Genomic DNA, 72,089 nt, shown 5'->3' with positions numbered 1-72,089 from the left:
AATGGACAGAGACAGAGTCCTTAAAAGGGAGGAGAAGGAGGAGAGCAGAAATTATAAGAGAGGAGAAATGATGGCAGAAGCACAGTTAGGAGAGATACTTGTGGTGGCTTTGAAGATGAAGAGGTACCACCATACATAGGATGCAGATGAGTTTCCAAAGGTGGAAAAGACAAGGAAGTGAGTTCTCTGAGCACTTCCACAAGGAACACAGTCCTGCAGGTAACTTCACTTTAGAGCAGTAAAGTCCTTGTTAGTTCTCTGACTTCCAGAACTGTACAATAATAATTCGATGTTGTTTGAAGCTGCCCCATTTTCAGGACATCCTGATCATTTTAAATGTGGCAGACAGAAGCTAGCTGCAGCTTATTAATCCTTCTGCTCACTCAGACCATCCACAATGCTACCAGGCAGTGACTAGCCTTACCCAATGTCATAGAGGAGGAAATTGAACTTTAAGAAAGGAACTCAAGGTCTGGGAATATGGCCTAGTGGTAAAGTACTTGCCTTGTATACATGAAGCCCTGGGTTCGAGTCCTCAGCACCACATATAAAGAAAAAGCCAGAAGTGGCGCTGTGGCTCAAGTGGTAGAGTGCTACCCTTGAGCAAAAAGAAGCCATGGACAGTGCTCAGGCCCTGAGTTCAAGCCCCAGGTCTGGCCAAAAAAAAAAAAAAAGGCAGCAGCGAAGAAAAAAAAAACTCTTAAAAAAATTTAAAAAAGAAAGGGACTCAAGGTAGCATTCATACGTACACAGATATACACACACACACACACAACACAACACACCACTGAGTAGTGCAACCAAATAGCAAGCTCAACACTCTTCAATGCCAAATCCTATGTAAGTTACCATTTCAAACCTGACTCAAGTATGAATGAAAGCAAAACTCAGAAGAGAATTGTGAAAGAGGGTAAGAGGAGAAAGGAAAGGAGGAGATAGAAGGAGAGAGAAAAGAAGAGGTAGAGGAAGGAGAGTGGAAAAGGAAAGAGAAAGGGAAGAGAAGAAAATAGAAGGGGGAGAGATACAGAGCAAGAAAAACATAATTGTTATCTCTTGGCTAGGGGACTCATGGGAACAAAAGGAGTTGCTTCTTCTTTGAGCAGAATTTGTGAAGTACAAAAAGTACTGCCTGCTCTCCACCTCCTCAATCTGGAACAGAGCGAAAACCAGTTTCTGGGAACATTCCCACAGTTCTCTCTTTGATGTTTGCATATTGTTTTTATTTCTCAGTAGGCCATAGGAGTAAGAAAGAAGGGTATGAGACGTGAGATTTCTTTGGGCATAAGTTGACTTTTTGTTCTTTGCTAAACAGACTCCTGGGGCTTGAACTCCAGGCCTGAGCACTGTCCTTTAGCTCTTTTGCTCAAGGCTGGCACTCTACCAAATGAGCCACACTTCCACTTCTGGCTTGCTGCTGATTAATGGGAGACAAGAGTCTCATGAACTGACTGTTTCTAATAGCAACCAGTGTCATGGTTTTTAAGGTGTGGTGTCAGTATACTCTATCCTTTGAGTGATTGTTATGGCTCTTGGGACTTGGTTACTGACATCTTCAGCCCTTAGATCTCAGTAGCTCTCTGGGCTCTTTCAGTAGCTAAAGCCCACAGTAGATCACCTTTGCTTTCTCTATACTACCTTTCACACCATAAAGTTTATCTCTACTGCCTCTACTTCCTATCTTCTCTGCAGTTGCTGCCATCTCCTCTTTGAGCTACTAGGTCAGCTCACCCTGCATTAAAATCATTAAGTAGGAGAAGTTAGGAGAAGACTTTCAGGGCATCTCCTGTCTGACTTGGAAAATATATGGAATATCTTTACTAGATAACCAGGAGGGGGCATGGTATTACTGTGGTATGCAAATGTGGGATTGTAATCTACACCAATCACAGCACAGCATCCAACTCCACTAATCACCACTTTGCATAAGGACTCATGGCTTGCTTCACAATGCACATACCACAGCCTTTTTGCTGAATCCTGGGGTGCTCCCCTCCTGCTGCAGGGTAATCAGGGCCACCTAAAACCTTATGGCAACTGAAGGCCCAGTGCAAGTTGTTTGCAGCAGCAGTGACTACAGCAAGGTCTTGTGGAGCAGGAGTCATGGTTTGAGCTGCTTGCTCCTTAACAGCTAGAGCGTAGCTCCCTCAAAGTGTCAGTGGGATGCTCAAAGCAGAAGGCTGGTCCGATAGTGATCCAATGGGACACCAAAAGAGAGGCTATTGGTTCACAGCTCGCCACAGGAGGCACAAGAGAATGGTCCAACAAGTGTCAATCAAAGGATCAAGTCAGTCCAGCCCCCAACGGATTAATTGATGGAAAAATATACATTAAAAGGTGCTTACAGTAAAGACCTGTCTTTCATAGGGGGCTAGAGCCATGGCTCAAGTAGTAGAGTGCCTCCCCAGCAAGTAAAAGGCCTTGAGTTTAATCTCCTAATCCTGAAGAATGAAAGATAAAAAAGACCTGTCATTATCATTAGACTTGTACGTGGTCTAACAGTGTTCAACTCCTAACAAAATGCCCCTAGGGAGGGTCAGGTCCCTCACTAACCTGTTCCACTAACCAAAGCCACTCTGTGGAAGGCCACTCTTGGTGATGCAGCATCCACTACTTACACATTAATGCTACATTATTCATGTCACATTAATTAGTGACCACAAGGCTCATTTCCCATAACTGCTCAAATCATTGGCACCAATCTGCCAAATCTTTCCTTGTAGCTTCACTAATCCTCCAGATATTTGACAGAAACTGTGATTTCCACTTTGGGTTTGTTTATTTATTGAAAACTACTCTCAAGTCCCAGGGTAGATTAAAGGTATGTGTTCCAAATCACAATGCTCTCCCTTACAGCCCATTATTCTTGAACCAAGCTTATTTACTTTGGTTTTCTCTTTTCTTATAACAAGTCATACCTTAGGGTGTTAGGTGGCCAAAGTAAATCAATATACCATTAGACAGTCCCTACTAGTTCTCAGAACATTAAAAAAAAAGTTTTAAACATTTTTGAATGCCTAAAATCACTTGACATGAGACCCCAGTCATTTATAAACATGTATTTTATTTGCTTCTCACAACAAGCATATAGAGAAAGTAAGCTGGAAACTTCACAGTTGCTGTAGAGAAGAAAGACTGAAAGAGTTATCAGAGACAAGACAACTGAGTAACTGTTAAAGACAGATTTCCACTGAGACCTTTAGGCAGCAACTCTAGGGCCCTTTCAAATACGCCAAGGCCCTAGGACCATTCCCCAAGTCTCTACCTCATTCCTAACTCCTCTGCAGTCCCAATCATACCTAGAGCATCGTTACTCTCTTCCAATTCTATTAATTTGCAAGGGAATTTTTTTTTTAAGTTTGCATGCTTTCTTTTAACGGTATCTGTTATTTAACTCCTCAACTCTGTCCCTCAAAATGTTTGTTGATGCTGTAAGGCAAATTCTTTGTGCTTCTAAAATGAAATCCACCAGCCCACATCCCATAATACCCAGCAAAGTAGCTAATAAGCCGATATGCATATTGGGAAGAGAGGCACAGAGCCAAGCAAATTGAGTCCCTTTGTCCTTAATGATTAACTAAATAATTTTCCTGAAAATAACTCACCTTCCTTTGATGGATATACAGATTGCTGCCACACTATCCATTTTTATTTTGCATGAATGGTAGCCATCTCTGAAATTCAGTTTCCTCCGAAGTCAGAGTATCTAGGGTTTTTGAAAGCATCAAGTAGAAACCAGCAAATCACTGGCACGGTGGGGGCTAGGCACAGTAGTTCATGCCTGTAGTCCTTCTACCGAAGAGGCTGAGGCAGGATGGTCACTTTGCCAATACTTTTAAGATTAGTTCAGCCTAAACAGAAAGACCCACTCCTTCCCACCTGCCAAAAAATTGTGATATTGACAAAACTCTAGGTAAATACTTCCTGATCTATAGCAAATCTCAAAACTAAATTTTCTCCGGTCTCTTCAAACATTCCTGATACGTTGTAAAAAAAAAAATTTTTTTTTAAACATGAAGGAGCTAGGATTATGAATCAGAGGTGGATTATGTGCTTAGCAAGCTTGTGGACCTGAGTTCAATCCCCAGGGCTATCAAAAGAGAAAATAAAAAAAACACAATTATATGCAAATTCCTCCTAAATTATTTTTTAATCCTTTGCTTTCTTAGAAAACTATTTTTGCATTACATAAATTGATTTTAGCCAAACTGTATGTGTTCTCTCTGGCTTCTGTCACTGCCTTCTGCTTATGATTCCTATTAAAAATTCAAACTAAAGCTGGAAGAGCAAGCACTGGCTGTAGCCCTGTAGCCACACAATCCTCCCTCACAAGAATTAAAGCTCTATTCACTCAGCTAAAGAAGAGGCAGACAATGTCTGGATGGCTTTGCCTCCCCAAATGCAAAAGCTAAATCTGTGTATTGTTTTTACTTGCAGGAAATAATCAGAATAGTTATCATCTCTTCGGCAGCCAGTGAATCAATAAATAGGTATACATTGTTCCTAGGAAGTTTGCATTTTGGGATTGGGGGCGGGGGAGGAGTTAGAGGTGATGACTTTGTTTGTGTTCTTGAAGAACAGTTAATATATCATCACATTCTCCAAACTGTGATTTTTAAAACATTTCTCATGGAAGAAATAAATAAACCTAATAATGCCACTATAAATATGCCCCATTTATGACAATAGGACAATCATTTATGGATCCTTTCATTTTTTTAGGGGATGAAGCTTCCAGTCCTGGGGCTTGAACTCAAGACTTTGTTGAAGGCTAGCACTCTACCACTTGAGCCACAGCTCCACTTCTGACTTGTCTGGGTGACTCATTGAAGGTAAGAGTCTCAAAGACTTTCCCACCTGGGCTGGCTTTGAACCACAATCCTCAGAACTCAGCCTCCTGAGTAGTTAGAATTACAGGCAGGAGCCACCAGCAACTGACTAGATCTTATATTTTTTTTAATGTAGTTGAAAATAGAAGTAACTTTGGAACTAAAAGTGAACTACAACCCTCAGTAAGTGAACTAACAGGCATTTTTATTTCATTTTAGTCTTTCGTGGTAGAGATTACTGCACACAAACAATGGACCAACTTGATCTCAGAGGTGAGCATAGGAAAGAAGATCCAGTCAGAGAGACGAAAGGACTCGTGAAGAGCTCTTACAGTATGGAGCTTCTGATTGGATCAAGGACTGACAGTGCCAGCAGGCTGTCTAGTGATCTTGAGAATCATGTAGCTCTCTCCTAGAGTCACCTGATGAACCTCTCCCTCACACACACAGTACACCCCAGGCGGTGCCCTCTTGTAAGACCCTTGCTGTGTAGTGGGAGCTCTGCTTATCTTTCTCTTCAATCAATCTTTGCCATTTTACTTCTCTCTCTCGGTCCATGGACTCATGTGTCAAGACCATAGAGACAGCAAAAGACCCAATCCCGGTGTTGCAGTTTTTTAGCTTGGGACCATCTGAAAGACTGAGCTTAATAAGGAGTTGCAGGTGTTTCTGGGAGGAAGGTGCTTTCATTTCTTGGAAAGCTGCACTCAGGAACACTCTCCATTTCTTTATCATCTGCTGGCACTTCTAGAAATATATTCCATTACTGGCCACTTGGCCTGCCCTTTGAAAGAATCAAAAGAAGGAGACAAAATGTCCCTTCAATGGTAAGAGGCAAAGACAACCAAATCTTCCAATAACTACTGGTTAAGCACTCGTAGTCAAAAACATCTGAAACCTGAAGTCATCCAAAGTCTAAAATGATTTTGGCATGGACCATGGCATGCTAAATTGTAGATTTTTGTATAAAGGATGATCCAATAAAAAAAATTCCAATATTCCAAAACCTGAAATTTTCTGATCCCAAGCAATTCAGGTAAGTGATACTCTTATATATGTCTTGAATATAAACTGTATTGTTATCTATCTTTTGTAACCCTCCATCATACCTAGCTTCATAGGTTTTCAGCATATACTTACTGGTGGAATTATCTGGTAAAGGACTCTGTTATATTTTCTAAATACTCTACATGTAATTCTAGCAAGGCCAGCCACCTCCCAAAGGAAAGTGATCCTGACAATAAACTAGGGAAATGTTGAGCTTCATCAAAGTATCACCCAGTGTTCTTTTTGTTCTCAGATGTTTTTTTTTCCCCCTCTGATCAATGCTTTATTTGGAAGAGAGAAAACATGTTCTGCCTTTTGATTCTCATTCTGAATCTTTGTTTCCTACAGGGCAGTTAATTTCCTGAGCGGACGCACTCTGTCCAGCCCTTTCCTTACGTGTAAAACCCTCAGCATCCTGGGGACTGAGTGAGATGAGAACACGCCTTGGGCAAATATCCTTCTAGTACATTCCCTGAAAAAGAGCCATACCTGCATTGAAAATCCTTTTGGATTCTTTTCCGATGGGATCTGTCTTAGGTTTGTTTGTAATTTGTAAAGAATTACAGAACTTTCAAATTAGAAAAAAAAAAAAAAAACACCATTGAAGTCATCTAGTTTGTCCCTTTTCAAATTGATGGTAAGTCCTTTCCAGCTCATTGGGTACATTCAACAAAGCAGATGCCGATTTGGGTGAGAATTATTCATTGAATGTCTAGAAACTCATTACTTCTTTCTTGAAATTTTTGCATAATCATCCCACGTGTGCACCATAACAATATAGGACAAGATTCACTGCCTTGAATGTTTGTTCTTATTACGACAGAGTTGTTCTGCAGGGGTCTCTTCAACCATGCCTTCCTACACTGTTTTCCCCATGTATCTATCTTTCCTTTCTCTATGTATAGGTTTTGCTGTTGCTGTTGCTGTTGCTGCTGCTGCTGCTGCTATTGTTTGTTCACTGTTTGGTTTTGATTTGGGTTTTGGAATTCTAATGGTACTGGGGTTGGGCAAAGTACTTCAGACTTGCTAGGCAAGTTCTCTACCATTGGAACCATACCCACTCCTTCTTTCAGTGTTTTTCAGTTAGGATACTTGCCACTCTTAGAACGTGGCAGGAAAAAAAAAAGGATACCTCTACCATCATCTCCTGCATCATCTTCACCACTCAACAGCCTGGAGACTAGAAGAGATGACCCTGGATAAACCAAACACCCAGAGAACTAACTGGATACCCATAGCTGCAGGAGGCTAGGCCTCTTGATGAAGGGTCTACATGTCAACTTGGTAGTAAAGCCACTAAAGATAATCTCACCTACACACAAATATAGCCATTCACAAAAATCTCACATGTACACTTTCCAATCAACTTCCCGTAAACAGCGTCACTTAGGGACAACAACTCAGAATTATAAGAGTATGAAAATAAAGCTGTCAACACAAATAGAACTTTGAAACCAATAGCCCCACCCTTGAAAGAATATGTTAAAGAAATGTAGACAATTAAATGACATTCAAGGCAAAAAAAAAACCCTGAATATCATCAGAGCTTAGATCATGCATCTGTAAAAAGGAACAAGATGATAATTCCTTTAATCAAACAACAAACAGGAACTCTTTACAAATGAAATATATACCTGGGATGAAACACTTAATAAAAGGAATAGAAAACGAGGTCAAAGAAATCTCTCCGAAACTAAATAGTTAGGAAACCAAGAGAAAATAGAAAATTAGAGAAATCACAGAACAGGCTTTGGAGAACCCATAGAGCAAGTTCACTACCTGAGAACTGGAGTTCTAAAAAGGAACAAAGAACTAAATATGTGAATATGATATTAGAAATAATATTAAAAGAAGGTTTGAACTGAGTGCCAGTGGCTCACACTTATAATCCTAGCTACTCAGGAGGCTGAGTATCTCGGTTCAACAGTCTGAACAGGAAACTCAAGGAGAGCCTTACCTCTTATTAACCAGCAAAACAAGACAGGAGTGGAGCTATGGCTCTAACGGTAGAGCGCTAGCCTTGAGCACAAAAGCTCAGGGACAGTATTCAAGCCCCAGTATGAGAAAAAAAAATGCAAAATTAAGAGCATGAGTCTCAAGATTCAAAGGCCCAGCATATACCCATTAAAATAAATTTTCTTTAAAGCTTCTAATCATATAATCATGGAGTTCGGACAGTTGGTATAAAGAGGACATAAGTACATTCAGCAGAAGAGCATGTGACTTTGCTCCAAGAAAACATTATAACTTGGAGAGAGGGAGGGAAGAGATGATACTGTCCAAACTGAAATGTATTCATTATCTGACTTATGTAACTGTAACCCCTCTGTACATCACCATTAGAATAACAATAAAAAGCTCAAAAAAGAAAGAAAAACAAAAGGTAAACACGAAGTCATCATTCCTATGTCTCCTGTGTAAACACTGTGTGTTTCTATGCAGGTTAGCAATCAAAAGAAATCTCTGGAAAACAGCTTCAATCTCAAAGTAAGAGATCAGGTGGTCCAGCTTGTAGCAGTCAAACAGTGACTGTGAGAAAGGAAGGGTGAGAGACGACAGAAAGCAAAGCAAGATGGGTTGAATGTTAGAAACATCCTTTGGTGGATGGTTGACAGAAATGAAACACTTAGAAAAACAACATAGCAATTAACATGGAGTTAAGTAGAAATACAAGAGTGGTACAGTTATGATGAGAGAAATAAAAATATACTTGAAAAAATATATAATCCTAGAGTCGCATTTGGTTCAACTATAAACAAGGAGGAAATGCTCATCATAAGGTAAGTTCTAGCAACAGATTTAACCAAGCTTTGTAATAGAATTTTAAGGAGTAGTTGTGGGAAATGGAGTAGGAAGAAGTCCTCCATCATCATAAGAGGACATCGGCGACTACTAACTAAATTCAATCACAAAATAGCAGGGAATGCATAGTGTTTAGATATGTGGAGAAAAATATATCAAGGAACACCTAAAATTGCTAGAAATAGCTGTCTATAGGGACCACCTGCAATATTACCCCATACATTATATAGTACTCTGATTTATTTTCATGGCAACTTTTAGAAACTCAAACTAGCTTTAGCAGAAAGAGGAATCCATTCATTGATAGAGCTTTAAAAAAAAAATAGGTCAAGAGATCTGCATCCAGATTTTTCGATAATATTCATACAATGTCTACAAGAAATGTGTTTTCTTCCCTCTGGATTGGCTTAATTTTCAAGCAAGCTTGCCCGTGAAGAAGAAATGGGAGCTCTCTGTAGCTCCAGGTATAGACCCTGAATACACAGACTGAAGAATAAGACGAACTTTTGATCCTGGTAGTTCCAGCAAAAATCCCAGCACAATCTCTCACTTATCTGGGATTAGTCATGTTTCTATCCTAAAGGCAATCTTTTTGATGGGACGATTGGTCAGGCTTGCGTCATATTCTAATCCCTGGAGCCAGAAAGGCAGGAAGTACTAGCTCCATCTGGATAATGTAAACTCAGTAGCTGAGTTCAACTTACTCCAAAAGGAAGTTAAGGGTATGTGATAGTTTATTTTCTGTGTCAACTTGGACAGGCTACAGTACCCAGAAACCAGATAATTTATTCAAATGTTATTCTAACTATTTCAGTAAAGGCACTTTTAAACATAAGATGAACATTCAACTGAGCAAATTTTGAACAAAGCAGGTTATTCTCTATAATATGAGCTTCATCAAATCAGTTGAAGGCATACTGTACTTATTTTGCATTTGTCAACCTTCATAATCACATGAGCCAAATTCTTGTCTCTGTCTCTCTGTCTCAATCTGTGAATCTCTCTGTCTCTCTCTTTGTCTTTGTCTCTATCTCTGACTCAATCTTAGGAAAAAGCCTTCCCATTGCTAGGTTCTTTGTTATAGTAGGTAAATAAGGCTAACAGCACTGCCTTCAATGGACATAGAAGCCCGCAAATTCTTAACTGCAAATGTACAAGCAAGGGTAAAAAAAAGCATGATTCATCCGAAGTAATTAAGTATTTAGATTCGAAATGCCTGTTTTCTGTTTTATTTCAAACACATAAGATAAAGTCAATTGAGGGACTTTCACCAGACCAGGAAATAGACAAACTAAAAAAAAAAAAAAAAAAAAAATGACTCATGGATGACCAGAAGCCTATAAATAGCAAATAACAGCAGCTTAGCACAGCAAAGGCTGACATCACGGTGGTTCCCCTCTGACTTCTCAGTCAGTGAGTAAGGCTCATGCAAAGTCTTCAGAGAACTTGCAACTACCGTGCTTTCCTTACTCTCTAAAACCTACTTACTGCTGGGAATTCTTTGGCTTGAAAACAGGATCCTTTTAATCACAGCCTACATCCTTGCAAATAAGAGAACCGGAAGCAGATTTCCCCCTATCTTTGGGCAGTGCCCATTCCAATCAAAGTCCACAGCCTGAAAACTCAACCCCTTCTCTAACACAAGGGGAGCACAATGAACTTCTCTTAGGAAGACCATCAAATTCCAACTCACCATAATCACACCAAGAACCTTTTGATATTTATCTTTAAGTAACCGTACAAAAGAGTTGCCATTTCACAAAGCAGTTTATGAACACAATACATCCTGATTGATGTCACCCCTTTCAACATTCTCACCCATCCCTCCCAACTCGTCCCTTCTCACTTTTCTTAAATTTGGAAGATATACATTGGAATTTTTTTTTACTGCATTTTTCCCCTCTTCTCCTCTTCATTCATCTACTGTCTATTCCCCTTGACCTCACCCATTTCAAGTATACCTGTTTCCTGGTGTCTGTTTTGCTGAACTTTGACTTTGCCTTTCTAAGGAATTCTGTTTGAGTTCCCCCTTGAATTTGCTATATTTCATGTAATACGTGCGTATACACTTGCATACCACCTACTGTATTTGCTTAAAAGTTTATAAGCGAATTCTAGCTTCCACATATGAGGGAAACGGTGCATCCTTTGTCTCTCTGGACCTGATTTACTTCACTGAACATAATTTTTTTCTAGGACCTTCCATTTTCTTTACAAATGATACAATAATCTTAATACTATATTCAAGCTATATTTTGCCAAGGCACATAATTTGTGGACAATTTCAGAAATTTTAATCTACTAGATTTCTGGTCACATCACCTTGCATTCCAATCCATATTTTTTTTAAATGTTGACAAGCTGGTGACATGCCAGACACACCCTCAACAGAGCTAGTTCCTCTTAAAACTGTCCTCAAGAAAGAAGAGCATAAGCACTGGGGATTTCAAACAGTGCTTGAGTGAAACATGCTTCTTATAAATAAAGCACAAACAAGGAGCTGAGAGAATGACAAGGCAGGTCATAAACCCTGGTACAACACACCTATCTAACTGGAAAGTAATTTCCCTATGCTGAACAAAAATGCAAAGGACTCACTCAAAATGCGGTTGTACTGTCTACAAAATCACTACTCACTCTAGTGATCAACTGGTCAAAATAAATAGATCACATTATAAATTAAAATGTGAACAAGAAAGATGTAAAATGAAGTATGACTAAATAGGTAGAATATTAGACAAAATATAATAAAATGGTGAGCCAAGAGTTCTGAAAACAAGCAGTGTTAGACAAAAGAACACTCTCCAAAAATTAAGCAGCATAAGAACATGCATCTACATAGGACAATAAAGCAAAGCATAATAAAAGGAGATATGCTTGTAGTTAAAAAGAAGCAGCAGGTATCAATGGCTCACACCTGTAATCCTAGTTTCTCTGAGGGCTGAGATCTGAGGATCATGGTTCAAAGCCAGCCTGGATAGGAAAGTTCCTTAGACTCTTCCAATTTACCAGCAAAAAGGCAGAAGTAGAGGTGTTATTCAAGTGGTAGAGTGCCAGCCTTGAGTGAAAAAGCTCAGGGACAGCACCCAAGCCCTGAGTTCAAGCCCCAGTACAACACAAAGAAAGCAAGCAGGGGGGGGGGGCGGAGAGGAGTGGCGAGGAGGGAAGAAGGAAGAAAGGAAGGAAGGAAGGAATTACATCAGCAAGGAAGCAAAATTACAAACTATCTTGAAAATTCAGAAGTCCTATGAATAAGACCTCATTGCGATATAAGTAGGATCTCTAAAGGTGTGTGCCGTAGTTTCACAGGATTTGCTATCCCTATATGGGTACAATAGACTCCTTACTTATTTTCTATGATTCCAGTTACCTGCAGTCAGCTACGGTCTATTAAATGGAAAATTCCAGAAACAAGCATTTCCAGTTGGGTTCGTAGCATGCTGAAACTTGTGTTGTCCCACCCCATCCCTGCTAGGATGTCAATCATCCCTTTGCCCCATGTGTACATGCTACAGGCCCTCTGCACATTGGTCCATCAGACCTGTATGTACCATGGGGCTGTGTACAGGATCCTATTTTACTTAATAATGTCCCCACAACCCAAGAGGAGTGAGGCTGGCAATTTGGATATCACTTTTAAATGCAATGATGAAAGTTACCTATGCAATAAGGAAATTGAAGAAAACAAAAACTTATACGCTGAGGTTGCTAGGATCTATGGGAGAAAACAAAACATGAAAGCATAGAATACAGAGTGTTAAGTACTATCAACAATCTCAAGCATCTGCTAGGGAACTTGGAACATAATCCCCAGTGGATAAAGGACTGCATTTCTACACAGATGTGGGTGGTCCACAGGGCATCTAAAAGTAGCCTGTAGGCCACATCCCCTGTTCATAGTCAGAACCAAAAACAGCACCACATGAACAGCACATTCCACCAGATCCAACCAACTTACAAGTAGACTGCTTACAGGAGAAAAATGAAGACTAGGAGTGGCTTGGCTCAAGCTCTAAGGCCCTTGAAGGCCAGTTTCCCAGCATGAAACAGTCTGAGAACAACAGGCTGTTGATCTGGGCAGAAAGGAATCTCCAGCCCTGTGGAAAGTACGTGCTAATCGTGTCATCAGAATGCCTTTCCTCTCAAAATGCCTTGCTAATTTGGGTCTCTTTCTCAATATACATTCTAGAATATGTCATATCTCCAGCTATACAATCTAAGCCTCTCCATACCTAACTATGGTAGCCCAAGGTCGTCCATCACACACTGCAGTGACATAAGCAGGACCCGACAGCAGTAGGGTGTTTAACAATGTTTTATAAACTAAAGTCTGTGGACCGCTTTCTTCAGAATCTAGGAATGCAAGCAAGGTCACCATCCAATTCCTGGACCATATCACAGACCTAACAAGTCAGCATCTCTGAGATTTGGCCTACGATGTTGGTTGCGGGGCTTGAACTCAGGGCCTGAAGGCTGTCCCTGAGCCTCTTTGTGCTCAAGGCTAGCACTCCACCCCTTGACCCACAAGTGCCACTTTTGATTTTTGAGTAGTTAATTGGAGATAAGAGTCTCATGAAAACTTTTTTCCCTGGGCTGGCTTCAAACAGCAATCTTCAGATGTCAGCTTCCTGAGTAGCTAGGGCTACAGGTGTGAGCCATTTGCTGTTTTGAACAAGCAATCCATCCCTCATCTCAAGTGACCGGTCTGATAGCTAACGCAAGAGATTTACTGACTTCCAAAGAAAATAGAGTCAGGGCACACTGAGGTCAAACAGCTCAGAATGCCTACTCTAGGCAGGAATTGGCCGTGATCGAAAACAAAGATAAAGCAATAGCAGGGCCACAAGGAAGAAAACAAACACAGAACCACAAGGGCAATGACTGAGATCTCTGTATTTGCTGGACTCAGACAGATCCTCCTCATTCCTACAGGCGTGACTCTACAGCTATTAGAAGTATGGTATTGTGACAGGTTTCCATCCTTGCTCATTGAATTGTAAATCTTGTTTCAACTGTTTAAAAAAAAAGTGCCAGGGCACTAAAATGCAGGCGTCTCTAAGGTAGAGCAGAGCAGCTGACTTGATCTTGAAAGAACACAGCACCCCACCAGAGTCCACACAGAGGGAAAGCAAACTGTCTCCTGGAAGTGAAAAAGGGAGTCATTAGCCTGACAGGGTGCAGTTACCTGCACCCAGCCTTCAAGCTCCATCAGCCATCAGAGGTAAGGACTACACAGAAGGCCATGCTGCCACAATGTTCATTCAATCCTGTGCTCACTTTGACATTTCTCCCGAAGACCTGAGAGTCTTCCAAACCTTTTGAATCATCACATTTGCATTTTTTATCCCTTTGATTGTCTTATTTCAAAAGAGTACAATGTTCTAGGGTCACATCTCTAGAATGGCAACCTATTTATGCCTGTTCTTTAAGGAAGATCGTAGTTACCAGGGTTATGTTAACAAAAACATTTCTTTGCTGCACATTCAAGGGATTCAAATTAAAAAAAGTCACAAGGCTGAAAAATAATAGTCACATGCTAGAGTTAGTGAGGGGAACCATCTGTAATCTCACTTCAAGTTTCCATGGGACCTCTTCAATGTAACACTCATGACACCTCCCCATACACTCTCCCTGCAGGCAAAGAACTCGGAACAGATCCTGCATCTTATCAGCGCTGCAGAAAGGAGGACTATGATTTTGTATTCCTGCCTGAAATAGGCAGGAAAATCTCCATAATTCTGCGGAAAGAAGCCAGAAATAATAATACAATAATAATGTAAGGCATTTGGAATTTTATCTGCCATATTGTTTATCTCTGCCTTTTTAATGAAGTGCGTTAATAACACAAAAGGTTTCGCCATAGTATTTCACACTTAGTATGTCACACATTGTACCTTGATCAGATCAAACCCCTCTGTGTTCTCCCTCTTCTCCATGTGTCCTCCCCATATTTTCAACAGCTCTCAATGGGTGTCATGCCATCTTTACACACAGACACAATATATTTCTATATTACTCACCCTCCATCATTCTCTTTTTCTGTATCTCTCAGATAGATGATAGATAGATAGATAGATAGATAGATGGATGATGTTTGACCTTCTAAATTGTTTTTTGGTTTTTTTTTTTTTTGGCCAGTCCTGGGCCTTGGACTCAGGGCCTGAGCACTGTCCCTGGCTTCTTTTTGCTCAAGGCTAGCACTTTGCCACTTGAGCCACAGCGCCCCTTCTGGCCATTTTCTGTATATGTGGTGCTGGGGAATCGAACCCAGAGCCTCATGTATACGAGGCAAGCTCTCTCACCACTAGGCCATATCCCCAGCCCATGACCTTCTAAACCTGGTTTATTTCATTTTAACACGATGATCTCCACTTCCATCCATTTTCTCACAAACACCATAATTTCATTTTTGTGGCAGTATAGATATATATATGTATATGTGTGTATATATGACATTTTCCCTTTCTTTGTCTTAATTGGTTTTGAACTCTATAGAAAGGAAAATGAGGGGGGAATGAGGGAGGAGGTAACAAACAGTACATGAAATGTATCCAATGCCTAACGTATGAAACTGTAACCTCTCTGTATATCACTTTGACAATAAATAAGAAAAAACATAAAATAACAACCAACCAGGAAAAAAATAAATAAATCTCTCAGCTAGAAAAAAAAGAAAGGAAAATGAATGCATTAGCTTCCCTTAAATCTCCAACATTGGATTTGTGTTTAATTTAAGAAAGAGAAGGCATAAGTTCTGGTTAGAGAAATAGAAGGTTGCTCTTAGTCCCCACTGATTAAGATGAAGGGGAAGAATAGCTTTCCCACATGGCTACCTCACACCATTTCAGAGCAGTTGTTTGTAGAAAATGAAAAACAAAAATGCATACCATTATTTTTGTGTGTGTGTAGCTATGTGGGTCAGGATTCTTATTGGATGTAGGCAGCACTGCTCTATAATTCATCCCTCCATTTTGGTTTGGAATGACTGAAGGATGGATGTACCCTGTCTATCCTTTCTGCAATGTTTGACATCTTCTCACCTAATACACCTCTCCCACCTCCCTTGGTACTATTAATTCAATCATTACTTTTTCCCATGTCGTTTTTTTTTCTTCATGAACTCTACTCCCTTGGACTAAGAATCCTGGAAATCCTAGCTCCATTCTTTATCATCTTTGTAATACCTTGAAACTCAAGATTGAGAATAAGAAATTGGTAACAGAAAGAGAGACCAATGAGAAGAGTCAGTTAGAGGGACACTTAGATACTTAATGTCAGATAGAAGAAAGAAAGAGAGACTAGAAAAGAGAACAGAAGGGCAGAGAAAAAGAAAGGAAGAAAGAAGTGGCAGAGGTGTTAATATGTTAATGAACACTAAAGATGACTATAAATGGGAGGATCCACTGTGCTGCTTCTAGAAGCACAACCTGGGACAATGGAAAATGACACTGACTAAGAAGCAAAGTGCTTGTTTTGGACAGTTATCTAGCATCTAAGCCAAATGGCATTCTTACTGCTAGTCAGGGTAAGGGGAGAGAGAGAGTCCACATGCTGCAAGTGTTCATGAACGTTCTCCTGCTCAGAAGCTTTCTATCCCAACCATGCTTTGAATAAATGACTTACATGCTTTCTAATAGCATTTCTCAATCCTTCTAAAATGGTCTTATATTTTAAAGGAAGAAGAAAAGAGTTTAAACAGATACATTTTTAATGTGACCTCTAAACCACATTGCTTGCCTGCCTGAACGTGGGCCTTTAAGGAGGTAATTTAAACGTAGACGTGTGCATCATAAAGCACTTTTTCTGTAGGCATGCCATAAATCTGTAAGATGAACTGTGATTCATCGCTGGAGGTGTTAGTATGTGATTATGTAAGCATTGCCAATAATGAAAAAAATTACTAGAAATGTGGCAAAGAATAAATAAAAGCAGATCCCATAGAAGTGTTCTATCTCTGTATTATAATAAAAAATGGGTTCTGTATACAGAAGCAATTTATAACATTAACTTATTGCATCTTTCAGAGGACCATCATGTGGCAAAACTCAGAAAAAGATCAAACAAAACACAGTCCTATAAATGGCAATAGCTCATTAGACATTCTCCTCTTTACACTGTTTCCTCCCAATGAATTCTATTTCTTCTCTACACTGACATAGAACCACAGGCATGGACTGCCAAATTCATGGGTAGAAAATAAAAGAAGTCCCCAGCATCTCTATGAAAGACTTGCAGTGAGATTGCACTGCAAACTTGAAGTGCAAGCTTGAGCTACAGGGAGTTCCTCACCAGCTTGACCATAATTCTTACATTAGGAGTCATGGATAGGCATTGCCAAGTCCATTAACATGCAGCACATGCATGAAAAGCGTGTGTTCATAACATGTAAAGGCATTTCCCGTGTAATAATTATGCAGCTTGTATTAGATACTCAAAGGAATCTGTGACCCAAAATGAAATTAGAAACCCCTGCTGTTTCCCTAAATATCATTAGAGAAAATTTTGTTTCACAAATTGAAGCATCCAGGGAGAGCTTGGCAGCTTGGGTGAATATTATACTTCATAAAACCAAAGTATGAATGATTTTAAATTAATTAAAAACAGAGAGAATGGAGCAAAAAAAAAGAAAGAAATACCTTATACACACAGGAATAAAATTGCAACATGGCCTAGGAAACAAAAGAAGTTCTAATGATTAAAACTCAACATACATAGGTTTGCTCCAACAACATCAAGCTTGAAATCCATTATAAATAAATGTCACAGCAATGAATAACCTTCTCTCTCCTGCCCATATTTTTGGGGAACAAAATAAACAAAACTTTAGCATTAAAAAAAAAACCTACGAAGTAAAGTTTTGTTAGTTCTACAATAAATTCCAGGAAGACATATTTCTCTTTTAATGAAGCATGCTGTCAGCAGCCAAAAGACAATATAAGGACAATTTTGCAGTAATTCTGGAATATTATTGCATAACATTACTTCCACCAGTTTGATTTTAGCCATCTCAGGTTTCAGAGACTCCTACAAAAGCACGATTATTAGTTGGGTGCTGATAGAACTGGAGACTGGTTAGAGGTCAGGAAAGAAGGACCAGATCATAAGCCCCTGCCTCAACAGATAAATCTGGGCATGGTGGAAGCATAAAAGAAGAAATGAGTAATGAAGAAGCCAAAATACGTATTAATTGACAGTTTATGTTATCATAAGGAGCTGATCAACCATAGCAACTTAATGGTTAGTATTTAAGTTACACATAACTGGGAGCTGGTGGCTCACACTTGTAATTCTAGGTACTCAGGAGGCTGAGGATTGCAATTCGAAGTCAACCTGTGCAGGAAAATCCATGAGACTTCTATCTCTAATTAACCACCAGATGGAAGTAGAGCTGTGACTCAGTGGTTAAGCACTAGCCTTGAGCAAAAAAGTTTCATGGACGAACAGCTGCTAGATCCTGAGTCCAAGCCCCAGGACCTGCACACAAACAAACAAAGTCACACACGGTTTTGTTTTTTTATTGTGTTGTAGTGAGGCTTCCCAAAACTACCCCTGTGTTGTCTCATGATCCAATTTTATACTTTAAGAACATACAGAAGTTTGCGTTTCTTCATACTCCTTATCTAGCACTTTCTTCTCTATATCAACTTAGCCATCAAATGTTAATTCTAATCTTTTATAAAGTATGAAGACAATTCTGGCTGCAGATGTCACTTGGTGGTAGAAAAACCTACTTAGTACAAAGGCATTGGATTTGATTCCCAGTATCATGGGGTGGGGGAGAATTCTATGTTACTTTTGGATCATTGAGATATTGATTTTTATTACATACAGCTATTATCTTACAGAAATAACTATTTTTGCACAAGTAATAAAAAATTTTAAGTATATTAAAGAATCTGGAATTGGGGGCTCTGTTTCTTCTTTGTTTATACTTACAGGGTTTTATAAGTAAATTATCACTGAAATTGAGACTGCTTCTTTTAAAAGTCAGCTAGAAGCTTTTATCTGACGTTCCGCAGATGAGTGATAGACCATCACCAAATTGGTTGTACTCTCCTCTTTCCACTCAGCTTTGAAGATTCTCTGATGTGCTCTCAAAAACCTGGCATTTTCTGATGTCTTTAATTGCTTGTCCTGGCAAAGTTCTTGGTATATACATTCTTTTTTTTTGCCACACTGCTACACTGTAGTGTACATGAATACAAATACTTTTGTTGCTGTTAAACAATTGCAATAAATTTAAGTAAATGGTATGAGTAGACTATACTTAATATTCTGTGCCTGACCAAGTTGCCATTCACCTGGATGCACGAATAGCAACTTGCCAAGTTCCCTGGCTGCAACCCTGCAGAAACATTTGAATTATCTTAGACATTCCTCATCTTAGAAATGCCAGTATTGCCACTATTGCAACCACACCCAGTATGCAGTTTTTCTTTAATAAGATATAGCATAATAAGCTAACTTTAATAGGTGTTGCATAATAAATTAACTTAAAGTGGTTTCATTTATTTAGTCCTAATTCCAACAGAAACTATAACTCTTGTGTCTATTTTTCAAGTGAGGAAACTGAGGTGGTAAATTCGGGTTTGCTTGGGTTTTTTTCCCCACCTAGCTAATAAGCAACAGAACCAGAATTTGGACCCAGCCTGACACCAAATTGTATCTGTTTAATCGGTACATTCACATGCTTCTCTATTAATTAGGCCATATGCATCAAGAGTTGAGATGGGATTCATTAATAGGATTAATTTATATAATAGTATCATTTTTGCTGTTTAAGTGAGCTATCACTGTTTTTCCAACAAATGTGTGCCGGGCTATTAATATACAATATGTATATATTGCACATGTCAAGATGATTTGGGGCACCAAATTGGACAATGAAGAGTTCTGTGGTCTTGGTTTTCTCACAGTTAGGAAATGACCTCAAACAATGTGAGAGAAAAGAGTGAGCGGCTAGGGCTTTATGAAGAGCTCAGCCCATTCCCTCTGGCCAACAGGAAGCTAGCTTCCCTAACCCAGACCGTGATGTGTATTCTTCCTTGCAGGCAGGATGTGGTAAGCAAGACCTCATTGTAGTCATGCAGATATGCTGCTCTAGTATGGTGGTCATTTTCATAGTTAAAGAAGTACCAACTTGCCACTTGGTCCATGTTTCTGAAAACCAGGCAATTCAGTTCCATGTGAAAGAAGCCAAAAGGATGTTCTTACCATCAAGAACAGGACATTGGGGCCAAGGAAAACTGGCACACATAAAGCTATTCTTTATTATTGTGCTAAAACTGGTACAAATAAGACCTACTCTTGTCTTAATGATTTCTCTACTCTATTCACTGCCCTAGGCCACACCCCACTTCCTTTCCATGATTCACTTCTTTGTCCAAATTGGCAATGAGTCATTGACTCTGAATTCTTGGGTCTTCATTTCTTTCTTAAGGAAAATGCCATATAGAATTTGTGTTAAGGTAATCTCTCTTACATTCATTTAAAACTTAGCCACAGGGCAGCCCCTAAGAGGAGGAAGGTAGACTTTTCTCCCCTACCAGCCATCACCAGGGTCTAAACTCAAACATCATTCCTCCACTACTTCCCATTGTCGCCCACAGTTACCTTTTGTGTGCAAAGAGCCAACTTTTTTCCTATTGAGTAACAGTAAATAAATCAAGCTCACAAATAATGTCCTAATCACAGCATGAGGCTCAGAGTATTTAGTTCCCTGATCCTGAGGAACCCACCCAGAGGGCCTCATTAATTTTCCAAAGACTGTGGTTGTGTTTATTTAATGAATTGACAAGAAACCCGTTTATTGTTGTTCAGAGAACTAAATAGAAGACATGACAACTTCTAAGTGTGCATTTTAACTGTGCCTGCCTTGTTTCTCATTCCTTCCATTATTTTCAGGCCCTGGTGTTTATCATGTGGCTTCTATATTAAAATTAGCCACTCTAGTTGATTTACCCTTTTCTTTCTCTCATTTATATTTTTGGTTCCTCTGTACTATAAACATTCATTGAGTTCCAACTACAAACTAGATCCTGCTAAGAATTTATATGTTATTAATTCACTTTAAGCACTGAAATCATTTCAGAGAGACACTAGTTTTATTGAAGGACAACCAAGAAATTCAATTCTGCTCATCCCCAGAATTCTAGTTGGCATCTAAATTCCCTTTGGGATATCTTGAGCCTGCAGTCTAGATCTGACTCTCCTTAATTCTTCATCCCTGCTGTTCCCCGGCTGCAGCGTTGGAGGATGATGGGTATGGGCATTGGTCAAATCTGGTCCAAATTCTCTAAGAAAGAAACAAGTCGTATATGTTCTCCTATTCTCCATGTGTTCGCTGACTAAATGGCACAACCACATCAACTTCACAAGGTGCTTGGAAGAAGCAAAGCATTATGATAGTACCAGCACACAAACAGGCAGTGATAAATAGTAGGTAAATACTATTTTTCCCCTTCTTAGTGACAGGGTTCCCTGTTGCCTGCCCATCCACTGCATATTTACGGGTACCCGAGGCATGCTGGGCCTTGTACGACACTGAGGACATGAAAGAAAAAAAAACCACTGAGGATGTGAAAAATTGAAATCACCGAGAACATCCCACCTACATCTTCTAGTGTCGCTACAAATAAATATATGGACGTGAGGTATCCTTTTCCTCTTTTCAAGCTGAAGAGAAAAGGTAGTTCCAAAATATCTCAATTAAGAAAGGCTTAATGGCAGTGAGAAAGGAATGGAAACTTGCATCCAGCCTACATTTGCAAAGCTGTTTACGGAGGATGCGCGTAGGTGGAGGGAGAACTTGGGGGAACTGTGACGCAAAGCAACGTCCCACGTGCACACCGGCCACGTCTTCTGCAGAGAACACCTCCTTCTGCCTGCAACACCCCCATTGCCTATCTCAATTGGATAAGGCCACTGCAATCCCTCTTCTCCCTAGCACCATCTTCTTCCAGATTGCTTCCCAGAAGGCATCTAATACCCCGAGGATGAAGCTTCTTATCTCTGGAGGACAGAACTCCTAAATCTGGCTTTCTTCAGCTAACCTTGCACAAGACTCTTTTCCTCCCACCTACATTTCCACGGCTGCCCTGGCCCCCTATCTTCATTTTGGGTCAGTGGTAAAACATCCTTTGAGTATTCTCTTTCTTCAAATTTTCCAGTGTGGAAGGGAATTCGTCTAATGGATATAAAGTTATCTATTTACTTGGGTTTAGGTCCTCACATACTTTTCACACATATTGTTTCATTAAGCCCTTGCTAACAGCCTGAAGATGAAGGTATTATTACTGCTACTATATGAAAAAGTTGAAAGAAACTAATCTTAAAAATATCAATGTGTCAGAAGGGTCTTTAACTGAAAATGCATTTCTTATTAACATGGGATTTTAGAATGATCACATCTATTCCACAGATGAATGCATAAATTTAATAAGACATCAAAACAAATGATGCATCTAGGTGCTGATGGCTCACACCTATAATCCTAGCTGTTCAGGAGGCTGCAGATTTGAAACATATTCTGCAAGAATTAAGTACTATAAGAATATAGATCTGGGGCTGGGAATATGGCCTAGTGGCAAGAGTGCTTGCCTTGTATACATGAAGCCCTAGGTTCAATTCCCCAGCACCACATGTATAGAAAATGGCCAGAAGTGGCGCTGTGGTTCAAGTGGCAGAGTGCTAGCCTTGAGCAAAAAGAAGCCAGGGACAGTGCTCAGGCCCTGAGTTCAAGGCGCAGGACTGGCAAAAAATATATATATATAAATTTAAAAAAAAGAATATGGAACTGTGAAGGACGATAAAGCATAGTAAAATGAGGTGTACCTAAGGTTTAAACTACATAGAAATTAAATTGAAAGAATATCAGAGTCAGATGTCAATGGCTCATCCCTACAATCCCAGCTACTCCGAAGGCTGAGATGTGAGGATTGTGGTTTGAAGCCCATCTGGACAGAAAAGTCCATGAGACTCTTACTCCAATTAACCAGCCAAAAGCTATAAGTAGAGTGATAGTTCAAGTGGTTGAGTGCTAGAATTTAACAAAACAAAAGCTAAGGAAGAACATCTAGGCCCTGAGTTCAAGTCCGAGAATTGGCACAAAAAATAAAATAAAACATGCAACCTGGTGCCCATGACTCACACCTATAATCTTAGCTACATAAGAGGCTGAGATCTGAGGATCACGGTTTGAAGCCAGCCCTGGAAAGAAGAGCATTCTTTTTTTTTTTTTTTTTGCCAGTCCTGGGCCTTGAACTCAGGGCCTGAGCACTGTCCCTGGCTCCCTTTTGCTCAAGGCTAGCACTCTGCCACTTGAGCCACAGCGCCACTTCTGGCCATTTTCTATATATGTGGTGCTGGAGAATCGAACCCAGGGCTTCATGTATACGAGGCAAGCTCTCTTGCCACTAGGCCATATTCCCAGCCCAGAAGAGCATTCTTATCTCCAATGAACCACCAGAAAACCAGAAGTGGCACTGTAGCTCAAAGTGGTAGAGCACTAGCCTTGAACAAAAAAATACAGGGACAACACTCAGGCTGAGTGAAGCCCCACAACCAAAAAGTAAAAAACATGGAATTGCCTGACCATCACATGCACTGGAATTGCCTTTCTTTTATTTGATGCTAGGTTTTAAATACTATCTATCTTCTAGTCTACAGCAAGCAGTGGGATCTTGGTTTTGAAAAGCAACAACTCAACTAATGTAATCTTTTCAGGGGGCTAGCTGTTTAGTCTTGCATTTTCCTCTTCCCTTCTACCCTCAAGGTACTGAGGAGTGTACCCAGAGCCTCTCTCTTGCCAGGAAAGCCATTCTGTCACTCAAGCCACTCCTCCAGCCCTTAGTCATATATTTTCTTAAGCATGGGTAGGTCAGAGGACATTTCAAAAGTAATAGAGTTCAATTATTACTGTATACATCAAACTCTTTGTGTCTGCACTGTATTTTTTACTGACAAAGCCTTTTTTCCCTGGTGTCAGCATCCTATATGTAATATAGCTTCAGAAGAGAATTGTGTTCTCCTCTGACTCATACATCACTAACAAAATTACTAGCAAAGATCCAATTCTCAATTACAAGCACAAAAATAGCCCCACATTTTAGCATATAGAGAGCCCATCCATTTCCAACAACTATTCTCCAACACTGATGTGTTTCATCAAAGCAAAGCGTCATTAAAAAACATTGCCAAGTTCCCCCCAACCTCATACTATTCGGAGTTATTTTTCTTTTAGATCTTCAATTTATGCCTCCTACCATAAAATCAATAGTTACCAGTTTTAAAGCAGTTTTTTAAACTTTTATTTGCACTTATTTGATGCCAAATTTAGTCGTGTGCCCTAAGTTATTGTTTCTTTCTTTCCTTCTGGGAGACCACGTCCTTCTGTGCAGCTTCTTCTGATGGTTTTTGAACCGTGTGTGCCTTTTCTGTGAAGGTAAACTCAATGTGGCAGGGGGAACTCACACGCTTGTTCATCTGACCACAAGCGGGGTAAGCGGTTGGCACAGTTTGGGTGCCTGAATGTACTGTTCACCTGAATGTATTCAAGGACTAGGGCAACTACATCTAAACTCATAAGTTCAGTATTATTCTGTATTTAAAAACATGTGCTAAAAAGAAATAAAAACACCATTCCTTTGGGGCCAGCAATCTTGAGTCCAAGTCCCACTGTCTGATCTAGGCACAACTGCCACCTTCACCATTGTAATCTTTTATTACTATTATTATTATTACACATTCGTTGTACAAGCAGGGCGTTTAACTGTGCTATTTCTAGACATGTATCCAATGTTCCCCACTAGCCTCACTCCATCACTCTCTTTTCTTCATCTCCCCTTCTAAAACAATTTCCACATATGTTTGTTGTCTTCATATATGCAAACAGACTATTTCAACCATCTTCATCTCTATTCATTCTCTCTGTTTTCCTTCCCCTTTTCCTACTGGTACTCACCCACCCCCAACAAAACCTGTTTCACTTTCCTAATGTTCTGTGTTTATAGTGTGTATTATTTATACCAGGGGTTTCAGATGTGCACATATCATATTTTAATCCAAATAATCCACTTTATTCCTTTCTCTTTCTGACTTCAAACCACTGTTGACAAACAGTAGTCATTGTTTCCTTACCCCACACATTGTTGCAATTTTTTTAATTATTCAACCACCATCTTTCTTTTCCTTTCTCTTGTTTTCATCCTTCTAAACAGTCTGATAATAAGAATCATGATGTATATACATATATACATGTACATGTATATAAATGTCTTTATATGCTAATTTCAAACTTGTGCAGCCTTTGAAGAGGTCTTCTTTGTAATCTGACAAAAAGGAGGGAAAAACTCAACTCAATAAATTTAGAAACAAAAAGAGAACATCACAACAAATACCAAAGAAATTCAAAGGCTCATGAGGGCTTCAACATACGAATGGATAAGAGAGCCCATAGTAGTGCCCTATTCATCCATCCTACAATCTGTCTCCAAAGCTTTAAAGTCTATCATTGGCTTCTATATAGTTCTAAACATACCCAAGAGTTTGTTCCGCAAATCATAAGTCCAACAACAACAACAAAAAAAGTATAAAATTGGGGAGAAGGGGAAAAAAGAAGGGACTGTCTTTGAACAATAAAAAAGAATAGGCCAAGTATGCAAGTTGGTGCCTGGGGTCTTGAGCAGGCTCTGTCACTAATTCTGTGGTCCTAAATTTTATTTCAGGCATGTGGTGTTTTCAGTGCATCAAGCAGCACTGTCTGACAGGACCGCAGAAGTCCAGTCTAGGCTACTTGGATCTCAAGTTACAAATCATCTGTGACCTTACCGGTCTCCATGTAACAGCAAGTCTTAACCAGTAGGAGGGTCTGTGCTCAACCTAGTGGGTTCTAGAGCTCCTAGGTAGATGAGTTCTCAAACAAATCTTTTAATACAGATCCAAAATCAGATTTCATGTCTGAGTAGTATATTTTTCTCATTTCTTAGGTAGTCATTTTGTTGTGTTTAGACACTCAGAAAGCAACAAGGAGCAAAGAACTAGGTGCTAGTAGTTCACGCCCACAATCCTGGCTACTCAGGAGGCTGAGATCTGAAGATCTCCAGGAAAGTCTATGAGAATCCTATCTCTTGTCTTGAATCAAACTACATGGGAAAATCTTGACCTTATCAAGCATTAAGGCTTATTTGGGTATAGAGAATGAATGGACACTGTTTTATGTTATTAGTTACTACTGTTTGAATATGGAATGTACCTCATAAGCTCATATGTTAGACAGCTGTCTCCCAGCTGATGATACTCTCCTGGGAGGTTCTAGAAACTTTAGGAGCCAGGCCTACCCAAAAGATATCAATCATAAGAGTATGCTTTTGATGTGTATACATGATTCCTAGTCCCTTCCTGTCTCGGCTTCCATTTGCTGTGGAGTGAGCTATTCCAACACACATTCCTGATGCCATGATATCCTGCCCAAAGGCATAGGTTAAGCAACCATAGAAAAAGAGCTCATCTGGAGTTGGGAATATGGCCTAGTGGTAGAGCGCTCGCCTTGTATACATGAAGCCCTGGGTTCGATTCCTTAGCACCACATATATAGAAAAAGTTAGAAGTGGCACTGTGGCTCAAGTGGTAGAGTGCTAGCCTTGAGCAAAAAGAAAGAAGCCAGGGACAGTGCTCAAGCCCTGAGTCCAAGCGCCAGGACTGACAAAAAACAAAACAAAAAAGGAACTCATCTGAAACCATGAAAAAAAAACCAAATGTTACCTCTGTTAAGTTGTTCTCTCAGGCACTTTGATGACAGTGACACAAAAATAGTACATTGCTAGAGGACAGAGAATATTCTTTGTTTTCTGATGGAATAAAGCATTACCATTCTGTGATAACTGAGTTCATCAAAGAAACATAGAGCAATGAGAGTTACATCAGACAGTAGAATCAAGCAAACAGCATAAAGATGAACAACAGAGTTTCCGGCACCTAGAGTTTTCCTGTCTTCACTGGAATTTGCTGATCAGATCTGCAATTCTTGGTGGTATTTCTGTTTTTCCCTTTGTCTGAAGGGAGCTCTTGACAAGTATGTGATTTTTTTTTGAAATGGAACTGTAATGGCTTCATCTCTTGCCAAGTTAAATTAGGTTTTCTCTCTTCCATGTTCCCTTAAACCATTTTGAGTTTTTAAGGTTTCCATAAATTCATTTGTTATTGAGTTTCTCACTATAATTTTAATTCTGTAGTTTAATGAACTGACATACAGCAGTGTTCTAAAGATGTAAAATCTCACTATTGATCCCCTCTTAGCATGCTGTCGTTACCATTTCCTATCCATCCTGACAATTACCTTATTATGTCAAAGTTCCAAGAGGGGATAATATTAAATTCCACTGTTGTTTGTGACTTGAAACAAATGCAGTAATTGGTTTAAGAATAGAGAAGCAGCAGCCAATTAATATATAATATTGTCAAAATGTATACTATGTCAACTGCTTCATTAACATGCTGATTATTGTACCAAAACATCTAACTACTTATCAAATTTGTTTGTGTTTACATGTATTTTAAATCATACATCTGTTTTACACTCTTTTAGGAAATGATTTGTATAATTGATTTCCTTATGTTCTATTGAATTAGACTAAACACACCAGCAGAAAGCTCACAGGAATTGTTCAGACACGTGAGGTTAAAGAACTGAACTTCTATTGTTGTTTTGTTTTGTTTTTGTGAGAATCCTACAGCTTGAACTCAGGGTATGGGCATTTTCCCTGACCTATTTTTGCACAAAGCTAGGGCTCTACCATTTGAACCACATCTCCACTTCTGGCTTTTTGCTGGCCAACAGGAGATACGAGTTTTGTGGATTTTCCTGCCCCCAGCTAGCTTCTAATAACGATCCTTAGATCTCAGCCTCCTGAGTAGCTAGAATTCCAGGAGTGAGCCCCCGGTCCATGGCTTAACATATTAGTTTTGTATTCAAAATTTAGAAACTGTCATCCAGTACCTGTTAGATATTCTAGTTTTATATAACTTCCAAAATAAAATTCTGGTATTCTGCTATTTCTTAACGTGTGTGTGTGTGTGTGTGTGTGTGTGTGTGTGTGTGTGTGCGCGCCAATACGAGGGCGTGAACTCAGGGCCTTGAGTTCTCAGTCAGCTTGCTTGTTTGGCTGGCACTGTACTACTTGAGCCATGCCTCCAGTCCATTCTGTGAGCTTTTTGATGAATGAAGAGGTGATCCTAATTGCTTAACTGACTCCTACTTCCAGATACTTCCAGAAAGAAAATAGATGCACAGGGAATTGAGAGACTGGTTCCTCAATTCTTAATATTATCAGTTTTTTAATTCTTCATACTGTGTGCGTGCATGTGTGCACGTGTGTGGATACTTGTGCAGGTGTGTGTATGCATGCACACACATGTACCTAGGAACTGTTCCTGAGCTTTTGTGCTCAAGGCTAGCATTCCACTATTTGATCCACAGCCCACGTCTAGCTTTTTGGTAGTAAACTGGAGATAAGAGTCTTACAGACTTTCCTGATTGGGCTGGCTTCGAACCATAATCCTCAACTTTCAGCCTCCTTAGTAGATAGGAATAGAAGTGTGAGCCACTGGAACCTAAGTTCTGTGCATTTATTAAACTATATGGACAACTGAAGATAGAAAGCAGGTGGAAAATAAATAATAATATTCAATGCATATCCTATAAAATTAAGAAAATTGAGGGGAGGGGTTGGATTGAGAGGGATGGGAAAGAATGGAGTGACATCAGTCAAGAGGCATTGTACTAATAAACTGATTTGTTGAATGCAAACTCCATTGTGCACCTACCTACAGATAATAAAAGTATAATTTTTTTTAAACTTCATAGGTGAAATTTGGAAATGATTTCTAAGCTTATAAAAAAGTAATACCAAGTTGAAAGAGGGGAAAAAAAGAGAAAAGGGCTGCATAAACATATGCATGTATGTATCTATAAATATATATTTGTGATTAATAAATTTTACTTGATAATGATGTTCTGTTACTTCTGCTCATCATATATTTATAGTTCAGCACTCAAGATATGGCCATCTGCTAACAACTTGGAGAACTAGTATGAAGTTATAAATATATCTATAATGGTTTGTAGTAATAGTGTCCAAATATATGGAAGTAACAGGCTTGTGATACTTAGAATTTTCATACTCAACTAATGCTTGTAGGTCCTGCTCTATCGGTGACTCTTCACAGTGTTTTACCATGCTCCTCTGATAATGCATGACCTAATCTAGGAAGAGGAGTAATTCACTGAGATATTTTTAGAATACTGAACAGCTTAGAATACTTACAATACTACATCTTGGGTACATAATATCCATTCTTCCAGCAGGGGGCTCTCTCATCATTAGAAGTATCAGATGGGAAAAGTTTCTATAATCTATTCTCTGAGTTGTTCATTCATTCATTATTCATTCATCAAAACATTCCTGCAGTCCCACTAGCTGAGAAATCGCATGTCATTGTCTGGGGATACAATATAGAAGTCTTTGTTCTCTTGGAAGTTAGGATCTAGTGTTTAATTTTTTGCCATCTTCACTAAAAAGAATAGTTTTCTAAGTAAACTTGTGATTACTAGGACACTAAGTAGTAGAGGAATGATTTGGGTTGCTGGGAAAACAATGACTTAGGCAAAGGTTTTGAGCACACGTTTCTTTTATCTCTGTTCTCTGTGCTCTGAAAAATATGTTTTATTCTGCAACTAGAAGAGAAATTGTCTCAGTTCCTTCTGTGGCCTCTCTTGAGTTTCAGCTAGTGCTAGATTCTAAGAAGAAATGACTAACCTAGAGATGGAAGCTTCCTGTACTGATTTCAAGTTTCTAGGCTTAGAGCCAGTTCATCTAAGAACAATGTAAAAATTTGAAGCAATATTCAAAATATAGAAACTAAAAGCACCCACGGTGCAATGGTAGTACAAGAATAAATTCCAAGGTGACATTGTCCAAGAAGCATTGTACTCATTACATAATTTATGGAGTTATAACCCCTTTGTACAACTTCTTAATAACAATAATTTTTAAAGAGGAAAAGAAGAATAAATTCCAGGCAAATCAGAACTTTTCAGGTCACACTGTTTTCCTCACAAAAGAAGATGTTGTCATTGTAATGTACATTCTTATAACATGTACTGCCTACTTCCACAAATGTTTAAATGTCAGCGAGAAGATCTGTTTTATAGACCACTGAAGCATGAACATTTGGATATATTTAAAAGGTAAAATGTGATGGGAAGTTCCAATCTTCCCTTCTATCATTCCAACTACGACTGACCGGGTACCCAACAATCTCATTTCACAGACGAGATGCCTTCAGCCCAGGTAGCGGAACTAGAGCTTTTCCACACCACACAGCAACTTCTCAACACACCTTTCATTTTTCTTCACTATTTATTCATTTGTTGGTTTGTTTGTAGGCTCATTTCTTATATGGTGCAGAATACTAGCATCTTGGAATTAAAATTAATCTTTGGAAATCATCAATCAAACCTTCTCAAAGTGAAATCTACTTCAATTTGCGCCCCTAAAAGAACATCATCAAAGCAATGGCAGAACTGACTTCCCTCTACTTCTCAAAGGTATCTACGCCCTCTACAAGCTGTGCTCAACATTACAAAAAAAAAATCTATATTAGATAGCTTCTTGTTGCTTCTAGTTCTATTGTCTATGTCTGTAGAGATTTGTGCTGCAATTATTTTAGAAGAATCATCACAAATCCCAATATTCTCACCAGGGAATAGTGGCACATTCTTGTATTGTTAGCAGTCAGGAGGCTCACAGTATACACTAGCAGAGGTGATATCATGAGATACTGCCTCAGGAATACAAAAATGAAATACAGTAGAAACCAACGGAAATCCTAGTTCTCTTTGCCAAGCTGAATATTTTTCAGTTTTGCATCCATTCTGCCACTGCTGTACATGTTCTTTCTTGGTATCTACAATTATGTTCCGTTCCCATATTAAATACGGTACCAGATGTGGTGTTATTACAGGTTCATCTGACACACATTGAGTGCATTGGACATACAAGCAGAGTAAAATGTGTCCATTTCTCAGAAAAGAAATTTTACCTATGCAGAAGAAAATAAAGACTATTCTACCCCCAGAGAAACTAAAATCAAAACTGCCCCTGGTGCCCTTTCAGACTATGGAAGGCTTTTTCCAGCTTAGGCAATTGTCAGATTTAACCAGAAAGCATATTATTTCAAAAGTACAAAACTTGAAAAAAAAAAACTCAAGACAATTCTTCCATCTGACCATAATACTAATCAACCCAGAAATTTCAAAGCTCCAGGTGATGGCTCCAAGTTTGCTGGATCATAGTAGATCTGTAAAGACTCACAGATTCGGTGTCACAAAGCATATGCACTGCAGCATCTGAAATCTAGCCATTGGAGACCTTTGCACTCAAACCAAGAGCACACCAACGTATCTATCAACAAATCAACAATGTAAATCACCTCAGTTAATAACTGTATGGATTGGAAATCAATTCTTTTTTCTTTTTCCTTTTATGTTATCTTGAGGCTCAAACTTAGGACATGGGCTCTGTCCCTGAGCTTTTTTTTTTTTTTTTTTTCTCAATGCTAGTGTTCGACCACTTGAACCACAGCTCCACTTATGGCTTTTTGGCAGTTTATTCAAGATAAGAATTTCACAGACTTTCCTGCCCAAGCTGCCTTCAAGCAACCATCCTCAGATCTCAGCCTCCTCAGTAGGTAGGATTACAGGCGAGAGCCAACTCGGCAGCAAATCAGTTCTTTAAAAATGCTCATGACAAGGGCTGGGATATAGCTCAGTGGCAAAGTGCTTGCCTAGCAAGTGCAACGTCCTGGGTTCGATCACCAGTACCAAATATATATATTTAAAAAATGCTCATGACAACAAAATTTCCACATAATGTCCAGTTCCTAAAACTAATTTTATCCAATTAACCAAGGTGAAAAAAGTAACCAATTAATTAATTTGGGAGACCAATTAATTGATGGCTAACTAAGCAGCTCAACAGTCATTCCAAATAGCCCCAAGGTGTAAGCCAAAATGTTAAGATCATCAAATGCTTAGAATAAAACGTCAGTCCCTAACAACATACATTGATGGTCTTTGGAAAATTTCAGCCAGAAACCAGTCAACTGTTCACCATTTGTCAGAATGACAAGGGAGACTTACACACTGACAACTATATTTACTAGGTCACAAGTAAGTTGACTTACTGAAATGGGATTTAAATCAGTGTCCTAAGAAAATTTAGAAAGCACCTATACTAAGTCTTTTGTCACTTTGGTCTTGAACTTGTTCAATTCACTGAAATCCTCCCTTAATGCATAAACCATTAAAATGTTGTATGCACATTCAATATACTTTCTTTGGAGACCTGTAACATTGAGATAATAACTATATTTCATACAATCTGTTAAGTTATTCATGTCCATTGTCTTCTTTTGCCTTCATCCTCCAAATCTTTTCATGCAGGTGCTTTATAATTATAATAAACACTATGAAAATGAGGGGACTTGTATTTTTTTTCAATTTTTTATTATCAAACTGATGTAGAGAGGTTACAGTTTCATATGTTAGGCATTGGATACATTACTTGTACTGTTTGTTACCTTGTCCCTCATACCTCCCTCCCCCCTCCCCCTTTCCCTTTCCCTCCCTGAGGTGTTCAGTTCACTTACACCAAACAGTTTTGCAAGTATTGCTTTTGTAGTTGTTTCTCTTTTTTTACCCTGTGTCTCTCAATTTTGGTGTTCCCTTTCAATTTCCTAGTTCCAATACCAGTATACACGGTTTCCAATATACTCAGATAAGATTACAGAGACAGTGTAGGTACAACCACAGGAAGGTGATACAAGAACATCAACAATAATAGAAGCTACAGATACACATGGATGTTGAAAGTAGTTACAACTGTGATATAACAATTGTCTCCATAACATGGAGTTCATTTCACTTAGCATCACTGTATGTGTTCATAAGGGTATAGCTATTGGGCCTTGTGATGCTCTGCTATGACTTGCCTAAACCTGTACTAATTATTCCCAATAAGGGAGACCACAGAGTCCATGTTTCTTTGGGTCTGGCTCACTTCACTTAGTATAATTTTTTTCCAAGTCTTTCCATTTCCTTACAAATGGAACAATGTCATTCTTTCTGATAGAGGCATAAAATTCCATTGTGTATATGTACCACATTTTCCTGATCCATTCATCTACTGAGGGGCATCTGGGTTGGTTCCAGATTCTCGCTATGACAAATTGTGCTGCGATGAACATTGTTGTGCTGGTGGCATTACTGTGATTTTGTTTGTGGTCTTTTGGATAGATACCCAAAAGTGGGGCTGCTGGGTCATAGGGGAGTTCTATATTTAGCCTTCTGAGGAATCTCCATACTGCTTGCCAGAGTGGCTAAACCAGTTGACATTCCCACCAACAATGAAGTAGGGTTCCTTTTTGGCCACATCCCCTCCAACAATTGTTATTGTTAGTTTTCTTGATATATGACATTCTTACTGGGGAGAGATGGCATCTCAATGTTGTTTTGATTTGCATTTCTTTTATGGCCAGTGATGTAGAGCATTTTTTCATATGTCTCTTGGCCATTCTCAATTCCTCATCAGAGAAGTCTCTTTGTAAGTCTTTAGCCCACTTGATGAGGGGGCTATTGGTTCTTTGCGGTTTTGTTTTGGAAGAAGGTAATTTTTTTAGTTCTGCATATATTTTAGATATGAGGCCTTTGTCCGTTGAATGGCCGGTAAAGATCTTCTCCCAGTCTATGGGCTTTCTGTTTATCTTGCGAGCTATGTCCTTTGCCGTGCAGAAGCTCTGAAGTTTGATGCAGTCCCATTTGTCCAACCTCTCTTTAATTTGTAGCCTTTCTGGGTCTTTGTTAAGGAAGTTCCATCCTGCGCCAAGGAGCCCAAGTGTTTCTCCTACTCCTTCCTTTAGTGTTTTCAGGGTGTCTGTTTTGATTTCGAGGTCTTTAATCCATTTGGAATTGATTTTGGTGCAGGGTGATATATAAGGATCTAGTTTTAGTTTGTTGCATGTGTTGAGCCAGTTTTTCCAGCACAATTTGTTAAAGAGGCTATCTTTCTTCCAAACTATTGTTTTAGCTCCTTTATCAAAGATTAAGTAGGCGTAGTTCTGTGGGATAATTTAGGGGACTTGTATTTTAGAAAACAAATTCACTTTTTCCTAGTCCATTTAGCTAGGAGATGACAGACCTGGGATTTGAGCCCAAGACTGCATCCAACATGTAGACTAAGTTCTCTGCTTTAGGAGGAGTGCTAACCACTAGCAGATGGTCAAGATGATGCTGTGCCTTCCTCAGCAAAGCGTTAAAAAAAACATCTAGCCTTGAGCTGGCACTGCCAGTGGCTCTCGCCTGTAATCCTAGCTACTCAGGATGCTGAGATCTGATGGTCCCAGTTCAAAGCCAGCCCGAGCAGGAAAGTCTTTGAGACTCTTATCTCCAATTAACCACCAGAAATCTGGAAAAACTGCTGTGGCTCAAAGTGGTAGAGCACTAGCCTTGAGCACAAAGAGGCTCAGGGACAGCGACTGGGCACTTAGTTCAAGTCCCATGACCACCACCACCAACAAAAGTCTAGCCTGGGAGGAACAATTTTTGACAATTTCCCTGAACACCAAAGCCACTTCCTAAACACTTATTTTCAAAAATCCCCAAAGCGAATGTAAACTGGTTCAGCCACTCTGGCAAGCAGTATGGAGATTCCTCAGAAGGCTAAATATAGAACTCCCCTATGACCCAGCAGCCCCACTTTTGGGTATCTATCCAAAAGACCACAAACAAAATCACAGTAATGCCACCAGTACAACAATGTTCATCGCAGCACAATTTGTCATAGCGAGAATCTGGAACCAACCCAGATGCCCCTCAGTAGACGAATGGATCAGGAAAATGTGGTACATATACACAATGGAATTTTATTCCTCTATCAGAAAGAATGACATTGTTCCATTTGTAAGGAAATGGAAGGACTTGGAAAAAGTCATACTAAGTGAAGTGAGCCAGACCCAAAGAAACATGGACTCTATGGTCTCCCTTATTGGGAATAATTAGTACAGGTTTAGGCAAGACACAGCAGAGCATCACAAGAGCCCAATAGCTATACCCTTATGAACACATAAGATGATGCTAAGTGAAATGAACTCCATGTTATGGAAACAATTGTTATATCACAGTTGTAACTACTTTCAACGTCCTATGTGTATCTGTAGCTTCTATTATTGATGATGTTCTTGTATCACCTTCCTGTGGTTGTACCTACACTATCTCTGTATCTTATCTGAGTATATTGGTAACTGTGTTTACTGGTATTGGAAGTAGGAAATTCAAAGGGAATACCAAATTTGAGAGACACAGGGTAAAAAAAGAGAAACAACTACAAAAGCAATACGTGCAAAACTGTTTGGTGTAAGTGAACTGAACACCTCCGGGGGGGGGGGAAGGAAAAGGAGGGGAGGGAGGGGGATATGAGGGACAAGGTAACAAACAGTACAAGTAATGTATCCAATGCCTAACGTATGAAACTGTAACCTCTCTGTACATCAGTTTGATAATAAAAATTTGGAAAAAAAATCCCCAAAGCTCCTCAAATTCAATCAAATCTGCTCACTTGCCTGCACAAAACCAGGAAAAGGCTTTGCACATTCAAGAGTTAAAAGAAAACTGAGCTCTAAATAGTTTCACCAGTACTACTGCGGGTGTTAAACCCCGTGGAAATTCTATCCACTCAACTCTGGAATGAAACTAATAACGTTATCACTTCCCAATGTTGTTCTAAGTATTGAGCAAAAATAATATGTGAAAAAATGGTGTAAAGTCCTATACACATTATTATGCTTTCTGTTTATTTATAGGATTTTGTAACCATGTAGGCTGTTTCATATTACCACCTCTATTTTTTTTATTTTGGCTAAGCTTTAAAGATCCAGATTTCAACAGAGTGACAGAATTTCCAAATGCTAATTTTCATGGTTTCCTAAACATATAATAAAACTGTTTAAACTGCATTGCTCCTGCCGTTATATTATACTTGTTCCAGCAAGTAGAGAAACCATGAATTTAGGTAAGACTGATTTGAGATTAACCTCTCTAACATAAAGCACTTCATTTTTATAATGTATGCAGAACAGGTAATAAGCATGGAAGGATGTAATTGCTTTTTAAGAAATATTTGTTTTCAATTGAGGTTTCAGAGTAATATGAAGGACTAAATTATATTATTTCAAACTACTTTAGTCAGGTTAAACTCTCAGCTTCAGTAATAGATTAGGAAACAGAAAGAGGAAAATGAATTTTTTAGAAGCATTGGACCTTGAACTCTTATCATTGCACCATAAGCCATAATGAAGACAACTGCTTATTACTGAAAGATTGTCAGTCATATTTTATAATATTTTACATACAGTTAGATGTGCTGTTATTAGAGTAATTTTAAACATAGGTTTTCATTCAAAGTTGTCCTTTTTTACAGTGAAAAAATAAAACGCAAGTATTCATACTGATGTTAGCTTAGAATGGAATTTCTTTCATTCTGTAGCTTATTATCATCATATGTGAAAAACATTCATGTTGAACAAACACTTTAGTTTAGACCTGCAAACCTCTCTGAGGTCCTACACGTCTGACCCACGTGTGTGGATGCCCCAACCACCTCTTTTGCCTGGACCATAACTTTGCTTTCTCCACAATCGGCTGTTATTTGTGGCTCCCCCGCCCCCACCACCCCACATTCCTCTTCTAGTCTAGCTTCATTTCAGTTGTTCAACTTGTACATCCACTTAATTATCTGCAGAGCAAACCACTTCCTTCATGGAACTTAGAGAAGATGAGGTAAATAGGATATTAGCCATCTTTGTCTTCAAAACGAACACTTTGACTTTGACAATGCTCCAACACTGTTGGCTATAACAATACATAGTCTTAGACTACTTCCTGTCTAAGAGCAGAGATAACAGGTAGTCTTAGAGAAATCATTTGTACATGTGTTCATTCATTCTGAAATCTGGCAGAAAGAGAGTGGATTCTAGAACAACATTTTATTCCCAACTCTGCTCTCACAACTCAACTCCTCTCCTCTCCTCTCCTCTCCTCTCCCAAATTCCCACATCTGGGCCTGTTTCAAAATATGGAGAATCGTTGCACCTATCTTGTAGAATTACTGTGAGAAGTAAGTGAATTAACATGTCTGAAGTATTTAAAGAGTACCTGGCAAATTGTATTTATTTGCCCATTGTGTTTCTTGCTATTATTACTATCATTTGTTTGGTTTCAATTCATTAAATTTTTGCTGATCTCTGTTAGTGTTGTTACGTAAGCCATTATAATAAAACACTGAGCAAAGTAAGCAAGTAGCCTTCATAGAAGCTACAGAGACAACCACTAGTCAAACAATCTCACAAATACATATAATTACATATATATATGTATATATATGTATGAGATACAAATACCTAAGTGATAACTAACACCCTAAAAACTTTGGACCTTTCCACTCACTAAGTTTCTGAACGCCTTACTTCCTCTCTTTTTCCCAGACAGGAAGGAGCAAACTGGATTACATAGTCATGACCATGTAATCTTGTTATAACTATGTAAACTACTCATGACTTACTAGTCTGAGGCCTCTGTACCCTGTTCCCAAGCCAAGGCTTGAATGCCCACAATTCTTCAGTGCTGCTTCTGAACTGTTCTGTTGAATGACAAATCACATTCCAAGTTTGAATATCATAGCTCCACTCCTTGAAAGCCCTTCCTCTGTCCAGATTGCTTTGAACTAGCATTCCCCTTGGTCTTTGGGTAGCAATTGAGTTCTGGCACATTGCTCCCGTTCCCTCTCTCCTGTCTTCCCTTACAGTCCTCCTTTGTTCTAGGAAACACACCTTAGACACACATCTGTATCTGGCCCAATACTTAAATGCAACCTCTCCTACTTGCCCCTGTGTGGGCTTTAGCAAGTGCTCCATGTTTCCCAATCTTTGTCACGTCCCCTGTAAAATGGGAACAAAAATGTCTACACCAGAGCTCACTGGCACTCAGTAAATAAGTTCTGGCCAAATGCAGTGACTCATACCTGCCATCCTACCTACGTAGAAGTTAGATCATAATTCAAAGCTATCCGGGACATAAAAGGTGATGAGACTCTTTCTGAAAAAAACAAATTGGACTGGAAGTATGACTCAAGTGGTAGGATACACACTTAGTATGTACAAGTCCCTGAGTTCAAAAACCAGTGTGTCACACACACACACAATATGCCAGGCATGTGGCTCACACCTGTAATCACAGGTACTTAGAAAGTACAGATCAGATAATTGTAGTTTGAGGCGAGCTTGGTCAAGTTAGTAGAATCTTATATCAAAGAACAAATGTGGCAATGGTAGCACATGCCTGTAATTGAAGCTGTGTTGGAGGTATAAATAGGAGAGGCTTGCAATCCAACACTGGCCCAGGCAAAAGCATGAGACTATCTGAAAAAATAACTAGGACAAAAAGGACTGAAAGTGTGGCTCAAGTGGCAGAGAATTGCCTAGAACATGCAAAGCCGTGGGCTCAATTTTCAAGTACTGCCAAAGAAAATAAATAAATGAATAACTCATTCATAACAACAATAAATGCATCATTCCTTCATTCAATAATAACCCATTCATTTAACAATATTTATCCTCAAACATGAAAGCTATTTATCCAAAAAGTGCTGATCTGTGAACACTGAGTGCGCAGGTACATAAATTATTTCTTCATTCATATATTCCATGTTCTACTGAGAAAGACAAGTAGGAAGTAAATTAATACCAACTGCAATAAGAACTCCAGAGGAAACAATAAAATAACTGAGGCAGAAGAACAACAGGGACTTATTGTAGTTAGAGTGATCAAGAAAGAGAGCGCAAACAAGGCCACCAGAGAGAACATGTGCAAAGGTCCTGAAAAACCAGTACAGTGAGCCCCAGGGATAAGGATAAGATTGGAGAGGTGAGCTTTCAGGTGTCCATAGTGAATGGTTTGGGATTGGCTCTTTATCTGACTCCTCTTTCTCAAACTCCCACCTCCAGGCCCTGGTTCTGTGTTGGGAATATTAGACAGTTACTAGGGCACAAAAATCTCATCGACCTCCATGTTGGGAATTATCTGATTGTTACTCTCCTAGTTGTATACTAAAGAATGTGAAAGGGACCGATGGGCTCCACATCATACTCTGACTTCTTCCTTCTCTTCCAATATTGACCACTCTGTAGCTCAGTTCCATCTCTGCGCCTTCCCCAGGGGTGTCTTTCAGTCCTAAGGATTGATGTGGCGTTTATATAACAATATGTTCCAGATTTAATCTCCAGTTCTGATCTCACAGAGTTCCAGGCACAGGTCTGGTAGCCTGTATTGCCTATCACGTGCTCGTCTAATGGACATCTTGAATTTTATACAACAAGAAGCAAACCTTTCATTTTGGCCTCACCCCCCAACTTGTTCCTTCCCCAGTTTTTCCTATCCCTACCACCATACAACCTTGTCTTGTCCACAATACATCTAAGCCAGGTCCCCTATCTGTCCACTTCTCTATGGCAACAGCCACCACCTGTGTGATGGAAACAATCTCATGAATAATTTACCCATTTCCCCAAAAAGCAAGATTTCGCATTAAATTATCCTTACTAATTCAAGTGGCCTGGGTGGGTCACACGCTGCGACATTGCTGTCTATGGAAACTGTGAAAATTGACTTCTCGCTGGACATAGAAAATCAACCAAACCCAACCCTAGTCACCACTTAACTCCTTCACTTCCCCTCCAACTTCCCACTCTTCTCTAGATGTCTCAACTTCAGCCACAATGACCTGGAGCACATAGCACAAGTCTCCACTTCCTATCTGCACAGACTGAAATGTTCTTCCCCGACCTGGTCTTGCGTTCTTATATTTCCCCATCAGAGAAACCTTCTCGAGCTGCTCATTTTATTTAGCTCTTTATTTTTATTTTTTTTTTTTTTGGCAGTACTGGGAATTGGAATCCTTCCTACCTGGCTAGCACTCTACCACTTGACTCCAGCCTAGCTTTTTGCTGGTTAATGGGAGAGAGAGTCTCACAGGCTTCCCCCACCCCCAAAGATGGCTTCAAAGCACAAATTTCCAATCTCAGCCTCCTGAGTAGCTACAGGTGTGAGCCACCAGTGCCCAACCTAACGTCTCATTTTAAAGAAGCCTCTCTATCTTTCACCATTCTCTTCAGTAGCACTGCTTGAGAGAGCAGCCTGGGATGAGAGGAACATGCTATCATCATTGCTACTCCGTGAAATAGCCATATGTGGTGACTGAGTTCTCAGAATGTGACTAATCCTACTGAGCAACCAGTTTCATTAATTTTGAATTTGGAATACCTGTGTATAAAGAACAGAACAACTCTATGGCATTGCCATATTTCATTCTCGTCAGAATACTTCTAATTACCTAAAGTTATCATGTCTATGTCTGGCATGAGTCCTATCATCTGGTCTACAGGCCTAGAGTGCCAGCCTCAGAGAGTAATCTGAGTATTGCTCAGATTACTTCTTTCTGCATAACGAATGATGGCTATAAACTTAGCAGCTTAAAACAACACCTTTTTCTTACCTCACATTGGCTGTGGGCAGGAACGCTGAGCCTAGCTCAGCAGGGCTCCACTTCAGTGGACCTCACAAGCCTTTGATCAAGCCAAAGCTGGGCTCTCATTTGAAAGCATGGGAGGGAAGGTTCTGCTTCCACACTCATGTGGTTGTTGGTAGAGATGATCTTCATGTGGCTCTCCAATTCCTGACTGTTGGCTGGAAACTGCTTTGGTTTCTTGCCTCTCCAACATGGAAGCACCTTTGATGTAGCTTGCTTTACCAAAATGTGCAAGCCAAGAGGCTGGGGATATGGCCTAGTGGCAAGAGCCCTTGCCTCTTATACTTGAAGCCCTGGGTTCGATTCCCCAGCACCACATATACATAAATGGCCAGAAGTGGCGCTGTGACTCAAGTGGCAGAGTGCTAGCCTTGAGCAAAAAGAGAAGCCAGGGACAGTGCTCAGGCCCTGAGTCCAAGGCCCAGGACTGGCCAAAAAAAAAAAAAAAATTTGCAAGCCAAGAGGGAAACAGTTTGTGAGCCAGATAAAAGTTACAGCCTTGTGTAAACTAATCACAGAACAGCCTATCCTTTGCTTTATTCTATTGGCTCAAACAAGTCACTAGGCCACCTCATATTCAAGATGGTTATCAGTTCAAGGACATGAATACAGGGAAGCAAAGCTCATGGGAGGTTATTTTAAGAGCTTGCCTGCCGTAGGATGTTCTTACATGTGCTGCCTAAGTGAATGAAGACCCTAGTCTATCCTGGCTGAGAAGTTATACCTGTGTAGTGCCTTTATCCCTCACTATCGAAGGTTAAAGCTTCCTTGGTCAGAGTAATAAAGAAACAAATAGAGGATGCATCCCAATGGAATCTAAAATATTAAAAGAACAATTGGTTTAAAAAGTGTCCTAGAAAACTAGATAATTATTTACTGGATATATAGCTAGTCTCTGAAGTCAAGATTTAACCCCCAGCTCTGCATTTTTGGCCAGGCATATACTAAAGGAGTTAACACATAGCAGTGAACACAGGGTGTCCCTGGCATAACTATTGCTATCATTTAGTGTTTGAAAACAAATTTTTCTGCTGTTAATGTCATTCTTACAAATGAATGGTTTTATCACTCTGAGTTCTTGATTGCAGATAACTAACTCCAATTGGCTCCTGAAAATGGAATGTATTTTTAAAAAGAGAGAGAGAGAGAGAGAGGAAAGGAGGAGGAGGAGGAGGAGGAGGAGGAGGAGGAGGAGGAGGAGGAGGAGGAGGAGGAGGAGGAGGAGGAGGATCCCAACATCACTGGGAAACACAGAGACCTGGTGGAGGCTGTAAAGCCAATAACAGTTTCCAAGATCAGCAGGTGGGATCCCTTGATTCTACCTTGCCCACCATTGCCACCTTTGAACCCCAGACACTGTGGCTTGTTCCACCAATGCCCCAATCCCGGCCACTGCATATGACCAGCCACCCTGAGCAAGTCTGATTTTCTCCACCTTCCTCTCCTTCAAAATGCAGTTCCCACAATCTCCATGTCCCTTGTTCTAGGTTCTCACATGGCTCCAGGAGACTAGTGGAGTCTAGGTGTCAGACTGAAACTAGAGAAGCACATATTTGGTTATTTCATTCTGAGGCTGCAGACAGCCTTCCTTCCTTCCCTCCAAGATTCTTTCAAAGAAAACTTTCACAAACATCAAATGGCAAATGTCCACTACAGTAGCCAATAATGACTGTGCCTTGATGAGCATGTTATTTTTTTAATCCACATATTAAGAAATTCAGGTGGGCTGAGAATGTGGCTTAGCAGTAGAGTGCTTGCCTAGCATGCATGAAGCCCTGGGTTTGATTCCTCAGCACCACATAAACAGAAAAAGGCAGAAGTAGTGCTGTGGCTCAAGTGGTAGAGTGCTAGCCTTAAGCAAAAAGAAGCCAGGGACAGTGCTCAGGCCCTGAGTTCAAGCCCTAGGAGTGGACAAAAAAAAAAAAAGAAAGTCAGTAAATTCTTGCAGAGAAATTCTCTCAAGTATTTACATGCTTCCCTATATTCCTATATATTAGAAAATGCTAATTTTGGAGCTGAAATAAAAGAATAGCAAAATACTAGTTGTTTGACTGATTTATTTGGTATTCTTATTTTTTTCACTAATGGATTTTTCCTTTACCAGCAAGTCATTGTGCAGTACATTTTCCTACTGAGCCTCATTCCTGCTAACACTCACAAACCTTTCTCTCTTCTGTCATGTTTTAAACATTTGTATATATTTGTGGGGTGCAGATTAATGTTCAGAAACAAGTACATGTTGTTGAATGGTATAATTAGTCTTTGTGTGGAGATTTTAAATCTTTTCATTATTTTGAAAGATATAAGTTGTTTCTATTTGTGACCTCCTTGGAAAGGTTCAAATTCCTGCTGGTTGTGATATTTATATTTTATTTTTCTAGGAGGCACTCATGAGAGTTTCTCAGAAACTTCAGAACGGGGAGCTCTGACCTTTGTGATTAGAATGTGAGTTTCATACAGAATAGCTGCTCCCCCACACACCAGAGATGGAACCTCTGACACCAGGGTCAAGGCCAAATGGTTCAACAAGAAAATCATATCATTTTTACATGCCTACCATAGCTACATTTATTGTAGAAGTTGGAAACTCAAGAGATTCCTTCTCTGAGTAAAATTCTACTGCCAGTATTGCAAGAATTTAGAATTTTTCTCTGAAGTCTTTTCTTTCTTTGAGACCATAATTTTCCCTTTTATTTTTTCCTGATACTAGTAAATATATGTTTGACAGATTGATCCCATCTCCATAAATAGATCCAATCAACCCTTGATCAAAAATGAATCATTACGAAAGACTGTATTTTCTCAAAAGAACAACCTCGTGATTTTTAGTCTAGCCAAAACTTTACCTCAAATAAATTGAAGAATAAACACAAAAAGAACACACTTCTCTAATCTCTAAGGCAGAAATTGTGTTTTGTTTCAGGTTATGCATAATCAACATAAATATAGAGTACACATGAATACACATGTTATGAGTCTTAACATTTATACCATAATTTTATTAATAACATGGATAACTTGCATCTGTAAAAAAAGAAAAAAAAAACAACTCTGGGAAGCTTGAATTATCATTTTGGTTTTCTCCTCATCAATGTCTTGTTTTGTTTTGTTTTGTTTTTGTTGCCAGCCCTGGGGCGTGGACTCAGGGCCTGAGCACTATCCCTGGCTTCTTTTTGCTCAAGGCTAGCACTCTACCTCCTGAGCCACCGCGCCACTTCCGGCTTTTTTCTATATATGTGGTGCTGAGAAATCGAACCCAGGGCTTCATGTATACGAGGCGAGCACTTTACCACTAGGCCATATTCCCAGCCCCTCATCAATGTCTTTTAAGCTGAAAGAAATATTCAAACTCTCACTATACAATGAAACTCAAACACTTCCATTCATAGAGTTCCCTGCAGAATATGAGCATATGAAGCTTTCCCAAGGAACTCTACTTCCCCCATTGCCTTTGTCTTCCAGCACTGCATAGGAAAACAAACAAAAGGATGGCTATGTGGAAATGAATGGCATAAAGAAAGATCACAGTCCTTTGGCTTTATGTATGGAAGGTATTAATGAATTGACTGTTGATGAAGGAGCAGGCCATAAACACAGTCTTTATTTTTTTCTTCACCCCATAGTAATTAGCTCAGCATCTTCCCAGCCAGTAACACAAAACACTGCTTCAAAGAATATGGAATGAATTCATCTATTTGAACACAATGTATTAACTACTCCATTGTACATATTAGTGTCTATTTGTCTATGTTTCTATAGATTTTTATAGGATATGGTTCCTTTGCCCAGGTGTATTTAGTAAATAAATAAGAAGGAAATCTACTCCAAATTATGAGTCAAAAATGTGAAGATATTTTGATGTGTGAACCTTGAATGGAAAAATCCATTTCCCTCCGGCTACAGGCATGAGTCTGAAGTCATTCCTGCTGCATTTGCTCAAACTCTGGACTGTCTCTGTATTGTTACTGTAATCAGCACTGGAAATGTACTGACTCCCGCTCAGGTTGTTAAACAATAGTCCATTGAGACTTGGCAATTTGTCTGAGAGGTCTTTAGTTTTGCTGGAGACCGAACGCAGTATGTCAGACTTTACCAGCTACCTCTTTGTCCCTCATTCCATCAATTTGATGTTTCTAAGGGTCCATTTCAACAGTGACTGACATCTGTAGCAGCTTAACAGTTGCCTTTTCCATTATTGGTTCAGGAATGAGAAGTTTAAAGTTTCAGAAATTGTTCATCTCAATTTAAGAATGTGCCTTAAGAAACAGAACGTCTTGGGGGTAAATAGATTAAATGAAGTAAGTCAGATCCAGAGAAACAAAGTTTGCATGGTTTCCCTTGTTTGTGATAGGTACAATGAGCCTGTAAGTAAACAAGTCTAAGAAAAACGAGTCAGGTGGTATGCAAGTGGTTACAAATGAATTAACTGAAGTATAGTGGACTCCATGGAGAAGTCAAATAGTGTAATTTTGTAAGAGAAGAGTCAAAGTCCAACAAAGTAAGCATCAGGCAATGGGTACTCGCTTGGGCAGGAGAACGGGGCAAAAGGAGAGGGGCAGGACTGTCATGCGATGGAAGAGATTCCAAGGTCAGATCACAGCCCTGAAGATCACAGCAAAGGGGATTTTATTCTAAGTGCAATAGGAAGTCACTGGTAGGTCTCAGAACAAGAAATGCATGTTTATGTTTTAAACAGGTAACTCTCTATGTGGGGAATTACCTGGAAAATGAGAGAGACTAGCCAGGAAGTTTTCACAGTGGAAGACAAAGCTGACAGTGGCTTGGAAGATGTGTAAAGTGTGGTCAGTATTGAAGACCATGGAAGTGAACAAATTCAATACATATTTCAAAGGACTTACTAATGGATTGGAAAAAAATTTTAAGGTCAGGAATAACAGAAGCTATAAGGGCTCCCATGCTCCTAGTTTCAATGACAAGATGGTGATGATGTCATTTTAGAAGACATGGGTGTATAAGGAGTCCACTTGATTTAAAATCTACTTTGAACACACGTTCAAGACATTCAACGGGCAGGAAGCAATGTAAAAATGGATCACAAAAGTCTGTTATTGGAAAACCAACTCTGCTGTCTCTTATTAAAATATATGGAACACTGAAGCAAGGGGAAATTAGGTAACTTGCTCAAGATGATACAAAATGAGTAGGGTGGGTCCTATATTTTAGAAAACTAAGCACCATGGCTAATCTCTGGGGTTCCAGCTACTTAGAAAGCAAAGACCAGGAGTATGGAGGATCAAGACCAGCTTGAGGAAAAGCATTCCTGACACCCTATCTCAACCAATAACTTGTGCATGATAATACACACCTGTCACCCCAGCTATGAAGGAGGCGTAAATAGGAGTATGGCTATCCAGGTCAACTTGAGCAAAAATGAGAGCCCCTATTTAAAACTAGGGCTGGGGCCTGACTCAGAGAGTATAACATCCATCTTGCAAGCAGGGGTCCCTGGGTTCAAGCCATACTACCGAAGAAAAAAACAAAAAAAGAAATTTGGCTCAACGTCTGTATTTTTAACCCCCAAACTATGTGGCATTTCTTTAAAGTAGCCTAGTTTGTCTAGTGAGCATAAATGAGGCTTTAGGCACACAATCAAATGTGATATATGCACGTGTCTGTGTGTGTGTGTGCACATATACATATATCATGTAATAGTTCTACTAAGAGTTCTAATTGGCTCATCCTATGTTCAGGTATGCCTGATTGAATCATCAAGGATACAGTTCATCAGCTGCGTCTACCCTAAGGTATTACAAGCAAACCTTATGAAGAATAGAAGTGGCCTCCCTAGTTTGGGAACTTCAAAGGACTTTTAGGGGGGAAAAAAGCGTTAAACCACAAGATTTCTAAAATGCAGATTATCCTCTACCTTGTGACATGGGGCCGAATTCCTGTGATCAGGGATGTCATCTCCTGGTCAGGGAGATGAGGTAAGTTTTCCCCCATCACACATGAAAGTGGTTTTGTTTTCTCCCCTCCACCCCCACAAAAAGAATATTATACATAGTATTCACACAATAAATGGGTATTGTCTGAAGTGTTGAAGCAGGAGCTGCTTTATCTCATTCTTTATACTCCCTTCTGGGCAGGGAGCAGTCTGAACCCACCCGCACCCTCTCCCCCAAAAGAAAGGATGGGAAAAGAGGTGAAGGGAGATGGAATTCATCATTCAGACCAACAACCAGACATAGCAAACCTAGCTGGTACAATCTGCAATTAAAAAAAAAAAAACAGTTTTGAGAGTGAGATTTTAATGGTTTGGAAAGGGAGGAAGAAGGGCTGGGGATGTGGCTTAGCGGGAGAGTGCTCGTCTTGCATGCATGAAGCCTGGGTTCGATTCCTCAGCAACACAGACACAAGCTGGCCGTGGCGCTGTGACTGCAAAAAGAAGCCAGGGACAGAAAAAGGAAGAAGGAAAGCAGACACTTCTGGCTGTTGGTAAGTAGACTTGGGATGGTTTGGAACCACCCTAGTCCCGCTTGATGGGCCCTGACACCTCCCCTAGGCCCGCCCCCGGCCGCTCCTAACCCCCGCCCACCTGCTGCCACGCGGTCCCGCCCACTCCTCGCCTCCGCCCCCAGTTCCGGCCCCGTTCAGCCACTGCACATGCGTACAAGGGCCGTTCACCAGGCGAGTTCTGGAGCGGGGGCGGAGCTGGAAGGAAGAGGAAGTCGGGGGCGGGTCCTAGCTGGGAGTGAACCGGAAGTGCAAGCATTCCTGCTTCTCCTCTGCCAGGCGAAACCTGCTGTGCTGGGCCCGGTGGCCGCGAAAGAACTTTGTGTCTCCCGGCCTTGCCGGTCGCCGCCGCCGCCTCCGCCTCCCGCCTCGCCTCCCCCTCCTCCTCCTCGTCCTCCTGCTCCCTGCCCGGCCTTGCGGCCCGGTCTCCCGCTCGCCCGGCGGAATCCGCTCGCTGCCTCCACCGCCTCCTCCTTTTTCTGCCGGGCCTACCGGTCCGCCCCGCCGCGGCGATGTGCGACAAGGAGTTCATGTGGGCCCTGAAGAACGGGGACTTGGATGAGGTGAAGGACTACGTGGCCAAGGTGAGCGGGGAGGAGTGGGGTGGAGACGGGGGGCGAAGGGGGCGAGGGAGGCGGCGGATGGGAGCTGGATGGGGGGGATGGGGCGTGGGGGGGGTGCTGGGATGGGGGCCGGGGGAGTGAGGGAGGAATGGTGGGGAAAGGGGGAAGGGGATGGGGTGGGAGGGGAGGTCCCCCTCTCCCCCCCCCTCTCCACGAGCTGGGGTCCTCCTGGATGGAGACGACACCCGGGGACCCAGGGATACCTCACGAGGCGCCCAAATGGAAAGGAAGGGGGACACCGGTAAGTTGGTACAGTGGTGCGGTGCCGCCCGGGCTCTTGCTACCACCCTCCTGACTGACCCCTGGGGGAGAGGAGCTGGCCCGGGCTCGCTGAGAGAGAGAGAGAGTTTCCTTTGGACCACCGATGATTTGAATCTAGGCCCTCGTCTCCATCGGAGTTGGCGGAAATCCTTTCTTGGAATGTACTATCTCTCCACCTTGGGTTTGACAGTTATTGAGGGGGAACATAGATAGCCTCATATCAGAGGAGGATTTTCTTTTAATTTTAGGCCTGGTAAGAATTTAAAGAATGTATTGTGGGTGGGTGGGGTGGAGGGGGGGGGGAGACGCCTGAAAATAGCAATGGTCCAGATTCTGAAACTCTGGTCACTTGACTGTGAAGTGTTAACTTTGGGTGTGGCCTGTTCCTCTCCCACACAACCACCAACACCAAAAACGTTTGAGTGTAAAGTTGGCGATTGGCAACTAGAGTGTTGATAATCTTCGTTGTTGTTGTTGTTTTTCTCAACAAGATTGTTCCACATGTCTAACAAGTAATACTTGCCCTTTAGTCATAGTAAATTGGTGTAAAAACCGTGATTAAGAAAGCCCAACTCAAAGCTAATCCCAAAATAAATTTTAAAAATCCACTTTGATGGAATAATAAACTTAAAAGTTCTAACTTGCCTTTAGGTCCTGAAACTTTTACCTTTTTCTCTTTCTTTTTCTTTTTTTGTAGTCATAAGAGAACATGATGTTCTTACCGCTTTAAAAGTGGGAATTTTTTAAAATAACTTCCAAAAGAAGACTACAATTTTATGATATAACTGTGAAGAGCTTCTTGCTCACCTTCCAAGAGTGTGAAAACTGGGTGTAGGTTTCAATTATTCAAAGGCCCTCCAGTATGCCACTTCACAGGTCTGAGATAGAAAGCAAGTAAGAAGAAACAGGGAAAACTTGGAGGATTGTGCAAGGCCAGCTGCTGGTAGTTTCTCTCCTGTTGAGTGGAATTAAAACAGACTTTTCATCTGCTTGGTTGTTATTTGCAGTGGAATTTTAGGGCTGTCTGCCTGCGATCCACTGCTTTTTCAGCTAGCTGGTAGATTGAAACCTGAATTACTTTTTATTTCAGTAGAGGGTAAAAAATTATTTGGGACACCAGTAGGCATAGTGGCTCACTGCTAGTACTCTGCAGCCAATGGCTTTTAGTTTTCCTATTGTGGAACTTAGGTTATTTGAAATACAAAACAAAAAGGTGATTTTAAGTACTCATTGTATTCCAGCTACAATGATAATACAATTGAAAGTGTTTCTGTTCTTGTCTCCTTCCATACTGACTTATAACCTCATGACCTACCCATTCATTCAAACCAGATTTCTGAGGGTTGTCAAGACTACCTTCTTAGTGTCTCTCACTTATAATTTATTCTGTATTCTTACATTACTATCTTACATTAGCTGCTTTTGCTATGCAGCCTGGACTACATTTTCCTTGACTATTGTGTCCTCACCCCATCCTCAGTTGCCTTCTGAGTAGGTTTGTACAGGTAACCTGGAAAGGGCTCTGTATTGTGTGAATCTGAGCATTTTCTTGTTTTTGTTTTGATTTTTCAAGCCAATCTTTTACCCTACCTTGAAAAGACCATGTAATTTTTCATTATTTATTTGAAAGAACAGTTCCTCCTTCCTTTGATATCATAAATCATTAGGATCTGGTCTAGTCCTACCTTTGTTACCTTGCCTCTCTGAAAACCCTCTGCTCCAGGCCTCCTATTACAGTGTTTCATATGGCAAATCTTCCCATGTACTTTTGCGTCTTCTTTGACTACACATTAATCCCTAGATTCCACACTACTCTTAGCATAAATACCATCTCTTCCAGGGAAATATTTTGACTTCAACTTAAGATCTGCCTTCCTTTTTACTGCTTGACTTACCAAAGTGCTATAGGCTCACATCTATAATCCTAGCACCTCAGGAGGCTGAGGTCTAAAGATAAAATTCAAAGCTAGCTATAGCAAATTTTCAGTCACCCCTAATTAACCAGCAAAAGAAAACCAGCTAGTGGAGGAGTGGTTCAAGCAGTAGTGATCCAGGCCTGAGTGAAAAAGCTGCACTATACAGCACAAGGCCTTGAGTTCAAGGCCCAGTATCAACACACGTACATTTCTGGTAAGAAATTCTTTTTATTGCCATGTGTCAGTAGCTCTGATCCTAGCTACTCAAGGAGGCTGAGATCCGAGAATTGAGATTTGAAGCTAACACTGACAAATTTGACAGACTCTTTTACCTCCAGAAACCAACAGAAAGCCAGAACTAGAGGTACGGATGGCTCCAGTGGTAGAGCATCAACCTGGAGCAGAAAAAGCTAAGCAAGAGCCCAAGGCACTGAGTTCATGCTCCAATACTGACATACTGCACACGCGCGCACACACCAACTTTTTTATTCTTAAGTATAATTTTTGGCAAACTTCGCTAGTTATATAAGGACAAATGCTATTTACCATGCCATTTCAACAGATCTATTTTTAAAGATGAAGCTTAAAAAAGGAATTTGACTATGTCACAAAAGTGAGTAGCCCGCAACTGAGATTTAAACCCATCTTGTCTGAGTCTAAAGCCTAAACACTTCTTTTTTAAAACTACCAGTCTGTTTTGAGATAATTAGCTGGTTTCTTAACTAAAAAATGGTTTAAAAGTAATAAGCACATTAAGAAAATGAAAAAGTCAGGCACTGGTGGCTCAGTCTTGTAATCCTAGCTACTCAGGAGGCTGAGATTTCAAGGATTGTAATTCATAGTCATCCAGAACAGAAAAGTCTGAAAATTTCCCATCTCCAAAACAATCATCCAAAAGCGAGGCTAAAAGTAAGGCTCAAATGATAAAAGTAACAGTGAAACAAATACAAGGCCCTGAGGTCACTAAAGAAGAAAAGGGTACAGAGGGAGTCTCACAAGAAACAGTTACAACAGATTAGTGCAAACTATGAATTAGCTACAGTTGTGTTTTTTGTTTTTAAAGTATAAGCTGGGAGTTGGTGGCTTATGTCCGTAATCTCAGAGGCTGAAATCTGAGGATTACAGTATGAATCCAGCTAGTGCAGAAAAGTCTTGAGACTTATTTCCAGTTAAGCAGCCAAAAGCCAGAAGTGGTAGTGTGACTCAGGTGGTAGAGTGCCAGCTTTAAACGAAAAAACAAGTGAGAACATGAAGCCCTGCACTCAGACCCCACTACTTGCACCCCCCCCCAAGTTTAAGTGTAACATACATATTGACAAATACCTACTACTGCTCACTGTGCCTACATGATATGTCTGATTGTTTGACAGCTTGTGAAACTTCATATTTATAGTCATAATTTACCTTGCACTTGTTTTGTTTAAAATGTGATTCTACACAATTTAGCAGGCCTCGTCTTAGGAAAAAACAATTATTGAGATTGCTTATTTAAATTAAACATACTTTTAAAAAGTGTTTTGTGTTTTTAAGATTTTTGAACTTGAGTCTTAGAAGGCAATATTACCTCTGTATGTAATAAATATAACTAATTCCACTTTAGAGATGAAGAAATGTGGCAAAGATGAAATAATTTGCCTGCAATCATAAAGCTTTTGAATAGTTACAGCTGAGATTTGAACCCAGTACCATGGATTCAAAAGGAGTTTCAGAACTCCTTTGAATTAATCACTTTACAAACCCTTGACCTTTGATTTTCAATAGTGCCAGGTAATTCAAAGAGTAAAATAATAATTTGGCGTGTCAATATTAAAAATTGAAAGCCAGAGCAAGATGGTATTGATCCACTGAGACTACCTGAAGTTGAACTTTGTGGTAGGCTTTGAGGGTCTGAGGTTCTTTGAGGAAGATGCTTGCGCATTGGATTGATACTAGCCCCTCGCCCCATAGGATTCCTATCAGATCTAATAAATGTACTCACTTGTTTACATGTTCTTCTGTTTCACTTGCTCTGAAATACTATACATCAGGTCTCAAACTTTCCCTTCTCTGTTGTTTCCTTTCCCTCTCCAACCCCCACCCTAATTACATCTGCCTTTGACACTCAAATAGGTTTGAAAAGCATCTATTGTGCACCAGGGTGAGAGGATAGAATCTCTTGAACCTGAGAAAGGCATCAACTCCAACCTTTAGAAATTGCAACACTACTGGAATGATTTCTCATTGTACTAATAAAATGGCCAATTTAAAAGAGGTCCTGATTCAGTCTTACTTGCTTTTAGTGGCTTTAGTTTCCTTTTTACTTTTCATTTTTAAATTATCAAGTTATCATCAAAAGAATGTATTACTTGCTTTGTTCTTTTGACAGCAGTACTGGTGACCCAGTATGAAAGTATCATCTTTTTTCTTTCTTTTTTTAAAATCTTTCTTTTTTTGGTACTGGGGATTGAACCCAGGATGTTGTACTTGCTAGGCAAGCGGTTTTACCACTGTGCTACATCTTTTAAACAGTCTTCTCTTGGTATAGGTATTAAACGTTTAGTGCATTAAAGCCAATTTAAATTACAGATAGATACTTATATATTTCAGAAACTAAAGTGCTGCTGAATAAAGTGAAACAAAGTACTTCATTTCCTATTCCCCTTGACTAGTTTATTTAACATTTAAAACTTAATAGGTATTTTTTTTTTTTTGGCCAGTCCTGGGCCTTGGACTCAGGGCCTGAGCACTGTCCCTGGCTTCTTCCCGCTCAAGGCTAGCACTCTGCCACTTGAGCCACAGCGCCGCTTCTGGCCGTTTTCTGTATATGTGGTGCTGGGGAATCGAACCTAGGGCCTCGTGTATCCGAGGCAGGCACTCTTGCCACTAGGCTATATCCCCAGCCCCTTAATAGGTATTTTTAAGACAGGAAAGTATACAGAAGACAAAAGTTGGCCTGAGATCCTTCCTGCCTAACTAGTAACTTCAAGAAGTACAATCAGATGAATTCCAACACAGGTGAAAATACTGCAGTTGGGACTGAAAGGTGAAGGCCTCCCCTCCCCAGTTCATTCTTTAGTAATTTAAGAAAACATTGGACATTGTCTTAATCATTTTCCCCTCTTAAAAATTGTCAGTACCTCAGTACTTGCTTTTGTAAAACTTCCTCGAGACTTTTTCTTAGACTTCACATTGAAATGTATTCCCCTTTGAGATGATACCTAGTATCCATTTTATGGGTATCACGTAATATATAGCACTGATTCTTTTTGGTAAACATTCTGTTTCTAGATTACCTTTGCTATTAATATTATAGTGACAATAGATGGATCAGTAGATCTTAAGTCTTGAAAATACATCTGTATTACATTTGAATGGTATTCAAGGAGTTAGATACACATCAGCACACAAGACTGATAGTTCGTTCATGTAGGTAATTGGCCTGTTTTGTTTTTTATAGATTTTTATAAGCCTTGTATTAGTTAAGAGATGTTTTTCTGGGGCTTGCAAATTTTATTCCTAGTTTTGTCTCTTGACTTCAGTTATTTTGTTTTAAACAGTCTTGTGACTTGGCTGTTCTGCCCTTTTCTATTCTTTATTCTGAAGTCAATTATGAAATAGGAATGTAATTTGCTAAATTACTTTCTGTTATGCCTGGCATATGGTGAGCGCAGTGATTCTTAGCTATTGTTTATAACCACAAATTTGTTTAGAAACAAAACTGTAAAGATGGCCTCATCTCACTAATTTATTTTGTAGGTAAGAAAAGATAGGATGTTAAAGGTCTTGACCAGGTCCTTGTCAGATCTAGGAATTTTTTTCTGGTTTTTTTTCCTTACCTTGAATAGGCTTTTTTCCTACCACAATATTTTGTTTTCTAGTAAAGCATGTGATACTTAATGTTAACCTATCCTGGCATGATCTTTCTGGCTTTACTACACCTGTTTGGTAAGTTTCTGCTTGAACCATCACTTCTTCACTTCTAAAATAAAATACTTGAGCTACACTAACTTGTAAAGAAAGGAGGTTTACTTAGTTCTTTCCAGCTCCTTCCTTGAAGTTCAAGGACATGGAGCAAACATTGGCTCAATTCTACTGAAGGCTTCCTTGCTGTGTCACATCAGTGCATGTGGCATTGGTGAGTGCATATGGAAGCAAGCAACCACAAACCACATAAGAAGGAGGAAAGAGCACAGACTTACCAGACTTGCCACATTACCATGCCAGAGAACTACCTAATTCCTTCTGAAGAACAGCACCCTCCATCCATCCAAGGACCTACTTAGGCTCCACCTTTTAAAAGTTCAGTCCCCTTCACCACCCTGCTTCAAGCTTTCAGTACATATATCTTTAGGGAACAAGCCACAACACTGCACTCTGTGTGTGTGTGTGTGTACACGTACTGGGGCATAAACTCAGGTTCAGCTGCACCTCCAGCTTTTGGTTGTTAATTGGAGAAATGGAAATAGGAGACTACAAAAAATCAATAGTACAGTCTTCTGTGGCCACATAGTTTAGGGACATGTTTGATTTTTATTTCTTGCTTTTAAGCCTCTTGTTTATTGCCCATTCTCCAACCTGCTCAGCAATTGTACAAGGTACTCTTAGTATCTTTTATTTGGCAAATCATTTTATGTATAACAAGACAGACATATGTGATTCCACCTGCCCAAGGCCATCTGCCTGTATTAATAATTTTGTATGGCCCTCAAATGATGAACGTATCCAAATGTCTCTTAGCAGAAAGAATATTCCCTACCTCTGAAAACTCAAACTTTATCCAATTTTCCACACTATTGTGGAGGTGTGGTGTGCGTGTGTGTGTGTGTGTTCACCAGTGTGCTGGAGCTTGAACTCTGAGGACCTGGGCACTGTTTCTGAGCTCTTTTGCTCAAGGCTATAGCACTGATACCACTTGAGCCACAGCTGTGGAGATTAAGAATAAAAAGTCTCACAGACTTTGCTGCCCATGCTAGCTTCTAACGACAATCCTCAGATCCCAGCCTCCTGAGTAGGTAGGATTTACAGGTGTGAGCCAGTGTAAGGCCAGCTCCTACTTGCAACTCTCTTGACTATCATTTTGGAATCTTACAATTTTTTTAGCCATAAGCTTGACTTAAAGGCTTTATTGTCTTGTAAAAATATGAATCATCAGTAGTTTTTCATTAGCATTAGTGAAAAAATAGTATAACCTACACTTAATATCACAAACTACTTATCACAGTATAAAAGTACCAATAAGGTTGGAAGATTTCTTCCTGAAAACAACTCCTTATGAAACACGATTGTTGGCTTTTGTAAAGCTTTCTCTAGAAAGATTTTTAAACTGAAAGGGATTTCTAGAACAACTTTCCAGCTATCAAAATGTCTGCTAAAAATGTTCCAGAATTTCCTCCCCATCTCTACTGCTATAGTCCCATGACTGTCTTCATTTCCAACAGCATATATGAAAGAAAAGGGTAGCTAGTGAGCAGTTTTTACCAGTTTATTCAGCAAATGTCATTTGAACATCTACAGCGCCAGCCATTATATTAGATAAGCATAAATACAATTGGAATAATACTTCTGAGGATGAGTTTTCTTTAGAGGTTCAATCAAGTATGCAGGAAAAAAAGTAAATAAGATAGTTGTAAGGTTTCTAATTATTTTCCTTAATATGGTTAAAACTTGCAAAGCAACTCTATATTTTGTTAAGAAAATACCCAGCTATGTTTAATAAAAATAAGAGTGCTAGAAAATAAAGGTGGGTTGATTTTATATTTTTCAGATCTTCCTTTCTGTTAAGCCATTTGTTTTCTGTTGTAAAGTTCCAAATGAAATTATCAAGGCATGTGAATTTGTTACTATGTTGTAATTTGAACAATGTTTTGCTTGTCACCAGTAGAGTCATACATGATTCTTTGTAAAGTTACCCCTTGAAATGGAGCTGTTAAAGGGAAGAGGGATCCAGAGGTTGAGGAGAAATGAGGGAGGAAAGCTGAGGCAAAGAGGAAAGAAAGGGGGCTGGGAATATGGCCTAGTGGTAAAGTGCCTGCCTCATATACATGAAGCCCTGGGTTTGATTCCTCAACACCACATATATAGAAAAGGCCAGAAGTGGCGCTGTGGCTCAAGTGGCAGGGTGCTAGCCTTGAGCAAAAAGAAGCCAGGGACAGTGCTCAGGCCCTGAGTCAAAGCCCCAGGACTGGCAAAAAAAAAAAAAAAAAGAAGAAGAAAGAAGGACCATTCTTCGCAGAAAAAAAAAAAACATACTATATGAAAAATGCTATTAAGCACTGCAATGTTGACTCGCTAGCTAAATGGGGACATTGACTCTTGTAGAAGTTGGTGTATTTAATGCATTTGCTGTTTTCTTCTGTCAGCTGTCCAGTTCTTACATGCTGTGCTGTGAAACTATCATATATGCTCATTTAGTCTACTGATTGTGGGTTGCTTTGGAGGGATCTGGTCTTTTGTGACAATGCAGTATGTACTTTGGCTTTAGAACTCAGTTGCATGGATGAGTACACATCTTGAAGGTCCAAGAAAGAGAATTATTGGTTTATTTTCTTTTGAAGAGTAGCCTAAAAAGAGTTATCAGCAGTATTAAGTACCCATTCATTTAGAAATAGTACAAAGAATGCTTTTCAGGGTGCATGTTTATTCCATAAACTTCATCTAGTACAGTGGAGGCCTGTAAGAAATCACTCTTTGGAAATATATACCAAATATACTGGAATTAAAGAAGAAGTGTGCAGCTGTTAGAAATATGTCACACTTGTGAGCATGTTTATATTCTATAGTAAAAGGAGTTAAAGTAGAAAAGACAGGTTGAAAAGGGTGAAGGAACTCTGAATTGTGGCCATCTTTTAAAAACCAGGTAATTTCATACTAAGACCTTCCTCAGTGTTGCTTCCGTTTATGATTCTTTTTTTTTTCTTTTTTGCCAGTCCTGGGCCTTGAACTCAGGGCCTGAGCACTGTCCCTGGCTTCTTTTTGCTCAAGGCTAGCACTCTGCCACTTGAGCCACAGCACCACTTCTGGCCATTTTCTATATATGTGGTGCTGAGGAATCGAACCCAGGGCTTCACGTATATGAGGCAAGCACTCTTGCCACTAGGCCATATTCTCAGCCCCATTAATGATTCTTTTGAGTACTCTCTTGTAGCCACAAATGCAAAAAACAAAAGCCTATTTCCCTAATCTAGAATCAAGTTATAGATAGACACAGTAACCAGATTCCTTTAACTTGTAGAAGTATAAAACACATACACCCCCTCCTCCCCCCCAAAAAGAAATTCTTTTAAAATGACTTGGAGGTTAACACAGCCACTGTTTTTCGATGTTTGTTTTGCCATGAAGACACCTAAGGCCCACCAAGCTTAATATCAGCCTGGAGTGAGTATAGCAGTAACAACTGGTGTAGCACGGGAAGGGGGCCTCCAGCCCAAGGACCACATAAGCCCCATAAGATCATTGAGCTTGTGACAGAACAAACAACCATGGTTCTTGTCCGCTGTCTGTGCTGTCAGCCTGAATTGATAATTGTGTATGGCCTGTGAATGATGTTATGACTATCCAAATCACCTTTGGCTGCAAAAAGGTTCTCCACCCTGCCTGGTGATTTTCCATGATTTAATACTGCCTCTCTAGGTAAAAGTAGAGCTTAATTGGGCAATGAGAAGTTCGGTGAGATTAAGTAACGAGGGAAATTGCATTGAACAGAAGGAGGTGTTCTCCCGGCTCACGATGCTCAAAGGGATTCTTCTCATAGTATCTATTTTAAAATAAGAATAATGCTGATCTCAGAATGGGTCTCATATCTTCTCACATCTCCTGTTTTCTATAATCCTGTGTAGGATTAGTATTGGTCTTCCTTAGGTATTTGGTAGAATTTGGCAGTGAACCATTTGGAGCCTGGAGGGTTCTTGGTGGGAAGATGATCTGTAGAGCCTGATATTGACACTCTGTGCCTTCATTCTTCTCTTCCTGTTTACTCTTGCTAAAGATCTTGTCAGTTGTGTTGATGTTCTTGAGTCAATTTTTCTCCATATTTTTGTTTGTTCTGCTTTGATCTTTCTCCTGCTTGTTTTACCTGTTTTTTTCTTTTTTAAAAAGAATCTGATTTATCTTGATGACAGATTTCCAGCTTGTCCTTTTACTTTTCTAATACAAACATTCAGTGCAGTGAACGTCCAAAGAGGTTTGCAGAATCCCCTGCATGTGAGAATCCTTTGCTTTCTATCACTCACACAGGCCTTGTAGTACAGTCACCTTTGTTAAATAAGAAGTATAAGCAAAAAGCTTAAACACTGAATAACTCTGTTTCACTTTACTAGTTAGGACTTAAGTTACAATTGTACTGTATGTTAATTATTATGTGGACTTTTACTTCAAGTTTTTGTTCATTTGAAATTACAAGAAATATAATTGCTTCATGAAATTCAGTGTCTTAAAAATGTCAAGACCTCCATTCCCTTTCTTTGTACTTCCATCAATCTAAGTATTGGTTTTATTTGACTTCTCATAACAAGGGAGAAGACGTCAACCGAACGCTAGAAGGTGGGAGGAAGCCTCTTCACTATGCAGCAGACTGTGGACAGCTTGAAATCCTGGAATTTCTGCTGCTGAAAGGAGCAGATATTAATGTATGTATAAGGCATACGTGAATACAGGAGAGCAGTATTTTAAATATGTGTCTTAAAGAAGGTAGTCCAAAATGATAACCAAATTGTAACCTAGAAATATATGGTTGGGATTTTAAAACTAAGCCAAACAGAATGACTCTTTTAAGTTGATAAGCTGAGGTTTGTTGTTTCCCACCTTGGCCATAGCTCGTTGTGTTCTAAAGCTTGGAAATGACCACTGTCGGTAGCATAGGTCAAGCAGTGGTCAAGTCCTAGGCTCCATCTATTCTGTGGTATAGGATAAAGGTAGAAGAGCAAGTAAAGAGACAGGAATGTTTCCCTCTTGACTTTAGCCTGTGTGTCTTCTGTATTTCAGTTTTGGAACTAATAACCTTGACAGCAGGAGAGATGTACTTTTCACAGTTTGTGTCACCTGGCGCAGTTGTAGTTTTCTAGTCCTTGCCTCTTCCTGTGTTTGGCCTCTGACCGCTCATCTTGAATCACATTGCCATTTCTATGGTCATGATACGCTTAGGCTCAAAGAGACTACCCGAGTGGTCGCATAAGGGAGATAGATTTGAGCTGAGGTCAGAGTTCCACTCCACTCCCTGACTTCCACAGAAACATTGCTTATGGATTTGTGCTTTTTGTTAACTCTTTTGAGAGTCTACAGATTTATCTCTTTGGAGTTATTTTGGTATGGAAAGGCAAGTAGGTATTTACAAATTTTGAAATGTTAGTAGATTCTTGAATTAAATCTAAAAAGTTCTTGTAAAATGTTCCTTGTCATTTCATAGGCTCCAGATAAACATCATATTACCCCTCTTCTGTCTGCTGTCTATGAGGGTCATGTTTCCTGTGTGAAATTGCTTCTTTCAAAGGTGAGGTCAATTGCTCATTTTTATTGCTTTTGTTCCCCTCACTACAGTGTAACTGTATAAGCTAACTATTTGCTTGTTATTTGAATTATGTATAGCAACAAAGACAGTAAGAGGCATTATCCAAAATTAAGATCTAGAACAGTGTTACTTAAAATAGCTCAGACCTGTAATCCCAACTACTTGAGAGGTAGAGATCAAAGGATCTCAGTTTGAGGCCACCTCAGGCAAAAAGTTAAGAAGACTCCATCTCAGTCAGTAAGCCAGACAGTGGTGTGCATCTGTGATCCTAGCTATACGTGAGTAGGATGATCAGTCTAGGCTGGACCCAGGCAACAGTGGAAGGCCTAATCCAAAAACTAAAGCAAAAAGAATACGGGGTAGGCCCCAGCAAAGCCAAACAGTAGTACCATAGATATATGTGTAATTTATTTACATACAAATAATGTTTATATTCTATAATAGCCTTAGTTTTTACGCTATAAAGAGAATTTGAAAAGAAGTAGCACATGTATCTCAACACTAAGAAAAAGGGATTCTGAAAGTATTACTTCATACCCTCCAAAACAGAGAAGCTTTTGTTTTGTTTCCCCTATACTTTGTTTCCTTTAAACTCAAATCCTGGATTTCTTTTAAGTATTTTTGTTGTTTTGTATTCTGGGTACATATCAACAGCAATTTTTAGGTGCTATAGGTCTCTAAAATAATACAGGCCTTTAAGATGCACAAATAAATGGAAATGGAGTTCTTTGCCACTGTAATGAATATTCAAGCATCTGTGACAAGTTATGCCCACAAAGATTTCCAGTCAATGTGTCATTGTCCAGTTTCATCCCTAGGGAAGTATTTCTTGCTTACTGTATCAAAAATGTTGTTCCCAGAGGCTACAAATATTGATTCATGGTTCATGAAAGATTTATTAGTTAGGCCTGTGTGTATTGTAGGGGCCTAAATCTTGTTGAAACAGACTTAAACAGTCAAGTCTTTTACTGACTCGTGTAACTGTGCAATTGAGACACAGCTTGACCCTGGACTTGAGCCACCAACCATGGTTTCTTCTTGTCTGTCAGCGCCCTTCTCTAGCACTGACTTAATTCACATGGCATCAGCCTATCTTCAGCACAGCTTGGATGCACCTTTTCCCTTATATATGGATGCTAGATTTAACTGATAAGCTTAGGACAAGTAAGTATGTTAGGTGGTATGCAAGTGTATACAGATGTATTAACTGAAATATGGTAGATTCAAGGGAGAACTTAAATACTGTAATTCCTTAGAAAAGCAATTTCTAAAGTCATAGCTCAAGAAAACAAACATCAGGAAGTCAATACTTGAACGGGGTGGCAGGCGTCAGCGGGAAAGGGGTAGACAGAATGAAGAGAAGAGTGAAGGAAAATGCAGTCAAGAATTCAATGTATATCTTATAAAATTAACAAGAGTGAGGGAAGGGGGTGGGGAGGAGAGGGATAAATGAGAACTTTGAAGGGGTCACACTGATCAAGATACCTTGTATTCATAAACTCCTTTGTTAAATGGCAGCTCCTTTGTACTACTACTTAAAGATAGTTTAAAAAAGAATTGTGTTTTTCCCTGACCATTCTACTCAGCCACAGGTCTTTATTCTCTTAAAAGCCTGTGGGATTCATTTAGTCTAGGATTATTTACTATATGAACTACACTAAGCCTATTTCCTTTTAACTATATCTTGAACTATAAACAATTTTTCTTTCTGATACTATTTCTTCTTCTAGGAAAGCAAAGCAGGGCATTATTGTAATGCTACAGGGGGCCCAAACTACTGTTTTGTATGTTCTTTGTTCTCAAAACATGATGCTTTAGCTCCGTGAGCTTGTGGTTTTAAGTTTCCATTTTCTTTTACATTAAAAAATTCCTTAAAAGCCAGTTGACAGCATATACATTAATCTTAATGTGTCATCTTAAAAAGTTCTCTATAAGGATGTGCTCTGTTGCTCAGTTGTTGTCTTAACTTTTAACTAGCTTATTTTTTATTCTGTTACTTTCACTACATCAATAAAACATAAGAAATATTAGTAAAATTAATGAGATGAGAAATATCCAGTAGCTGAAACAGGTTACCAAAAACAAAGTCCACTAAAAGGTATCCTAGGAAATTGAACAAAGACTTAAGAGGGAAAAGGAGAAGCATGTGAGCTTGTGTAACTGACATCCATAATAGAAGAATGGCAGCTAATAGCACAGCAGTCAGAAAACAAGGCGTAGCCACCAATTATTACGCAACTCTAATTTTAGTGACTCACAGCTACTTCAGAGCACTCTTAAATTAACTTGTTCCTCAATAGTTGAGACACAAAAAGTCATTCTGCTAAGAAAATACTAAAAAACATCAAACCTGATGATCTTGGTGATGTTAACATCTTGTGTTCTTTTTTCCCCCCAGTCCCTTAATAGTGAAAATTATTAAGTCTCCAAGTAAGTGTCTGTGGAAACGATTTTGTGGCTTGAGCTGAAGATCAGATGTAAGGAAAGACTAGAAGTCAGTTCTGTCTGCAGCACAGCAGATAGGTGTGCTTGCGGCTAAGCACCATTTTCACCTGATAACTGTACCTCTGGTAAAATCTGAGCAGCCCACATAGTCTCAAGCACATAAATTATGGTTGTTTAGAACCTATTGGTTTTAAGTACTCTGTAAGGACTGACTTATTTAGTTATTATTAAATACTCTTTAAGACTTCATTATTTTAGATTGTTTCTGTTGGGGACTTAAACTGTATTGTGATAAGATACCCTCAAGTTTAGTTTGTAGTTTTGCCTCTGTCTAGCTCTGGCTTTGAGCCAAGTTCCTTAACATCACAGCCTAAGCTTTGCTTCTATAACTTGGGACTGGCACTTAAACATAAAGTTGGTACAATTAAATAGTCCAAGGCTAAATGATACTTCCAATGTACAAGTACTGTTTTAAGTGCTTTATATCATTTAACTCCTCCAACTATCCCAAAATGAAGTAGGTATTTAAACCTCATCATTAGGAAAGCTGTCCAGATTATACAGCTGATAAGGTTCATTTTCTGCTTTAACCAAACACCACAGACTGGGTTAATAGTGACCAGGAATTGATTAGGTTCATGGTTCTGGACTTTGGGAAATCCAAGAGCATGGTTAGTATCTGGCAAAGGCCTTTGTGCTACCTCATTGCATGTCAGAAGGTATAAAAGGGAGCAAGGTAGGTAAGATAGAACAAAAAAGTACTGAACTTGTTTTGATAACAAATCCACTTTCACAGAACTTACTCCCCACTAACAACACTAATCCATTCATTATCTGGATCCCTTATGACCTGATAACCAGTATTTGGCTCCTCCTCCCTGTTGAGGATTAAGTTTGTAAGGTGGGCTTTTAGTGGTGCCATTCAAACCATAACAAAGGATACCTGGGTGTTCACATCCTGTCAGTTTGGCTCCAGAGCCATGACTTTATAGCCAAATCCCTAATGAGATGGTGTGTATGTAAAAGCTTACTGAAAAGTCTAGCACATTATAAAGTCTTACTGAATACTAAGCCCAGTCAGGATTGTGTACTTCTAAGGGAATTCTTGTAGCAATGAGGAGTTTCCTGAAAACATAAGCTTCATGAAATGAAAATAGCTTTGTTTCAAAACTGGAAAAAACTTTCATCTGAAACTTACAATGCTCTACCTCATAGATATAATAATAGCTCAGTACCTGAATGTCCTTGAAGATAAGTATTTTAAAAAATAATTTACACTTCATCCTTGTATTTCCACAGTGAATTTTTCTCTGAAAAAATGCAGTAGAGAGGTTGGTATTAGCATTATAGTGTTACAAATAACAAAACAACAAGTTATTCCTGTTTTATCTACAACTGAAAATGAACTATATTTACTTTGTCCAAGCAAGAAATAAGAGGAAATATAAGATGTGTCACAGGCTGGGAATATGGCCTAGTGGCAAGAGTGCTTGCCTCATATACATGAAGTCCTGGGTTCAGTTCCCCAGCACCACATATATAGAAAACGGCCAGAAGTGGCACTGTGGCTCAAGTGGCAGAGTGCTAGCCTTGAGCAAAAGGAAGCCAGGGACAGTGCTCAGGCCCTGAGTCCAAGGCCCAGAACTGCCCCCCCCCCCAAAAAAAGTGTCAGTGCCTATGTATTTGTGTGGTTTTCATATGTTAGTATTTTGTTACATGAATTAAGTTGGAGTGACTACTTAGCTTTTGAAGTACCTGCCTCTTAAAAAGTTAATCAGAGGGCTATGCATATGGCCTAGTGGTAGAGTGCTTGCCTCACATACATGAAGCCCTGGGTTCGATTCTTCAGCACCACATATATAGAAAAGGCCACAGGTGGCACTGTGGCTCAAGTGGTAGAGTGCTAACCTTGAGCAAAAAGAAGCCAGGGACAGTGCTCAGGCCCTGAGTTCAAGCCCCAGGACTGGCAAAAACAAACAACAACAACAACACAAAAAAAAAGTTAATCAGAGCCAGACATGAATATCTCACCCCTATAATCCTAGCTACTCAGGAAGCTTAGATCTAAGGATTCTAGCTCGAAGCCAGCCTGAGCAGAAAATGTCTGTGAGACTCCACCAATTAACAAGCAAAAAGCTGGAAGTGGTGGTGTTGCTCAAGGGGTAAAGTGTCAGCCTTGAACAGAAAAGCTAAGGAAGGGTATGAGGCCCTGAGTTCAAGTACCAGTATCAACTCAAACACACAGCATAAGGATTTTGTATGGAGTGACCTATTAGGAAAGAACAGGTGAGACAGTGGCAGCAACACTTAGCTGCCGGATAAAGTTTCAGCCAGTTCTACAGTTAGTGTATGCTGTTTCACAGTGTATAGTGGGCACATTGTTAGGCAGAGTAGTGCAGATGGATGAGCTCAGCCATGAAGTTGTAAAACCTGGATTTAAGACCTGGTTCTACAGCATAGTAGCCCATAAATCACTATATCTGAACCAGTGGGATTGATGGAATTCACGCTTTAGGGTTGTTTGGAGAATCAGAAAAGGTAATGATGGTTGTCCCTCTGTGATAGCTTTGCTTCAGTGATTGTTTCCTCTGTCCCAGCTAGATTGCAACCGTAAGATGTCTCATTCTCAGTGCCAGCGAACAGTAGTCAACAAACATTTTCTGTGAAGGACCAGATAGGATATATTTGGGGATTTTTGTGCCACATAGTCTGTCATAATGACTCATCTCTGCCACCATAATACAAAAGCAGCCATAAACTATGTGTAAATGAGTGTGACTATGATCCAGTAGCGTTTTATTTTGCAAAATTACATAATAGAAACAGTAAATATTTGTTGAATCAGCTTGTGAATATAATATCATTTAACGTGTTCTCCAGCTTCAACGTTGTCAGCAGATGAGATGAGAACTCTTGTATGTTATCTTGTGTGCCATAATAGCCAAAAGTGCTGTGGAAAAAACAGAAAAATGCCTTTGTACTAACTAAAGTATATTAACTGTTTTGAATAGAGTATTTCTTGAGGGAATTATATACATTTAAGAATAAAAAGACAGATTTCAACCTTTCCTGAAGATTTATCTACAGCAGGCATTCTGGGGTCTGTTGCACTTTCCAGAATTCGTAATAACTAAGTTTGTTGCTAAGCTTTAGCAGAAATTTGCGGATTTTTTCTTGCTCCATTTTTTGCCAAGTCAAACCTCTTATGTACTGCCACTGTTTAGTGTAACCAGCCTTTTCTCCTCTTGTTTGCTGTTGCTGGTTTTATTTGGACTGCAAGAATTCAGTTTGATCTATAAATTGCTGAGAGAGGACTACAGCATACTTTTGTGCTATAAAGAATTTAAACCCCAGAGAGCTGTTTCTGTGCTTAAAACCATTGAAGTTTTAGATTCTCTTCCTACTGAAAATATACATGAGGTTGATGATGTAGCCAGTCACCAGGGCCTCATGCCTATCTATAATCCTAGCTACTCGTGAGACTGAGATCTGAGGATTGGTTTCTTAGCCATCCAAGACAAATCCTCAAGACTCTTATCTCTTAAATAACCAGAAAAAAGCCAGAAATGGAGACATGGCCCAAGTGACAAGAGTGCCAGCCTTGAGCAAAAAAGCTTGAGTTTGAAGCCCCAGTTCCAACACATCAGTCTCCCCAAAATAGTTAAAATTAACATTCTGCACACATATTCTTTGACTTCATTTTAATCCTCAGTTGCAATCTTGGGCCTTACATTCATTTTTGTGTTTGATTCCTAACTATCTTCTCTTCAAGTGAATTATGAACCATGATTGCTAAGTTGTTGGTTTTTTTCCCCTAAAACAACTGATTATATTCTAAGCTCATAAAATAGCCTTATATAGAAGTGTCCATTCAGGCTGTCCAGGTGTGTCTGTGTATGTTTGTGGGCATGCATGCCCACATCTTTATGTGTATAGAGATAGATTTGAATATGTATCCAAGTACTAGTATTTTGACTGTATTTTGCATTATAAACTGGCAATTGATGAGTAAAGCCATAGTAAACATCTTCACCATGAAAACTTCTTGTAATGAAATATCATATCCAGTACAGGCAGACATTTTATTCTTAAAAAGTTACTAATCCTCTTCTTGTCTGTTTATGTAGGAAATAGAATGAGGCCATCTAAGATCAAACAGACAAAGATAAGCAGGTCAATATATGTTACTGTTCTTGCCTGTACATCTCAATTGGATTGTAAACTACTCATGAGTAAAGATAGCATCAATTCAATTTTTTAACATTCCCTGTATCTACTACATACTATGAAGTAATACTCAGTTATCTAAAATCATGACTTTTGAAGATGAATAAATTACTCATAATGCCTTAAAACTTTTGCTGTCTTGAATAGCCACAGGCTGTCTACATAGGACACTTCACCCTGGCCCTAACAGCTTTTCCTTATCCAGAAAACACCCGAATCATCCTCAAAATATAGACAAAGAAACTTAGTTCTTATCTAATTGATAGAAGAACCTACAATGTTCTGTTTTGAAACTGTCTGAAAAGGAAGGACTCATGTAATATGTTAGCAAGCTCCTGTTCATAGCAGAAATGCCTTGTTGATCCACCAAGTCTGTCTTCCACAAATAACACTGAAATGCTGCATACCTATCTTTACCAATTGACTTAATTAAAGTAATGATTGCCTGGTCTGGGGCCCCTTGTAGTGCTTTAAAAGTTTGGTTCCTGCCATCAGTATATTTAGTATAGTAGTAAAAGAAGACAGCTCTGTAAAACAGCCAGCCCATTGAAGCACTGTGATTACTGAGACATGTGTATGTAATAAAGTAGGAATGAAGAAGTCAGGTGTGCTCTTGGAGCCAGACACATGTTGTCATTAAGAATGTCTTTCATAAAGCAGTTGACGCCACTGATGGAGCTTGGTTCTTCTTAGTTAAGTTACCATTCCAAGCAGAAGCAGCGACCAGGAAAGTCACAAGGACAAGAAGGAGACAGAAGAATACAATAATGTGCAGTGGATTTGGAGAGCCTACACTGTAGATAGGAAGGATTTAGCAAGAAGTATCACTAAAGAGGTAGGGAGGGAGCAGATTATGCCTAAAATTTTGTTGTTTCCTCTCAAGTTTGTATGTAAGGCTGCAATTCATAGCTTTTAAGAAGGTAATTAATTAGTAGGGCTGAGAATGTGGCCTAGTGGTAAAGTGCTCGCCTCGTATACATGAAGCCCTGGGTTTGATTCCTCAGCAGCACGTACATAGAAAAAGCCAGAAGTGGCGGTGTGGCCCTGAGTTCAAGCCCCAGGACTGGTAAAAAACAAAAGAAGATAACAAAACAAAAGAAGATAATTAGTGTGGTCAGACTTGTGTTTGAGTTCACTGAAACAGATGTGCAGTCTGAATTGCATGACATAAGAAGTGAAAACACAGAAAGCTTGTGTTGAGATGCTTACATGAAGACTAGAAAAGGGGGAACTATTTGGTGGGTTTGAAAGGAGGAAAAGAGTGTAACAAGCATGATTTTTTTTTTTTTTTGCCAGTCCTGGGGCTTGAACTCAGGGCCTGAGCACCGTCCCTGGCTTATTTTGGCTCCAGGCTAGGACTCTGCCACTTGAGCCACACCACCACTTCTGGCTTTTTCTACAAGGCAAGCACTTTTGCCACTAGGCCATATTCCCAACCCCTTCAGGCCTTTTCTATATATGTGGTGCTGAGGAATCGAACCTAGGGTTTGATGTATACGAGGCGAGCACTCTACCACTAGGCCACATTCCCAGCCCCAAGCATGAATATTATAGATATGCATAAAAATGGTGCAAGGAATTCCAGCAAAGGTGGGGGCAGGGGTAGGTGGTGAAAGAGTAATACATAATACAGATGGGGCACTCTGCTTTTAAATTCTCAGTGTAAACAGTAACCTCTGCCAGTTCATTTAACGGAGCCCTTTCCTCTCCTCCAGGGTGCTGATAAGTCTGTGAAAGGTCCAGATGGACTGACGGCCCTTGAAGCCACTGACAACCAGGCAATCAAAGCTCTGCTCCAGTGATGGATGGATGGACTGATAACTCAGGAAGAATGACTCTCCTGTGGCCTCACTGCTGCCTGTCTGTCTGTCACTCTATCTGCCAGCTTCTTCAGCTAAACACTTTCAAGAGTGGTGAGGGGAGAGAGAAATTCATAACAAATCAAACTACCAGAAAAAAAAGGAAAAAAAAAACGAAACATGTTTTGGAGGAGGGGGAAAAAAATGATCAGGCTGTTACGGGGATTCCTGATCGAGCAAGCCAGCCTCTTTTCCATTTCTAACAAAACAGACAATTCACGCCCAAGGGAGAGCAAAGACTGAGCCTATCAGGCTCATTTGACCCTTCCAGCTTCCTAGCTAATTTATTAATTAGATTGTGTTGAAGGTCTAATTATACAAAGGCCAACCCCACTTACTTGGTAGCCATAGCTGCAAGCAGTAGTGGCTGCTGTGATGTAAACTTAGGGTGCTGAGATAAGCAATTAGCTCCCGCCTTCTGCCTTAAGAATGCACTCTCCTGGGGACCCCGACTAGTTAAGAGCGCGGCCTGCGGTGGGCGACCAAACCTCTCCTCAGAGACCGTCAGCTTTATGGGAAAGCTCCGTCAAGAGAGGAGGGGCACAATCCCAAATTGCTGGAGGATTGAATTTTGGATTTTCTCTCCCCTTTCACATGGTTTTCATGTCTCTAGATAAAACTGACTAGTTTTATTTATAATACCTTAAATTTTAGAAGTCTAAAGGAGGAATCATTCCAGTATGCATAATTTTTTTTTCTCCTGTAGATTCAGACATTTATGTAACATTGAAACACTTTCATATTCCTGCTGGTAGTAAAGGAGGCTTAATAATAGAATCAGGCTGGGGATGTAGTTCAGTGGTAGAGCGCTGTCCTAGCATAAGTAAGGCCCTAGGTTCAGTCCCTTGCACTGCAAGAAAACAAAACAAAAAACTTGTCTAAAATAGAATCATAATAGCCATAAGTATGTTAGTGTCATATAAAAAGAGAACAGTTGTCTTAGTACCTATGGATTTTCTTCGTCTGCTCTTTGACTTGGCCTCGATTATGTTTGGAGTATCAAGGAACATTCTTTGGAATGTCTCTCTCAGACCCTTCTTGGACTCCAATTACTTAATGCACCAAAGCTATCACTGGGGTGTGAGGTTTATTGTTTGGACAAACTTAACCCTATCCCTTCAAAAATGTTCTTGTTACAAGGTTTCCCTGAGTTGTTGCTAGGCTTCTGCTGCATATATGCCAATCCATCTGCATAATATATTTTGTTGCTTTTATGAATAATAGAATTTTTTTCTTTTTATGAATTGTTGAATTGCATAAAGAGTGACAACTTCATAATCTATTCTGTGTTCTTAATATAGTGCCCTAAAATGGTGTTCTTGGGACCTGCAGAAAATTTAGACACATCTCCAAATGTTAAATCAGTAAAATTAACTAAACCATAGTCTTGAGTTTGGTATCTTACATTTCGAATATTGAGATCTTTTTGCTCTGCCATCCATTTAGCTTACTAGAAGTATTAGGGATTTCCCTTAGCCAAGTCATGCAATAATAATTGAATGTACCTCAAATTTTTAAAGGGATAGGGGTGGGCTGGGGACTTATATTTAGATTATGGATAATAAAATTAATGATATTTTTAAGGCAATGTAGCATTCTACAGCAGGGTTAAACTATTATCGAGAGCAGTCAGCCTGGGTAATAAGTTTTATTGATCAGTTGCTGAGTGTGTGTGTGTGTGTGTGTGTGTGTGTGTGTGTGTGTGTGTGTGTGTGTGTCCGTATCCCCATGACTCCTTTTTTATCCTGTGGCCTTTCAACAACTAAGCCCTGTATTTTTCCTATGTTCAAGATAACAATCACAAAATGGTTTAAATACTTTGATATATTTGGCTAATTCTGCTGTCTTAACTGAACATCTTGATTGGAAATGAAGGGCACGCTCTGTAACTATCAAAAAATAGTGCACCAGAGTGTTTTGATATCCTTGTTTCCACCTCTTGGTGTAATGCTATTTCCAATGCCTGAGCTCTCCACGTTTCCACCTTTCTTTCCAGTGTAGCTGCAGTGGCTCTGCAGGGGAGGGCACTGGCCTTTCATTCCTAACCTGCTCTGCGTCCCACAGTCGTCCTGGTACCAAAACCATGCTATTCTCCCTACACTCGTGTTCCTTGTGATGCAGTAGAGCTTGGCCATTTTGTATGCCCCATAACTATGAAGCAGTTGCTTGAGCAAACAACCTGTAGAATAGGCTGACCGAAGTGGTTTACGTTTTTGTTTTGTTTGTTGTTGTTGTTTCTTTTAACTAGGTTATTTATATTGTATTTTTGAACCACTTGGCTGATAAATTCATAAACACTTTGAGTAAAGGAAGCTAAGAATCATAACTGCTTTTTGGTACTACATGCATTAGAAAAAGGTTTTGTTTTGTTCTCCACTGAATTACTATTTAACATCTCAGAAAAATAAGTAAAATTTGCATGTTCTGTAGTATAGTATTAAATCAGTCATTTTGTATGCACTGTATCAAGTACAGATGGGCAGTTTGCCAGTGTCTGGGAGTACTAACACACCCCTCTGCGGTTTCAGACTGGGATCTGCAGAGTTCTGATACCACACCCAGTTTCCCCTCACCTGCTAGAGCTAGCCTGGCCGGCACAGAGGAGTAGGAGGGAAGTGCAGTGTGTGAAAGCCACAAAACTTCATTTCTGTCCCCAGATAATGGACTTAAAATTTATATGGACTTAATCGATTTTTTTAACTTCACCTGAGCTGCTGTTTCCATCCATGCAATATTGTATACTCAACTGTGTATAGAAGAAGCTGGTGAGAGTGCCCTCCTACATAAATGAGCAGTTTGCAGTGTTTTGCATGCAAAATTTTAAAAATTTAAATCGTTCTGATTCTATTTTGTAAATGGAGGAACAATCATATCTTTCTAAGCAGTAACAGGAAGACTAGTGCTTTGTGCATTTTGATATATTTCAGTTCATTTTTCCACAATGTCATACTTTTGACACAATTGAGTTTCTCATAAATATCCTAGTTCATGTACATCCGAATGCTAAATATACTGTGTTTTAAGTTTTGTGTTGCAAGAACAAATGGAATAAACTTGAATTGTGCTACAGCTAACCTGTCATCGGTATTTTTCTCCATCACCTTTCTTTTCCAGTTTTCTCTACAACTGTACTAAAATTCTAGCTGTAACTTTCAATTCATCTAAATTGTCTTATCAAACGTGATAGGGAAAAAAAGAGGGTGAAGAAACATTAAAGGTGAAAATTTGAAAACCATACTAGTCATTGAAAGGCTTTTCTTTGTGTCAAGTCTCCTGGTACCAATTGGCCTGGTGTCAATGTTCCATCACCTTCGCTCCTGATGAGGTGTGACCCGCAGCGGGCAGGCGGAACATGGTGGCGCCAAGAAAGCTCACTCAGTTCCTCCATCCTCTCATTGCTTTTTTTAGGTTGCTTTTTTCTTGGGTTCTTATTATTTCCCAAATTCATGACCCACTACCACTTTTTAGGGTATGTTTTGGGGGATGGCTACTTTGAGCCTCAGAAATGAACCAGATTATATTATTTCACAAGATGGGTGAAATTTGGTTTTGGCTATAATCTTGTCAATACCAGAAGACTTAGCAGGTAGTTTACTTTTGAAATATAGTATATTTCCAGTAGGGGGAGGAAAAACGTAGATGCTAAGATACAGACAGCAAAGGCTGTCTTTCGGAACTTCCATGTTGTCAAAACACCCTGGTCCTGTTTTCAGAAACTTTTCAGATAACGTTCTCAATTTGAGTCAGAGTTTATAAGAAGATGCTTGCATCTATTAAGTCTGTTGTAAAGGGGAGCAGCGATTTCTGGACATAGCAGTTGGGCAAACCATTGGTATGGAGGGAGTCACAGCTCTAAGAGTGAGCTTAGATGGAGTTTTCTCTGTTACTAGAAAACAGCACACACCTGAAAACTCACTTCATTAGATTACCGTAAGGGTTTGTAATTGAGTTACTATGCAGGATAGGTAATTCTTACTATGTGTTTTCTGGACCAGCACCATCACCACTCCCCTGGAAGACTCAATAGACGTGTATTTGTTGGACCCCAGCTGAGACCAACCAATTCAGATTCTGGACTGAGCCCAAGCAGTCTGTGTGGGTGATTTCACCACACTGTGAAATAGGACCATTACCAAGACCATGAGAGCATCAAAAGCTACAAGCAGGATGTCATCAAGCGTGGCTTTCTAGAGAAAATGGAAATGTTTACTGTGTGAAACAGCAAATGTCTGAATTTGGAAGCTCTGAATACCCAAGAAAATCTTAAGATGAGTTATGTCCTGGCCAGAAGAAGGCAGGCTAAGACGTGAAAGAGGCGTCACCGGTGAGGGTGACTTTCTACCAATGTATGTCCTTTCTGTTCCTATGGGCGTGCACATTGTCATAGTCCACACTACCCAGGGTTAGTCCCTCTGACTGAATCCTGAGGCTTGGGCC

At 39.7% G+C, this 72,089-nt stretch overlaps 1 protein-coding gene across 1 annotated transcript; it reads left to right on the top strand.

The window, feature by feature from the left end:
* Positions 1 to 47,105: 47,105 nt before the first annotated feature.
* Mtpn (myotrophin) lies at positions 47,106 to 70,724 on the top strand. The gene is made up of 4 exons (XM_048340284.1): positions 47,106 to 47,424; positions 58,130 to 58,243; positions 59,020 to 59,103; positions 67,509 to 70,724. The coding sequence occupies exons 1-4, from the start codon at positions 47,353 to 47,355 to the stop codon at positions 67,593 to 67,595; spliced, it is 357 nt and encodes a 118-aa protein (XP_048196241.1). The 5' UTR covers positions 47,106 to 47,352; the 3' UTR covers positions 67,596 to 70,724.
* The last annotated feature ends 1,365 nt before the right edge of the window (positions 70,725 to 72,089 follow it).

The sequence above is a fragment of the Perognathus longimembris genome, chromosome 2 (genome assembly GCF_023159225.1).
Source record: "Perognathus longimembris pacificus isolate PPM17 chromosome 2, ASM2315922v1, whole genome shotgun sequence".
NCBI lineage: Eukaryota > Metazoa > Chordata > Mammalia > Rodentia > Heteromyidae > Perognathus > Perognathus longimembris.
Note: the sequence above shows the minus strand (reverse complement) of the source record. Positions and strands in the feature narration are given on the sequence as shown.

What these genes read in the sequence shown, in the direction of transcription:
- Mtpn (XM_048340284.1), top strand. Translation starts at nt 47,353, where the DNA reads ATGTGCGACAAGGAGTTCATGTGGGCCCTGAAGAACGGGGACTTGGAT. An exon ending in TGAAGGACTACGTGGCCAAG is followed by an intron (nt 47,425 to 58,129) that starts GTGAGCGGGGAG and finishes TCTCATAACAAG; the next exon opens with GGAGAAGACGTCAACCGAAC. An exon ending in TGAAAGGAGCAGATATTAAT is followed by an intron (nt 58,244 to 59,019) that starts GTATGTATAAGG and finishes GTCATTTCATAG; the next exon opens with GCTCCAGATAAACATCATAT.